Genomic DNA, 64,344 nt, shown 5'->3' on the forward strand with positions numbered 1-64,344 from the left:
CGGAGGCGTCTCTGAAGCTGCCGCCCAGCCCGGGTCTGGCTGGTGCCAGCCTGCTGTGCCCAGGAGCCGTGGCGCTGAGCAAAGTGGCACATCAAAGCTCTTCTTGCCTCAGCTCCCCACCACCCCCAGCCAGGCACAAAGAGAGGATTTGGCTGGGGAGTGGCAGGGAAGATGGGGAGGCAGGGCCAGGGTCCCCACAGGGCTGGGGTACATGCCAGCCCTGGCTGTGCTGGGGAAATGGGCATCTTCTTGCTCCAAGCACTCCATTCCACTTGCCAGAGCTCAGTCCCAGCATATAACAAATACTCAGAGTCACTGGGGTGGAGTAGGGACGGGAGCATCCACGTGGGAACGCAGCAGGTGACAGAGCAAGTCTTGCAGGGACAGCCTGTGCTGACAGCTGGGGGCACAAGGGACAAAAAGCAGGTGGGCTGAGCTGTTCATCCCAAGGAACAGGAACTGCACTCCTGTAAGCCCAGGACAGACAGATAGATGGCACAGTGGCAGGGACCTGTGCTGTCTAACAGGAGGATGATCCAAGGCCCCAACGCAACAAACTCCTGGGGCTGTTACTCCAGGAAGACAGACCCAAAGGAGTCCCACACTGGTCGGGACAGCGGATGGACACATGCCTGGGTCCCTCTGTCTGCCTGTGGCATGCAGGCAGTGCTGAGGGCAGGAGGGACATAGGCTGGGGCCATCTGGCAGACAGAGCCCGTTTGTTGGTGGCAGTGCTGCTGTTGGCCCTGGTGTCACCAGCACCGTGGGACACTGTGCCCACACAGGGACTTGCACACAGCCCTGCACCCATCTGCACCAGCACACACACACGCACACACACGTGCGCCTCCAGGCACATGCACAGCTCCGTGCTCAGAGGGACCAAAGACTCATCATCCCCCTGGGCAGCCTCTGGGATGGCTAAAGGCTCCAGAGATGCAAGTGAGACACTGCTGCAAGGGAGCAGGATATGAGAAGCTCAGCTGCCCATGATGGCATTTGGGAATTCAGGTCTAGCAGCAGATACGGGGTGGAAATCACTGGTGCTGATAACGCCCAGAGCCCTGGACCCCCATGCAGCCTGGGGGCCCTGGGACTGAAGGCAGCAGGGCCGGGATCCAGGCAGCAGTGCTGCAAACATCTTGAATGGCAAAACACTGAGCAACCACTGCCTGCAGGCTCTGGCGGAGAGGGTAATTATTGTTATTATTGTTTTTACAATAAGAATAACAATAATAGTAACAATAACAGCTACTGCTTGCTACAGTTGCATCATTGCTGGCATCACTGCCGTTATAATTTCACTTAGAAACTACTGCCCCAAGGGCAGGAAGCGCAGTGGGGAGAGGAACCTACCCTGTGCAAGTGCTTGTCCCGCTGTCTTTCCCCTCTCCCTAGGGGCCTGGCAACCCAGGACTCTGCTTTATTGCCTGCAGGTGCCTTCGTGTCTGCATTGAACAGGACAGACAAACGGGGCTGGAGACAGACTGACAGCTCTAAAGCACCCTGCTGATCCAGGGGCTGTGCCTCTTCCCTGGGTCACTCCTGAACGCCCTGTCAGGAGCTCATCCCATCCCCAGGGGCCTGGCAGCATGTCATTTGGAGGACAGCCAGGGCCAGTGTCACTGACTCTGCCAGGGAGGATGCCCCACTCATGGGAAGGGGCAGCTTGGCTTTCCAGCTCTCCTCCCGCCCCAGCAAACATTGCAATTAATGGACAGATTATTAGGGAATTAAGGGTTTGTGCAGTAAGCAGGTCTGGTCTGTGGGCAGCTGAGGGACAGGGATTACCCTGGGGCAGTGGCTTAGTGCTAGCACCTCTCCAGCCAGAGCTGGTACTGCTGTACAGCTGAGCCGCATGAGTGCTGGCGCCCAGCCCAGCTGGCAGTGCCTGGGCTCTGCTCCCTTCAGGAAGCTGAAGCAGGGATGCTGCATGCCTCTCTCCCTCCATGTCACCTGCCTGTCCTCGACCTCCAGGTCCTGGAGGGGTCCTGCTGGATGGCTGGGGCTCCCAGCTCTACTAGAGACGGAGGGTGCCAAATATCCTGGTGTGGTGGAGCAGTGCCTGGGAACCGATATTGCCCCAAAGATTACCGGCTGCCCTAGGCAAAGGGAAACAATCCCCAGCTTCCTGTAACTGCTTACTCTTCCCTAATTTCACATTTACAAGAAACACACGGACACTCAGTACAGGCAGCCTGCATCCAGCAAAGGCCATCCATCCCTCCTGCTCCGCCCTCGCTGCCTTTGGCCCTGGCTGTCTGCTTCCATTGGGGTGCCATACGGGGAGCAAGCAGGCAGAACCCAGGGGCAGGCAACCACTGTCCCTTGCAGGGCTGAGGCCCAGGAGCACCCTGGAGCATTTCTGGCCAGCTCCAGCTTCACCCTGCTGCATGCCACACAGCTGTGACAGTGCTCACACGTCTTCTGCTAAACACCACCACATCACCGTGCAGAGGGGAGGAAGGTCCTTCTCAGCCCAGAGAGCAAATCCCTCCTCTGAGCCGGGCCTGGATTACACTAAGGGGATTGCTGCAGCAGTGGGTCTGCCCAGGAGCCCTCCTGGCCACCCTGCAGCTGCAGCAGCATGCCAAGGAGGGAAGGAACGCACATGCGGGGATGTGTGAGCATTCACAGAGATCCTCCACCAAGGTCTTGGATTGGGCATCCCACCAGTACCTGAATCACTGAGGCTGTAATCTCTCAGCATTTTTATATTGGGGAAACAGAGAAGCAGCTTTTGACAGTTCTGACACAGCTTCTCTGTTTCCCCAGTACAAAAATGCCAGCACTGCCAATGCTCTCCTGATACAGCCCAGCCCTGTACAAAATATGCTTGCTATCAGAAGACAAGCCCTGTTGGAAAGTTTCTATCCAGCTACACTCTGACCTCCCAAGTCCTGAATCCCGGCATCTCCCAGTACACCCCAGTCACCTCTGCCAGCTCCCCTCCCCTCTATCTGCCCAGCACAAAAGCTTTGCTTGCTGGTGATCCATGGGCACCACCAGCAGAGCAGAACAGAGGCAGGCTGTGAGCAGGGCCTGACTCTGCACACATGCTGGATGTGATTAGGCAGCCAGAGGCTGCTCAGAATAGCACGGCCACACCATGGGAAAGCTGTAATACTAATTAATCTAGGCACTGGCTAGGGGCCGGGTTAGCTCTTCCAGGGCTGGCGGGGATTCAGGCAAGAGGAGAAAATGCCCCTGCAGTATGTGGGTGCCTAACTAACACTTGGGCCTGGCAGCCAGACTGCCTGTCCCTGGGCTGCATCCCTGCCCCATGGCTTGGGGTGACCCGCTTCTGTCCAGGGCTGCAAGAACCATCCCTTGCTCACTTCAGCTCAGACCCCAGCAGACAAGAGGGGCCAGAAGCCTGGAGTGGGAGTGGGAAGGTGACGGGATTGCTTCATGGCCCAGAGGGTGCTTTGAGGTCCCCGGCCATCTGATTCCCACCCAGCTGTGGGCCAGCCGCTTAGTGTGCTCATCCCTGCGGCATCTGGGGCAGATGGGTGCCAGGAGCCAGGCACAGCGCTCTATATAAGTCCAGCACATCTGCTGCCTGCCTGCTGCTCCCATCACAGTGGCAAGTGGGCGGCAGGCCAAAAATGCCATTCCCTTCCTACCTCCCCAGGACAGCAGGACTGATGGAGCTGGAATGCTGGGGAGAGACACTGAACCCCAAGGCTGGCCTGGTCCCCCTACCCAGCCTGTCCTACTGCATCCCATCACTGGTTTGTTTCCCATCACTGAGAGGTTGTCCACTGCTGTGGCTCAGCCAGCTCTGCAGGCTTGCCTTCAACCTCCCCCTCCTCCCATGAGCTTGCAAGCTGCTCTGAGCAGCCTTGCTCTGCCCAACAGCTCTCACACCTTCTGCCACCCTCTACCAGCCCAAGAGCTGTCAGGCAGCACAGGGTGGTCTCCTCCAGGGCAGCTTCCAGAGATGGGTCCTTAGCACTGGGGTAGAAGCCAGCCCTTGAAAGCATACAGGCACCCTGAACCTCCACTCATCCCATCCAGATGTCTTGATTAGAGACAATTTGGAAGTGGGGAACACATGTACCCACACGTACCAACCAAGGCAGTTGTGTCCGGGTGGGATGAGGAAGAAGCTGAAGTTACTTTCCAGCTCAAACCACTTCCAAGAGGGATCAGTTCCCAGTCACATCAAAAACAGAACATTTTCTTCCTGTTTCAAGCTTAACTTTTACATCAGGACCGATTATTTTTAACTGAAGCCATAAACCTGGAAACAGGCACTGTGCTTCTGCTAACTTTGTTTCTTTTGGGAATCCCCCAATTTTCAGGTCTAAAAGATCCCACAGATGATGCTTGACTAGCATGAAGGAAGCCTGGTGGGGAGGACGTCTGGGCTGAAAAGTGAGATGTGCTGTGCCTTGTATTTTTTGAAGCTGGAGCTAGCCAGATGGATCCCACTCTGGATCCTCCCCTACCTTGCTTTGACCCGCTAAACTCTGGATGTCCAGATCAAGATGCCTTGAGGCACCCAACAAGCTTCTGCTCCGAGCAGTGTTGTGCTGCTGATGAATAAAGTCGTGCAGAATAGGGCTTATTTTTTGGTTAAAGCTGGTCTCTTCAGGTGTTTGCCATGTAGATAATATTCACCATGTCTGTTGTACCCCGCCCTGGAGAGGGAACATATTTTGCAGTTGCTGCTCGTATTGCAGGGACTGATGCAAGATGCATGCCCAAGGCTCTGTGTGTACAGCAGCGCTGGCAGGATCAGGCCATCCTGGTCTGTACCCAGCTGGGAACGTCACAGCACTGTGACGCAGGAGTGCCCCGAGGCACCCGCGCTGTGCCACCGGATGACTCTGCCTGAACATGCCCGCGGGAAGGGCTGCTACCTCCCCCCAGTGCAGGGTCCCACAAAACCCTGGCTGTGCATGGACACTGCACACCTGTGCCCCAACCGCTTCCATGCCTCGACTGCCGCCAAGCTCCGGTCCAGCCTTGCGGAATTGCTGCTCGGCGTGTTACCATATTTGGGTGTTTCTGAGCCGGTGGATGACTCAGATCTTCATTCCCGGGAGTTGTTTACACAGCCAGGGCAGGAGGAACGTGTGCGAGCGTGGCTGGCAGCATGGCAGCCATGCAGTGCCCGGCGTGCCCCCTGCGTGCAGCTGGCCCTGCCGCCCGGTCCTGTGTTCGTGCCAGGGCAGGAAAGGGACAGCTTCTCCTTTTGGAGCAGGAGCTCACTGGACTCCCACCGAGCACAGGAGAGCCCTGGGGAGGGACGTGCCCATGCTCACAAGGGGAGGCAGAGGCAGTCCCACATGTGCTGTTCCAGAGCAGGTTGTTTCAGGTTGCTTCACCCCCTCCTAGCAGGATCAGCCCAGCAGCTTCTTTTTTCCTTACTTAATTTTGATCCTATGCAGTACCTTGCCCTTTGCCAGCTGTGCCCGTGGCACAGCTATGCCCCCATCCTGCCACTGGCTGTCTCAGCCAGCAGCTGGCACACATCCCCTTGCATGCCTGGCCAGTGGAGCTCATGCCATTGGGGCTTCCTGGAAACCAAGCCACTTCTTGGTCTGCCTGGAATAGCAGCTCAGCAAACACAGTGCAAAAATCCCCAGGGCTGAGAAACCAGTCACTTGCTCTCCTTCATCGCCCCCAGCATCTGGTGATGCCCATAGCCTCCAGCACAGCCCCTGGCACCATGCCCACCATGAGGGAGAGGAGATGGATGTCTCTGGGCTTCTCCAGGGGGATGCTTTCATCCAGGTGCCACCAAGAAGCCTGTAGCAGGGCAGGCAGATACACAGACGCACGGAGGGGAAGGCTGTTGCAGGCATGGGCACAGGGTTTCCCCAGCCTTCAGTTTTGCGATGCTGGAACAGGACCCCAGTGGCTTGTTCACAGCCCGTGCACTGGGGCTGGTGCTTGCAGACCCCGCGGGATATTTCTCGCTCCACAGCCTTCATCATAGCAGACTTCTTTGCCATTAAGTGTTGACTTTGTGCTGAAAAGAGAGGTTTTTTTTTTTTATTACTTGATCTCAGCCATTAAAACATCTGGCTTGACAATTAAAATGAGAGAGGGAGAGAGAAAAATTCATCAAAGCAGGCTCCTCCACCTCTATTTTTCCTTCCCTGCATGGCCTGATCAATGGGCCTTCCCCTAGCAAAGCTCTGCTGGGAAGCTGTGCCCAGCCCACGCTGGCACAGATCTGGCACGGCCTGCCTGGCCATGTATACCTGCTTGGGGAGCTGAGCTCTGGGAGGTCTGGCCAGGAGGGAAACCCTGCAGCCTCACAGAGGGTGCTTTGGGACCAGGCGACTCACTTCCTTATGCCCGGCGCCAAGGCAGCACGTAGCAGGAGAGGAGAGCCATGCCATGTGGCCTGGCTGCTCCATCCTTGCAGGCACTGGTGGGACAGAGGCGATGTCACCTCCCCTTCCTCCACGGTGGCTTTAAACCCTGCCTGGAGCTGAGCAGGCAAACCGCGGCTTTTCTGCCAGACCGAAAGTGAAAACTGCATGTTTCCTGAACGCGGAAAGAGTTGAGTAGAGGAAGAAAGTGGCTGAGCAAAGCAGCCACCCATGTCCCAGCACCCAGGGGAATCACTTGGGTGGAAGCAGTTGAGCAACAGCAAACAGCGTCTGCAGCAAGGCAGCACATCAGCCCTAGCACCGTGCAGCTGCGCAGCACCATGCACAGCAGTGGGCTGCAGCCATGGGACCATGGGATAAATTAAGCACCAACAGTGATGGCAAGCACTTGTCAAGGAGCTCTGTGGGTGTTGTGGGTGCTAGAGCCGGGTGGGTGCTCGCAGGGTGGGAGAGCAGGCAGCTCCAGCTGTGTGTGGGAAACTCTGCCTGCTCAGGAGACATGAGAGGGCTCTTCAGAGGCTTGCTGCTCCCTGCTCAGCCCCAGGGCTCTGGGGACAGAAGTGTCACCAGTGCCACCACAAGCCCACCAGAGTGAGGGAGGCTGAGAACAAACCCTCTGAGCAACCTCTGCCCCCCGCTCTGCCTCGGAGCTCCCAGTCTGCACCCTCATCCTCACATGGTACATGGATAGGGGTAGGACTGGTGGGGAAACTGAGGCATGGGTGAGTCTGGGTGGCACATTGGCGTGGTATCCGCAGCACAAATCCCCCCACTGTCTGGCCAGGCACTGTAGCTGTGTTCAGCTACATCCCCCTTTGATACCCAGGCTGCAGGAATGACCCCAAGCCCTTGCAAGGACTTCCTCCACAGCACCACAGTCCCTTGTTGGCAGGATGGCTACTGGATCTGGCCAGGGAGCAGCCAACATTGCTGGTCTGCTGCAGCTGATCCTGCAGCCCTTGCCTCTGGGACAGTGTTCCTGGGGGATTCAGGAGCCTCCCCAGCACTCCCCTGCAGCTCCCTGCCATGCTACAGAGCCATGCACCTCCTCCCAGCCTGCCTGGCCACAGCAGCTCCCTAGGCTCTCCTTTGGCTGCTCTCTGCGGATAGACAAGGGCTTCCCTCCACCCTGCCCTGCCCCAGCCGTCCTCATCCCTAACCTGACTGCTGCTCTGACAGCGGAAACCAAAGCCTGGCTCTTCCTGCCTGCCCACGGTGTTTCACAACCACTGCTCAAAATAGCCCAAAAAGCCCTAAAATAACCCACCACTGCCCACTCAGACCACTTGGTATCCTGAGGAAGACATAGAAGTGCATGCAAGGGTAGGGTTGGGCAAGCAGAGGGACCAGCCCAACAAAAATACATCCCGTGGGAGCATGATTTCCCCGGGGCTGTACAGGAAAACAGCTGTTGCTGTGGCAACAGCTCAGCGCTTTCTGCTTGCTTCTGCAAAATGGGGTGAGCACGTCAGCAGCCCGCGATCTGCTGGCCAGCACAGCTCCAGCCTCTCCTGGCCATGACTCAGTGCTGGCCACCAGCCCCAGCCCTGCCTGGACCGCTTCAGAGCTCTACGCTGGCCAGGGCAAGCCGAGAAGGTCCATGTGCTGGGTGTACCACCAATTCTGCTTAGTAACTGCCCCCCTCTGCTCCTTTTTTTTGTCTCAAATTTGTGCACAAATAAAAACAGCCTTGTTCTGCAGCCCAGACCTGTGGCAGAGCTGCAGTACAGCCAGGCATGGGGTGCTGGTGAGGCAGTTATGGTGGAGGGCAGGGGGATGCTCAGTGGTGCACAGCCACCTCCTGCGCCACAGGACTGCCACCCCCTTCTATAAGCAATCACCACCTGGTCACTAAAGCCTTTGCTACCCTCTTTTCTTTCGGTCCTCTGGCATCTTCCCTGCCCACAGCCCAGTAGCAGGTGCAGGGGAGTGCCCAGGACCCCTCTCCACATAGTTCCCAGGGTTGAAACTTGCTAAAGGTGTTTTGCAAGCTAATCTGTTTGTGCACAGAGGACTCTTGGAGAAGACAAGGCCGGGGCTGTGGTGTGATGTTTTTCAGGAGCAGTTTTCCTGGGAAGGCAGGGAAAGGACCAAATGTCACAGCTGCCCAATTCCTGCCCATTGTCACCCACTGAAAACACCCAACCAAAGGAACAGCAGAGAAACTGCACCCAAAAGCCCAGCCTCTCCCCATGGCTGCAACATCTCAGCTGGAAAAGCCAGGGACTGTCCCAGGGAAGCCCCACTCTGCCCACACCAGGACATGGCAGCAGCTGGCTCCTGAAAGCCTTCGCCTTGCTCCCCTGAGGTCTTCTTCTCAGGGTTTCTCAAATAGACTCTGGACCCCCACCCATCTCTGAGCAGAGCCCAAGGCTGGATACTTAGACACGCCAAGTCTCTCCTTATCCCTGTGCTCACCCCTAACAAGGGGGCAGGGAACCAGAACAAGTCCCCCTGGGTCCTCACGACCTCTCCCCTCTACTGGCCCCGGTCCAGCTGGGATCCCCTCACCCCCGGTGTGCTCATCGACGCCTGTTTGTTTGCGTGCTGCCCTGGTTACCAGCCACTGAGTCACCACGAATCCTCCCCGCGCGGGCAGGGAAGCCCGGGCTCATATTTTCCATAGGAACCCTACAATCCATTCAGACTTTCAAGGTGGGGAGAGATGTTGACAGGGTGTGACACAGAGCAGGGACCTCCCAGGAGCCAGGACTGCCTGCACAGGGAGAAGCCAAGGACACATCCAAGCCCTGCAGGGACACTGGGGTCCCTTTGGAGCAGTGCAGCCATGGGCTGCCTAAGTGGATGCGTGAACACAGTTGTGGGATGGTTTGCTCCATCACCCACGCAGCTGCACCTTCATCCCCAAGTCCTTGCCCATGCTGCCCTGCACTTGGGCCCCTCAGCCCCACGCACAGGGTCTCTGCCAGCCCCATGCCCTGGCCAGCCTCAGAGACATGGGGTTTCCAGGCAGACCTGGTCTGGCTGCAGAGCAGGGAGTTGTGGGAAGTGAGGTCAGGTGCCAGCGAGATGAGGCAAAGCTTGGGCAACAGGGGCTGGCAGAGAGGCTGTGGTGTGACGAGCAGCACCCGTCACTTCGCAGCTGCAGCCTTACACCAACTTCTTCTGGGGAAGGTGGAAGACGTCAGCTGTCAAGTGGCTCTGCAGCGTCTCAGCGTGGACTCACGCCTTGGCTCAGCTGTTCTGCTGCGTGGCACTGACCGGTCCCAACCGCCCCAGGGCTGACTGGTGCCAGAGCTACGGTGAAAGCCCCTTCGGGATGGCTGTACCATTCAGTGAGGATCCAAGCCCGTGTCTGTGCTGCAATGCCCCCCCACCCCCCCGCAAGTCTCTGGAGGAGAGGGGGGCAGTGTATGTAGCCTGGCTGAACCAGCTGGGGACAGGATCGAGCCCTCTCCACTCAGCCCCAGCATGACCTGCAGGCCCTTCAGAGCCAGGAAAGCAGATGGCAAGTGCCTCCAGCACAAAACTCAGTGTGCCTGTCCCCTGTCTGTAGCACAGCCGGGCAGCCCCAGCTGCATGGGGTCGGGCAGGGTGGTGTTTGCAAGGCTCCACGTTTGCCTACGTGCGGGAGGCAGCATTCATGCCAGGCTGCCCCAGGAGGCATTCGGTCCCTGGGCAGGCAGAGCTGCCCTTGGGAAGAGCGGCTCAGTGGGGGCGGTTCGTAGAACCAGGGCTTCTGCCAAGCTGGGTTCTTGCCATCCTCAGAGAAATTTGGGGGCACTCAGGCAACCAGGATCCCAGGCTCTGCAGATGTAACTCATCCTGACATGCTGTTGCACTCTGATAGTAAAGCCATTCTTCTGCCAGTTGGCCAAATCCCTGCCCCCTTAAGGGCCAGTGGAGCCAAATGGCTCTCAAACAAACAGCAGCAAAAGCTTTTGCTGTCCAGAAAGGAGCTCCAGGGCAGATGAGGATACAGGGAAGGGTGCTGTGATGCAGGGATGTAGGGTAGTTGCTGTAGGGGAAGAGGATTCCTCCATCCTTTTGGGGATGCTGCTTGGTCCCGTCTACTCTGAACACCCGTCCTTCACACTTGCTGCCTCCCAGGCTCCCGACGCCCCTCGTTTGCAAATCTCTCACTTGGGTTGGAAAGAGAAGAGGACAGGAGGTGTGCCAGGACCAGGACGGGGAATGGGCACCAGCCAGGGAAGGCACAGACCCAGCCACGGCAGAGTGGCAATCCTGCACCAGCTGCTGCACACGGGAGCTTGTTGCTACGGGCGGGACGTGGGGGACCGTCACGACCCCAGCTTACATGAAAGCCCTGATGTGGTGCCAGAGGTGAGCGGGGTCACTGCTGCCAGGCAGACAGTGGGGCAAGCAGACTTCCTGCAGGCACCACGTCACCTCCAGTCCTTCCTCTCACAGACAGACGGACAGAGAGCCAGCGGCACCCCCGTGACCAGCCTCAGCACCCACTTGCGGGTTCGCTCCCCACGCTACTCTGCATGTGTGGGGAGCAAACCCACAAACGGGTGCTGAGGCGGCTCACCCCTTCCTGCCTGCACGCCTGCCCGCAGGGGGATTGCAGCCCAGGGTGGGATGGAGAGCAGAGATGCTGCCTGTGGGCACTGAGGGCAAACTTGAGTGCAGCCGGGGTACCCATGCTCTGCCATGGGGCTTGGGGGATCCCCACCCCAGGGATAACCCAGCTCCCCCAGCTGGTTCATCAGCAGGCAGGGACAGGCAACCCAGACAGCCTCAGCCCCCATTTCTGGCAGCGTTTAGACCAAAGGGGATGGATCAGGCCAGCAGCCATGGGGCAGAGCTGGTGGTCATCCCTCCACCCCACATCTGGCCCCCGTGCCTCCCTGAGGAGGGATCAGGTCTCCCAGACAGCCCCCCTCTGCAAGCAGGACATGGGGCTGCCTGGGAAGGGCTTGGGGCTCTGGAGGGAGCTCTTCAGCCTCCATCAGCTGGGAGCTGGCAAAGGTAAAACAGCTCTCAGAAAACATCGCAGCAAGAAATGTTCTTGCTTGCTAATCCAAGCCTGGGCTCCCTGGTCATCCTTCACGGCTTCCTGAGGAGTTGGGAGTCCCCAGATTCCAGTGCGGACACATCGCTGGCATTTTGCTCCCCCCAGTGCTGCAAAATCCCCCCATTTTGCAATGCTGCAAAATTCTTCCCAGCTCCCCAAAGGTCAGCGGTATCACAGGGGGCTCCGTCCCCTCCTAGGGCTGGCTGTTAGTGGGGGCCAGCACTGTTGGAGCTCCTCCCTGAGTCCCAGCCCACTCCCTACCATGCCAGCCAGCCCTGCAGACCCCCCAGCCCCGCCAGCACAGGCTGCAGGCTTGTGAGGAACCAGCATCTGGAAGGGATCAGCGCTGCTAACCACTGCGGGGAAAGGGGAGGGCTATAAATAGCAGCAAGTTTCCAAATCAAAGATTAAAAACAACAACAAATGAAGAACACAGGCTGAAGCACTGGCTCTTCTGCCCAGCATGTTTATATATATAGTCATTTTTTTATTCCTAGCTTGTTTTCAATCTTTCCTCATTGCTGTGATGTTCTGGGTCTGTCCTCTTTCCCACTGGGCAGCTTCCCAGAGACACATTTCTTGGAAGGTTGTAACCTCTTTAGTAGCTTTAAAATTAATCCCAGGCAGGAATGTCCCAGGACCCGTTTTCTGCTAGTTTAGCAAAACAGCTCATGGGCTTGTCCCTGGCCAGGCAGGGCTGCCGGGCTGGCCATTGTGGGCCCAGGGGTGCGGTGGGCACTGCAGGGAAGCAGCCGAGGGGGTGCCAATGTTTCATCTGAGTGGATGGATGATGTTTTCTGGGGGAGCTCTTTGGCCCAATGGCATGTCTAACACGACATCTGTTCTGTAGGGCAGTGGCCCCCAGCTCGCACTGAGCATGCTGCCAGCTGCTGGCGGGGCAACTCGGATGTTGCAAGACAAGGGATTGAGGAGAACTCACACCTTTTCTCCAGCAAATTGCTCCCCAGCTTGAAATCCCCAACCACAGCTCAAAATCCCCAAATCCTAGGTGAGTCCCTACCATCTCCCCGCTACCCAGTGCACCACAAATGATTGCAAATAACGGACAGCCTGGCCCTGGGAAGCACGCAAGCGTGGCTTCATGCACAGACCTGCCTGCTCCAAAGCCGGTGCTGCTGTGTTTATCCATTTTATTGCCCACTGAAGTTGTTTTCCTGGAAGGGCTGAGGTTTGGCAGGCCTTCTGCCGGCAGCGGTGCGGTGATGCAGCCCAGGCCAGGATGGCATGACACACACACTTAGCTTTCGTTTGAGAAATAGCCTCATAAATCTGCTTAATATGGCCGATGAATCATTCTGTTTTCCTGTGGGCTCCCTATCCGTGAGCTGAGCCTCGCTGCCCTGCTCTGGGAAAAAAACACAGATAAAAAAATACTGAAGCAGCATCCCTTGAGCAACAGCAGCAGCACTGCCTGCCTGCACCTTTCCCAGAACGCTTGCCACCCTTCCCAGCGCATCCAGCCTCCCCACAGAGGGCCAGGGAGCTGCCTGGCATTTCGGTGCCAGGCTCCCTGACTTGGGTTTCACAAGCACCGCAGCCAGACGGCCTCCAGCTCCCCTCTCCCGGCCTCCCCAAGCCAAGCAGGGAAGAGGACAGAGGGCACTGGAAGCAGCTACAACTGAAAAATGCCAGGACAGCCTTTGCAGCCACCCCTTGGGATGCTGGCTGCTGCTGGTTAAAACCAGGCAAGAGTGGGGTCAGATCCTGGGACCTAAAGGCACCCGAGGTCACAGTGATGGCTGCGAACAGCACGTGGCTGATACCGGCAGCAGCAGCAGCAGCAGGGATGTGGGCAGCCGAAGGGGGAATAACGGAGCAGCCACTTGCAGCAACTGTGAGAGAAAATACCATGTCAGGCAGTTCACAGACGGCGCTTCATCACCCTGGGCTCCCTGGTGGGAACATCACCCGTCATCAGGAGCTAGATGCTCGCTATGTGCTCTTGGGGCTGCCTGAGGTTTTTGGACACTGTCAAGACCTGGAACAAGGTCTTCAGGAGCTAGAGCACAGCAATGGCAGGACTGGACATTGCCCTTGTTCAACACAGGCCCAGGGCAGGTCCCGTGTGATCTGTGAGGTTTTGGTCCTCCTTATGGCAGGGGGAAGCAGGCTCTAAACTCCTTTTTGACAGCGGATGGACATGGAGACTCATTATGTTGCTGAAATAGCAATGAACACTGCAAACCTTATGGAGCTGGGTGGGGTGTGTTTCTTGAAGGCTTTGGCTGCAGGAGTCCCATGATCATGTGACAATCTCAGTTTTCCTTTTAAAGACAATGACACAAAAACAGTGAGTTTCCTGCATTCCCAATTATGGTGGGGAAAACTTTGAAACTTTGCTAAGTATATGCTAAAATGTCCACAAAGGAAATGTTACTAGAGAGACGGTGAAAATACGTGACTTGAAAGGACAAAAAAAACCAAAATCCCATGACGTCTTGGGGACTTGAACTCCTGGGACAACACACCGCCCGGCTCCCCTGTGCCCATATGGCACGTCTTACCCCTCTTACACGAGCAGCTTGCCGCACGGCTCACAGCTGATGCCAGACCAACCGGCATCCGATGCTGTGCCCCCAAGGGAAAGGACTTGCAGAGATGTGAGGAAAACCCAGGATGAGGCATCGAGCGCTTTGCTGACACAGCACAAAGCGGGAGCACTGCGCTTGGCCGAGTTCAAGGTCGAAGGCTGTAAATTCCTTGTTATTTTTAGCTCCAGGATAGTAGCTGGCTGAAAACAAGAAGAAGAACAGCTGGGATCTGGAGAAGGAGGGGAGGTGCAAGAAAGGTGGTTGCTTTTGCCTGCTGAAATAAGGGTAAAACCTTAAGAAATAGGCAGGAGTGGAGAGAGAAAATGGGTGCTGCGGGTGTGGCAGGGTGCCCCCAGAGAGGAGCCCATGGGCATGAGCAGGGTGCATGTTTGTGCCCCCACTGCCGTGGAGCTGCAGCTGGACACATCCTGGTGGCTGGGGTGACCTGTGAGGACATGCAAGGTGCTGCTGCAGCCTGGGGGTGTGGGAGGATCCTGGAGCACAGGGGCATGGGGCGAGCTGGACCGTGGGTGTGTGCAGTATGTGGCTGATGTTGGGAAAGGTCCTTTTCTCCTCTTCGGTGCAACTGTCCGAGGCAGGGCAGGCACGCTGGCTCCCTCCCTGCAATATGCCCACCTTTGTCCTGCTCTGCCCGGGGCCAAGGATGAGCAGGGGTGCCGCGTTTGGGGCTCCTCACTGGCCACAACAAAGTCACAGTGCCCGCTGGCATGGTGTCCCTTGGCCCAGCCAAAGGGAGATGGGACACACTGGGCAGGAAGCATACAGCAAGGGGAAACAGCCTGACAATGAAGGGACCACGTGCCTGCAGCTCCTCTCATCCCCCCATCCCACACAGGGCATCAGTTTAGCTGCTGAGAGAAAGCAGTGATGTTCCTGGGGTGTCAAATGATTACATGCTGGGTTTTGAGGAGAAAAAAAGTCAAGGAATAATAGAAGAGAGAACAGTTTTGCAGCAATTGCTGCCGCCTGCGCTGGGGGCTGAGCTGCGTACAGGGAGCATGCCTGCACAAACACCCACACCCACTCTCACGCTGGTATTCAGGTCCTGTGGGATCCAGCTACGTACACAGGGCATGTGTGCTCCCATGTGCATACGCACACTCTCACATGGGTGCATGGATCCCCAGGGATCCAGCTACAGGGGGCATGTGTGTGTAAACAGATGCATGCATGGGTTCAGAGTCCCCAGACCCAGACCCACACCTGCTGGGGGTCCCACTCTGCCCCCAGCCCTGCAGGGGTTTGCTCCCAGGAAGGACAGCACATAGTGGAGCTGGTTATTGTGCTCCAGGGGTGTCCTCAGATCCTTGTCCCTGAACCCAGCAAGAACGAACCAGGCGATAAAAGAGTGGATTTCTTTGCTCATAGCCCTCAGCATGCTGCTAGCACAAATCTGTCTCTTGGCCTCCTCCCAAGCCTGCCCTTCTGTCTTTGCCTTATGCCCCTGCCTTCCCTTGCCATCATCCCTGATTGCATCTGGTCCTGCTTTCTTGCTTTTCCACATATCCCACTGAGGCACCAGGGATAATCCCAGCCCCTGAGATGCTGCTGGGGAGGTGGGTTAATTCTGCATCTCCTGGTTCAGGACAAATCCTCCCTTGAGAAAACCAAGGTCTGACTTCAAAGACAGCCAGGGCTGATGCTCTCTGGACTCCCCAGGAAAGCCCCATAGGTGGTCTTTGGGCAGCCTGGGGTCTGAGATGGCTGCCACCCATGGCCCCGGCTCCATCTCAGCTCTGGGTTGATGGTGCTTTCCTCATCCCCTATCCTGGGGTGTTGGATGGCAGAGTCCCGCCAGTCCCTCCATGCTTAGGAAGCCCAAGTGGCAGAGGCAAAGTTCACACTGCCTTGCCCCTGCCTTTCCCACTGTGCCACTGTCAGGGGACACCCGAGCTGCCCAAAGCATCACCTCTCCCGAGGGCTGCATCCCTGAGCAGCTCAGGCAACACGCACTGCCCCACCACTGCTGCGGGGATGCAGGCAGAGGCACCGCTGGGCAGCACTGACCAGCCAGAGAGCATCTGTCCCTGCCTGGCAGTGCCAGGCCTGGCAGCTCCAGTGGGAGGATGGATGCACGTGAGAAGATACTTCACGCTCCGGTCAAAACCAGCACAAACAAAGCAGCGCGAGCCAAGGAGCGAGGGAAGGACCCTGCGTGGGGAGAGAACCACTTTTGTTGACACACAAAGGCCTTCTTCACTGACCTAGAAAGATGAGCAGTGTGTGCAGCCGGCACTGAAACTAGGACAGGGGACAATAGCAGTGCGAGTCCTCCGCAGACAGAAAAGTCTTTGTGAGCCTCTAAGCATCCCCAGCTCTGCAACAACCGTGGGTCCCCAAGCACAGCTCAGGCCATGGGGCTGAGCTCCCCTGGAGCCAGGTCACCCCAGACCCATGCCAGACAAGGCCTGCATGGATGTCCCAGTGTGTGGGAAGTGCTGGGAGCACTGGCTCACCTCTGGCAAGGCTGGATGGTGCCCAGGAGGCTGAGGTGTCAGGAGCCAGCTGCTATCCACAGCTCTGCTGGATCACCAAATCCCTGCTCCATCCCAAAAGCCCTGCTCTGCCCTGTCTCTCCATCGGTGAGACTCATGCCTCGTGGCCGCACGAGCTACACATAGGAAGGGCCTCACCACCCCACAGCCAGCCTGGTGCCTCCCAGCACTGCTTGAAAGCAGGCATAAGCAGCACCCACTGAATCACGACGGCTGCCAGCAGCACACGCCTCCCCGCCGCAGCAGTCAGACTCAGACCTGCTCGCCTCCCCGCCGTGCAGACCCCCGGGCTGGGAGCACTGCTGGGGATTCCCTTGCTGATGGGAGATGGCACACGGGATTTCTCTATAGTGCCACCCTCCAGACATCACCCCAGCACAGTTGATTGTGATCGGAGCTGGGCAAGCAGGGTGCAAGACAACCAACAAGCAGAAGGCAGTGCCTTGCTGACACCATTGATCCAGATTCATGGTGCAGGAGGGCCAGCACAGCCCCAAGCACCCCCCACAAGCTGCAAGAGGAGGTTTCTGCCGACTCCCTGGCCCCTGGAGCAGTGTGAAACATGAAAAGCAACACAGTGAAACTGGAGGTGCTTGATCCAGGGCTTCCTCCCCAGGGAAGACAGGTGTAAAACACAGACAGCTTTTCTGACAGGGGCAGAACACAGCCACTGTGGGGAACAACAGCATGGGCAAGTATTCTTCACCAAAAGCACCAGCCACATGTCATGCTTTCTATAAAAATGAAGGGCTGAGTTCACAACCCTTCTTGTACCTCCTGGTGGTCACATACACTTCCATGAGTTTAGGACGGATTGCAAGGATGCTACACATGCCAGAGAGCCCAGATGCACGCACACGTGTGCAGAGACCCTTGGCCATTCCAGGGAAGAGTCCTAGAGAAGAGCTAGTCTTGCTAAAGGGCAGCGTTTTCCCCTCTCCTAAGCCCCAGCAGATCACAACATCCTGAACCTGGGAGATGCAGCAAGCCTCCTGAGACAGCAGGTTGGTTCCTCCGTCCCCAGAGTTTTAAACAAAGAGGCCTCAGGTTTCCAACCTCCTGCGTCACTGGAATCTCCATCAACAGTGTGCAGTCTGCTCAGCTCCTCCCATGGCTTCTTCTCCTACCAACACCTCAACCACAGAAGACGTCCCACCAGTGAGGCCACCTGCTTCCACTGGCCCAGGGAGAGGCATCCGACATCGCTGCAGCTCTGCACCTGCATCGCCACATCTTCTCCCTGCAACACCAGCTGTGTTGAGACTCTGATGTACTGGGGCACCGTATTCAGCTGGCACCAGAGGTTATGCTCCACAGCAAGTCAGTGCCATGGCTGCACAGTCCCAAGCACCATTTCTGAGACCGTCGGCACCCCTGGGGTGCTGACAGCTCCTGCCTCTCTGCCGCGCCCCAGCTGCAGTCCTGCCTCCAGCCCAGTTACTGATCCCAAGCACCCAGGCCAGCAGGCAGCTGAGGCAATAGATGTCAGCAGTCACTAAGCTACAAACAGCCAACAGGAGCTCAGTGCTAGAGCTGGCAGAAGAAAAGCTTCCATGGGGGCTCACCCTCACTGGCTGTGGGAAGAAGCTCCCTGACCTTCCCTGAAGAAAATTGGAAACTGCTGTGACAATTGCTTCCATTAGTAGCCTCTGACTGGTGTCTTAGAGGATCTTTGCAGGCCTGGCTGAACCTAACATCAGCCCCTGTACCCTTCCAGCCTTCCGCTCTGGGGTAGCTCCTCTCCCAACCCCATCCCCTGCAGAGCAGTAGGAGGACTGAGGTTTCCTCAAAACACGATCCATCTTCCAAGGGGGAGGTGCATGAGTGCTGAGTTCATGGAGAGAGGTGTCATATAGGGATGGCAGGGAGCCATGCAGAACACCAGACAGCTCCAGACCCTCAACAGAGCTGCTGGCTCAGATGAAAGCCTGTCCCAAGTGAGTCACCAGCACCCAGCCTCTGAGCAGCATAACATCTTCTGCAACAATCCCTCTTCCTGGAGGCAGGATTTCTGAAAAGACCACGGTGTCTCCGTAAACTCAAGTAAACACAAGTGGGTGCTGCCAGATCGTGACCTGGGGAAGGGCAAGTTCTCCTCTCTGTGTCTGTGCTGGGCAGGCAACAAGCAGGCAGGCTCATGTAGCAGCCTTGCTTGACAGTGGTGAACCCAATAGCTGGCATATGCCATGCCAGCTCCCAGAGCTAGCCCTTCCCCAAGTCCAAGCCCTGTACGTCAGAGGGCTGCCCTCAGGCTGCCGGCTGCAGGCAGGAGGTAGGCAGCCTTGCCTTGCTCTTCCCCAGGCCAGGACAGTGCAGTGGGAGGAAGCAGCAGTCTGCGTGTCAGCAAAGTTCTGTTTGCAAACAGTACAGTGCACGCCTGGGGCCATGTGCAACACTACAGCTGTACTTAGCTGAGCCAGTCCTGCCTGCACGCGAAGCCGGGGCCCCATCCCTGTGGGCAGGCTGACGCCCAGCCGAGCAGGGTTGCTCATGCGCAAACCACGATGCCGGAGTTGCAACCCAAGGAAAGAGGTTGAGGGATTGGGCTGCCGGGTCCCTAACAGAGTATTGGCTGTCTCCAGGGGTACCGGCACTGCCTGCCGGTACAGAGCTAGCAGAGCATCCCCACCACCACCACGAGTCTCAGCTGGCTCCTTCCAACACGAGGGTGAGCATCAGGGTATCACCATGGCTGGGGAGGACCACCTTTGCCCACTGACACTGCCAGACTGGGAAAGAGCCAGCGCTGCAGCTTCTGCAGAAAACTGTAGACTCTAGCCCCCAGCCTAGAGTGCACTGAACTGGGCTTGAAGCAGCTCTGTTTGACCTGAGCTGCACAACGCCAGCTCTATCCAGACTGGTTAGGTCCCCGTGCAGGTCCCTGAGCAGGTGGGATTGGGTGGCAATTTACCCACCACCCTCCATATAACCCCACCCAGGACACAATGGAGTTTGACTGGGACATCTCAGTGGCAGCCTCTAGCTAAAGGTGCTTGTAAGGGTTTAAGGCACTCTATCTTTGGGCACACCCCTAGTGAATTTCCTAGGGCTACCCTCTTGCCCTGGGCATAAACTTCTCCAACTCTAGGGCAGATCCCGCCTACATAGTCCAGAGCCCTGGGTTCTCACCCAGTACTGCAGCTATCCTCAGTCCTGGCTCCTCAGAGAGCTAGGGGGAGCTACCCCAAAAGATGTGGCTGTTGGGGTCAGAGGAGTGGGAAGCACAGGAAAGTACCTGCCTTTGCCCTCGACATTGCTGGAGACATGGGCAGGCTGATGTCTCCTCCAGCACACGAACTCGGGTGGCTGTTGGGTGCAGGGGAAGCAAGTCTCCCTCCAAGGTCCCCACGCACAGCTGGGGGCTGCTGCATCCCCTACTCCTTGATCTGCCACTTGTACCACAGCCCCGTTGCTGCTGCTCGATTCCCACCAGCCAGGTGACACTGCTCCTCTGAGAGGACTCACACTACAGCCCAGCAGGTGCTAGGAGATGGCTGAGACAGAAGACAAACCAGATGCAAAAAGCCTGAAGCCTTTTCAAAACAGGCTTGCTGCTTCTCCTTTGGGACATGTCTAGCTGCCAGGGCCATTGGCACAGCCAGGCCATCCTAGCTCCATGGTGCCTTCTCCCATCATGCTGTACTGCTGCAGTGCACAGAGAAGAGGCATTGCAGAACCAGAGAAGAGGGGAGACCCAGGGCTTGCAGTGGCGAAATGTGGCACTGCAGGAATCCCACTGGAAAGTGCACCCCAGTGCTACCCTTCACCCAACCCCCCTAGCTGGCCCTCCCCCCACTAATCCACTGCAGGGTCTGATTTGAGCAGGAAGGATGTGGGCACTTGTGGCACCAGAGACCTCCAAGCAAGGGTCTGCCCCAGGAGAAGTGACCCAGAGCCCAAGGGAAGGGTGTCAGCAGCATGGTGTCCACAGTTGGCCAGCCCAGGGCTCAGCCTGAGCCAGGGGCTGGCAAAGTGCATAGCCCAGCCGTGGCTTTCTAGCTCTGTTTGGGTCCCTGCTGCACCAACAGGGGTGTTCCCCAGTCTTTCATTCCCTGAAGAAGGACCACAGGTCTCAGGCACCTGCAAAAGCCAAGCCTGGAAACTGATCCATGCTCTGAGGGCATTGAAGAGTGGACAGGCTCTCCTGCCAACAGCCAGCGTCTCACCCCTTGTTTTCAACTTTATGTAAGCAGGGAACCCAGCCCTGCTCCGGGATGTGGTGAAATTAGATCCATAAGGAAACAATCAGAAAGGGGAGGGATAAGGAAGAAGCTTTGTTTTGTTGGCACAACTCTCTGCCCAAGGAAGAAAACAGAGCCCGTGAGCCAGTCCAGATGTGTTTGTGCAGGGATAAAATAACCCACGGGTGAAGGAAAGGCACAGAGCTGGGATTCGCCCCCAAGCAGGCTGGGTTTTGGGGGCAGCTCACCCCACACCCAGCCCCTCTGCGATGGGCTTTGGTTGACAGTAAAATGGACAGGTCCTGCTGCATGAGGACTGGGAGGCTCTTGAGGATGAGTTTGTGTCTCACCAGGGAAGCTCTTCTTACCAGGTTGGAGGCAACTCGCCCTTAAGCCAAGGCCAAGGCAGTCGCCCAATGACCGTAAAACACCTGCTGGGATCCCCCCTGCCTAGGCCACCTGTGGGTCCCCACTCTGCCCCCAGCCCCAGTGCCATGCTCCAGAGCCAGTGCCGCCCACACAAACAGATCACCTCTGCCCTGGGAACCTGTCTTCTCCACAGGGCAAGGGAGAGGACAAATGCTTCATTGCAGCTCTGGATTATGTTAAATACCCTACCACACATGGTCCTGGCTCAGGATCAGTCTTGCTGCTCAGCCTGGTGCCTGGCAAAGCAACAATCCCTCCAGCCTCCTTGCATGGTCCAAGCTGGATGGAGCTGCTGTAAAAAAATTTTCCCACTGTCCACAGTTTTCGCTGTTTCTCCTTTTTTCCTGTAGCCCCACAAGGAGATTTATGTAAAGCTGAGGTCAGCACGTCATGCTGGGAGGAGGCTGGTGGGGAGGCACAGCAGGGACACAGGGTCACAGGCATGCGAAGAGCCCAGCACAACCGCCTGTGCGCCCAGTGCGCTCCCAGCTGCTTGGCAAACACCCAGCAGGCTCTACTGCTCTTTTCGGGATGTTTTATAACTGCAGGGCTTGTTGACAGGGAGCGCTCGCCACCAGAGCTGCTTGAGAAGAGCACCCTGTGGGCATGGTGTGTTCCAAAATTAAAACAATTTTATCTCCCAAACTGTGAGTCAGCTTGCAAAGTGGAGTCTGGATGAGCATCTTCGGGGTAATTTCAGGATTACACCACTGCAGTGGGCGAGTTTCACCCTCTGCTTGTGCCCATGGAAGAGAAGTACTTGATCGACCTGTGTGGGTAGGTGTCCGCCTGGACACAGGAACCAGTGCTGGTGCTGCAGGGTGTTACCTCTGCCTGCAGCACAGTACCCCTCAGACCCGCAGAGCCACACCAGCTCCCACATCAGCTTCAGCATCCCCCCTTCTTGCTCACCCCTTACCCTCCAGCCACAGGTCCTGCATCAGACCTGGGCCAAAACCCACCCCTGCTCCAGCTGTTCCCAGGGCAGCCATGTGGAGAAGAGGACCAAAGCAAACAACCTGTTTCTAGGGTACCCATGCAGATGTAGCCACACTCTCCAGCTCCCCTGCCAGCCTCCCCAGCAGGACCAGACTGCAGTGGCAGCTCCCTCACCTCTTTTTAGGACAGGTCCATGAGACAAACAAGGTCTTTGCAGGGCACAGGGTGCTAGCCATGCCTCTCACCCCAGTGAAACCTGGGAGCCTGATGCAAGTGCACAAGGAGCTTGCTCTGCTGGCAACTTCCACTGCATCTTTCGTCAGCCAAATGCCTGTTCCAGGTCTGTGTCTTTCGTCAGCAAAGGTCTTCAGAGCGGGAGTCCCACAAGGTAAATACCGGGAATATGTTCGGAACAGCTAATCCCAGGTTTGCCCTTCCCCACAGGAGAGGAGGAGCGGGACAGGTGAGACGGGGCTGCAGGCACTGGCTTGCTTCCTGAACTGCTCAGCAGGAGCTTGTGCTGCCCTCCCAGGCAGCAGCACTCAGCCACCGAGCCAGGCCAGGAGCTCCTCCTTGCTCTGACCCTGCTGCAAATCACCTGCAAAGACCCTGCCTATGCCTGCACCCATCCAGACCAGCGCCTGCGCATGGTGGTTTGTCCCCTTCCCTCTTGCAAGGGGAAGGGGGCTCTGCCAAATCGCTGGAGTCCTGCCATCAAACATGTCCCTGCCATCATCATTTGATGTCTCTGATAAAGCACTCAGGACCCTGGTTTGCTGTCCCTGGCTGAAGGTTGCTCTCAGCCAGTGCTCAGCAGGGTGGGAAGAGGCATGGGGACAGGGAGACCTGAGGCCTGCCAACCCTCCTGAGCTCCTGGAAGACAGCCAGGAGCTCCTGTGCAGCAGCACTGGGCTTGGGCTGAAAACTCCTCATGAGATGTGAATGGCTCAAGCAAGCACCAGGGACTGGGAATCCCTAGCCAGAGGGCAGAGGATCAGACCTAAGGGTGGCCAGAGCCAGCTCAGACCACCCCAGAATATGGCATGAAGCACATCCTCATACCCACATGCAGAGGTGTGCCCATGCTTGACCCAACTTGCTTCCTTGTGACAAGCAACCGCCGACACTAGAGTCACAGCCTGACACCTCCTCACCCTGCAGCCTCCAGCCCTGCACTCACCAATGCCAAGCTCTTCAAGAGCTAACGGCCTCCTCCAAAGTGTCCTAAAATACCCCAAAACGTCTCCCTGGGGTTGTTAGCCCAAGCTTTGGGCTTCATGGGGTGACCAGAAAGTTGGGCTGCCCCAAGCTGGGCAGCCCAGCAGGGCAACCAGGACCTGTTTTGTGACCAGTTAAGCTTTTTCAGGTGGCTGTTTGCATTCCCTACCCAGCTCCCCACCAAGTGTGGATTGTTTTTGGGGAGGAAACTATGGATTCCTTTGCTTCCAAATCTGAACATTGTTTTCTCTTGCTGTCTTTTGTTTTTGTTGTTTTGGACATGGAAAGTTCCCAGCATTTGTCTGTCTTGGAGACCAGGCAGGGAAGTGAAGGTAAACACTATGCTCAGCTGAGAGCAGAGAGGCTAGAAGAGCTGGAAATTTTAAGCACAAAACTAACCCCAAGCACTTTCCACATCTTGGCTGAGCCTTTTGCAACAACCGGGTGTCTTTGTGCTGTGCCTTAGTTCGTCATTCCCAGCTCACTGTTTCCCATTAGCTGCAGAAATCCCAGCCCAAACTAGAGCTATCTAAGCCTGGCTTGGCCTGATGTGACCCACGTGTGGGAGCAGAAGGCCGAGGTGTACCCCCAGAGGGACTCAGCCATCGTCCACCCCAGACCGTACACCTCATCTGGTCCAGGGGACAATCTCCAAACTCATACTTGTCCTTCCCCCTCTGCCCTGTCTTACCACCATGCTAGCACCCTCTCACCATTCCCAATGCCCCCAGCAGTTCCTAGCCTTGCCCTGACGCTTATCTGCTGCTTCTCCTCTCCTCCCACCCTTGGTGAGCGTCTGCTGGTGTGGTCAGGGGGAAACCAGGGGCACCCAGAGACGCTGGGCACCGTCATGGACATTGGTGCCTTCAGAATGCATCCTGGAGTGCCTCTGGCATATATAAAGATCAAGGTCCAGTAGAACTCTCAGGAGTCCATTTTGTCCACTGAAACACCAAGCATCCTTAGTGCAATGGAGAGAGCAAACACCTACATCGAAAAACTCCTGGAGGAGCTGGGACATGTGCAGATGGCAGCAGGTGGAGCTCCTGACTTTGTGGTCTGAATCAGTGGTTCAATTTTGGCATCTGAGCAGGCCAGGGTTCTGGGTGCACCCCATCCTCCTGGGGTCTTTCTCTCATCCACCTGGAGTGCTCCCCTCGCCAGGCTCTTTTTAACCAACCAAACATGATTTCCTGATTTCACTCAAGATACCTGAGGGACCTCCTGACATTGCACCCGCAGTCTGGAGAAGAACACTCCTGTCCTTGCTGGGGAGGGGGACAGGATCTTTGGTGCACCCCCATTTCCACAGCAGGTACCTGCTGGGAGTATCAGGATCAAGGGGCTTCCCTGGGAAGCAGAGCAGGATGCAGGATTCGCAAGACAGATCAAAATTGTCAAAATTCAGACAAAAAGGACTGTAGAGATAGGTGCCTTCTGCCTGCACTGGTCTTTCACAAATGGTGGCAATTTTGGATGGGAAACACAATGGTTGGGACCAGTCCTGGACCAGCCTGGTATAAACTGATGGTCCCTCCTGCCCCATGGAGAATCATCCAGCAGCCCCTGGGCCCCTCCATGGGGACTTTTCCTTCCACACAGCCTCTGTGCCCTCTTCAGGTTCTCCACAGCCCTGTCACTCTTGTTGCAGAGGCAGCAAGCCAGGGGCCGTACCTTCCTCCCCAGCAGCACAGCAAAGCCCACCTGGGCTGTGGGTGCCAGCGCTGGGGAGCTGTGAGCCCGCCAGCGCTGCAGCCCTGCCCATGGCAGCTGGGAGCTCGAGCTTGCTGCTCACCAGCCCCAGATAATTATAGCTCAGCTGTTTATATACCCTCAGCCCGCGACTGCAGGAAGGAAGGCTGGAGGACTCACTCTACGTAACAGGGCTCCCCACCCCTTTCCCACTTCCCCCTCCCACCTGCACCCCCGCGTGTGAATTCGGCACTTGTGACAAGACACCACAACACAGCCTTGTTTTTCAGAGCTGGTTACAGCCCACAGTTTCCCCTTTCTGCCACAGGCTGGTGCTGGAAGGGCCACTCGTGGGACCCTGCTCCGGGCTTTCCGCTGCTGCCCAGCTCTGAACACAGCTTCTCCCTCTCTGCACTGATTGTGGTCACCTCCTGCACCCCTCAAGCTGGCAGCTTATTGGTCCCACAGCTTCTCTGAGGACACGGAGACTTGTCCCTGTCCACATGCATGGCTGAACCATGTGGTTCCTCCCCAGGCTGCGGGCTCCCACAGCCTGGGCCCATCTCCAGAGCCGTGGGTTGCACTGAAGCACCCGGGGGTGGTGGGTCAGCATGCTCCTTCTTCACGCAGGTTTGCCACAGTATCTCTGTGACAGTCCTTCCACCCTGCCCTTGCATTCCAACACACAGCATCTGCATGGCAATATCGTGCTATTTGCCAGTGGCCAAGCAGGACTGAGCAGAGTGCAAGGGAACTCGTCCATCTCTGCAGGGACAAGTGACTGCCAGCCATCGCTGGGGAGGGATGCCCGGGGAGATGCCCTGCACCAGGTGGTGTTTGCAGTGGGGTGCAGAAGGGGGTGCACAGCTGCTGTGCGGAACAGGGGCATGGAGCCCCTTGACTACCCCGTGGAGAGCAGCAGCCAGCGATGACCCGGCATGGCTTTCTTGGCTGCAAGAATGGGAACAGGACGGGCTGTCCCTGCCCTGCGCTGCCGGGCTGGGCTGGCCAGCTGCGGCTGGGCCTGTGCTTTCTGTGTTTGTTTGGGCTGTTAGATAACTTCGAAAGCAGAAGCTGGAAGGGCTGGCGGCTGAACAGTTTGTTCTTTCCGACTTCCACACGCTGCTGCCTCAAACCACAACGCCTCACAGGGCCTGGCGGCGAGATGCTTAAACCACAGCCCAGCTGTGCCCGCTCTGAGAGGCACCGTGCAGAGAGCTGCCGTGTCCCCCGGTCCTTGTCCCACAACGCACCACCAAAGCCCCCTCCAGCACGTCTGCCATCGCGGTCCTGTGCCGAGCTCTGCCGCCTTCTCCCTGTGCCCTGCGCGCTGCCAGAGAAGGGACCACAGCCGTGGGAATGCTTCGTTGCAGGAGTCTCAGCCCTGCACTCCAGCCCTGGCACCACGGTGAGGGGCTGCTGCCACCTCCTGGCCATGCTGCCGGCCCCGGGGCGGGCTCGGGGGTGCTGCCCAGGCACCCCCACGAGCAGGGCGGCAGGGCTGCCTCTGGGCTCCCCCCGGCACCCGGCCGTCGCCGGCCGCGCAGGGCAAGGAGCAAGGGTCAAGCACCTCGGCGCAAGCCGGCAGCACGTCCTCCCCCTGCGCAGCCCTTATCTGCCCTACATGTAGCCGCTGTGAACTGGGGCAGAGAACAAGGGAGGGCAGCAAGGCCCACGGCAAGCTGTGCGCCAGGGAGCATGCCGGCACGGCTTTGCCAAAGGGCAGCAACGGGAAGCGCGTTGCCTTTGGGTGGCCTGTGCCTCTCCTGGGGAGATGCAGCCTTGTTTCCCCAGGCAAGGAGGGACTGCTGGAGCTGCAGTGCTTGGGTGTCATCCATTCAGGGACCAGGAGGGTCCATACAGCACCTGAGCCCAAAGAGGGTGTCACTCCCTAGCACAACATGGTGCTGTGCCTCAGTTTCCCAGCCACCAGGAGGTGAGGACATGAGGCACATAATGCTGTCTGCCACAAAGGGAAAATAAGCAATACTGGGAGACCCTCCAAGACTGCTCTGTTCCTCTGCACCCGGCTGAAGTGATGACAATGGTAGCGCTGGGAACAGAACTGCCTGGCCATGCAGACCGGGCACCCAGGTCTGAACTGGGGCCAGGATCCACAGCTCTGACATCCCCTTGGGTGGCACAACACCCACTCCACAAAGGGGTACACCCCTGTTTGATCTAAGGGAAGGGTGTTTTTCCACAGCTGGGTGCCAACATCCTTTACTGGGGCTGCCACATATGTCCTTTCAGCTGTTGGAGCATCTCAACCAGTGACCCAGGGTCCCAGTTACCAGCAGCAACTGAGAGCTTCCAAGCAGCTATAGGGATGAAGGCAAGGTTGGGTTGAGGCCAAAGTGCAGGCACAGGCTTTGCCCCTGTCCAAAGGATTGTGGTGAGGGCCTGATCCTGTGTCTGATGACCAGGAGCCAGGCTCATCATGCTGGAGTCTGCCAAGACTCCTCTGCCAGTGCTGGACCACTGGGGATGAAATCATCCCAGACTGTGACTGAGCAGCAGGTAAGGAGCAGGGTGTGCTGCAGCCCCATCCAGGAGCTGGGACGGTTGAGGTGGGGAAGGAAATCAGTGACATGGCTGCTCTGGAAGGAGAGGGAAGCCAGCAAAACTGACCATGAGAGAGGACAAGCAGGGATGGAGCAGAAGCCAAGTCGACATGGAGACGGGGATACTGCAGACTTGTTCAGGCTCAGGCTTGCTCAGCTGAGGACACAAGCAAAGCTGACCACTCACCCACAGCCCTCCCGAGCTTTGCCTGCTTTGGTCACACTGTGTGCCACAGTGGCGGGAGTGACCTCCCCACAGGCAGGGGCTGGGGAGAGTCCCAGGGGACTGACTGCAGAAGACCCATGTGTTGCTCAGGCAATGGAGGGAAGGGGGTGGGACATGTCCCAGCAGGTCTTTAAAGGTGAGGGCAGGTTCTGCGGCGGCTGGCGTGGTTTGCCTTCACCTAGGACAGCGTGTCCTGGGGAACTGCACAACCTCAACGGCTCTGCACCAAGCACGTTGGGGAACAGGCAAGATCAGAGACAGCAAGAAAGCTACAGGCTCGTGCACTTTGATGTGGTCTCAGGGCAGACTTGTTTTCAACCTGACTGAGACAAGGGCAGGTTCAGGCTTCAGCTTTGGGGACAAACTCAGGTTCCAGTTCTGCTTTGCATTCCCCCGTGCCAGCAGCGTGCCCTCCATCCGTTCTTGCAAGCTCCTGGCCCAGCGCAGCAGAAACCGCATGATGCTATCTGCTCGCTCGTGACTTCCACCAGCTCCTCAGGAGCCCCTGGCAGGGAGACAAGAGGAACAGGCCAGATGCTGAATGAGAACCCAGCCCACAGGATTTAAAAGTGATAAGGTTAGTCTCCTGCAGAGTCCATTTCTTCAGTCTCAAGTGCCCTTGCTCCCAGCTATGAGCCTCCTCCAAAAAGAAAGCCAAGCTGCACAGTGCTCTGGGCTGTCCTGGCTGTGGGAAGGCAGAGCTACCCATACTGCTACCTGCAGGCTCGAGAAGAGCTTCCCACAGGTGGACATCCCCAGTGTGGACATCAGAAATAACAGTGCTCCTGAGGGATGCAGTTGCCCAGGGTATTTATTCAGCGCTGCACGCTGCGTTGCTCCCTGGGAGGAGCAAAGCAATGGCACATGGGGTGCGATAAGGCATTGCTGCTGCAGCTGGGCTTGCTGGGAGCCTCCTCCACCACTCTGGGTCTGCAGGTGCATTTGAGGTCAAGCAGAGGAGAGACTGCTGACATCGAGAGCACTTGGCTTCGTGGCTCTCCATGGCAAGGAAGCCCCAGCAAAGCTCTTGAACACCATAAGCAGATAGCTCCATGCCCCAGGGAACTGGCCTTTGCATGCTGCTGGAGGGTTGGGATGTGCTGGGCATTTGCTGGATCCACTTGACCGGACTCTGTAAATGCGCTTTTATATAACTCTTCTCACTGATTGCCTCCAGCGCCTTCCAAGGAAAAGCCACAGGCATCCAAAAGCCTTCACGCCTGCTGGCTATCAACGGGCTGCAAGGGGCTGGATCCCCCAGTTGCTGTGAAAAGCTGCCCATTCCCCCAAGGAAACCTCACAAGGCAGCACTGGATCCTCTAGATTAGGCTCAGGCTGCAGTAGTGGTGAACAGGCTGTTCCCATTATTGCTACACAAGGAGCCTGCAAGCTGTCCCATAGCTGGGCCAGACCCAGGAAGGGGACATGCACAGCCTGGCTCCCATCACTCTGATGGCTTCTCCCAAGCTTCCCCAGCCACATCCCTGCTCTCCATGCCAGCAGCTGCTGGAAACCCAGCAGCCCATGCCTGTGTCCAGTGGTACTGGGTGTACCTGGTGTATCGGGACTAACCCTGTCCCACTGCTCGCCACAGGTGAATGGCTCCTCAGGGGAACAGGCAGCTGTTCTTGCAGCAATGGAGAGCATCCAGCTGACACTGGGATGGGTCCCTGCATCCCCGCGCTCCCCCAGATGGGAGCTCGGCAGGGTGCCCTGTTCAGACACGGTGCAGGAGCGCGGTTCCCACGAGCGCGGTCTGCCTGTGTAGGCAGGCTGTCTTCAGAAGAGCTGGGAACTCAGTGGCCTGGGCTGGCTCCCTGTGAGCAGATCTTATTTTTAACTGCCAGTTCCTCTCTCGTTTTTGCTGGGTGGCAACTGGTTCTGGTGTTTTCTGAGTGATAAAGAGCCCTTTATTTTCTCCCCCTCCCCTATTTCTAGGCTATTTTTTGGCTTTTCTTGGTGGGTCTTTTCCACAGACACTTTCAAAGGGCTGGAGCAGGTGGCTTGCTTTGTGTGCCCAGAGGAAGCGGAGAGATGCACAGGGCGGGAGGTGCCGGGAAGGAGCAGGGCTTCCTGAACCGGATGGGGAAAGCACATGCCTTGGAGCACCAGCTGCCCTATGCTGCACGCAACAGCGAGCTCCTCTTGTCACATGCAGCCACGGCGTGCAAGAGTCAGCCTTCCCCCAAGGGAGCCATGAAGCCCACGTCTTCCTTACCATGCCAGCAACAGCCTTCACCTCTCCAAAGTCCAACCAAGAGAGATCCTCCATGTGGTGCCAGGAGGGCTGGGGGTCCTGCGCTGGTCCTGCTGCAGCCCAGGGCAAGGTGGGGGTGCAGAGGCACAGGGAGGGGCATCTCCTCAAGGGAAGCTGATGGAACAGGACCTGGGACATATGCAGGGCGTGGGATACCCAGAGAGGGTCAAGCACGGCTGTGGCAGCACAGAAACTGCCAGATGGGGTGGCAGAAGTGGGGTCAGCTGGTGTCACATTCAGGCTTGGGATAAGGACCAGCCCCTGTGGGACCCTACATGGGCTAGAAGAGTGTGAGGGACACAGTGCCCACGAGCACTGTGGTGTACCACTGCCATGGCCAGAGCCTCTCCACTGAGAGTACTGATGGGGGTGATGCTGCCCTGTCCCCGAAACAGAGGACAGGACATGCAATAGCACATCCCAAACCCCTTGCCATGGCCGTGTTCAGGAGAAGGAAAGCTTTTTTGGGCAGCAAAGAAAGAAATAGCCTGTATCTTCATCAGACAGTGAGAGTCCAGACTGAGGCTGGGGTCCTCTGATTGGAATCCCCCAGAAAAGGTCATTTCATCCTGGTGGGGCTGGGTCAGGACTCTCTCCTTCTGGGGCAGGAAGAGGCGGTAGTGTCATATGTGGCCCCACAGCCCTTCCCCCCTGGAAAACTGCAAAACCCTGAGCTTTGTTGCAGCTCCGAGAAGCTCAGAAAGAGCCAGACCCTGCTGCTGGACAGATGCCCACATCGGCCCTCGGCCAGCTCGAACCTTCCAGGCTGTTACGCAGAGCTGGAGCCCCACCACCACTGCCTGGCGACAGCATTGCAAACCTTCCCACGTCACAAGACACAAACAGTCCTGACCAGCTGGGTCCAGGAGCTGGGTTGAGCTGAGCTTTTTTTTTTTTTTTCTTCCCCCTTTATCAGGATCTTGCTGAGATCGGCTGTGTTCTCAGCGAGTGGGTCATGTTTGCACAGCGGTTTGTAAATGCACGTTGTTATGTAAGGGCTCCGGTTACTCCAGAGGTTGTCTGGCCGTGCCGCCGCCACGCGCATGTGCACGGCACGCTGCCTGCTCGCCGGTGCTCTCAGCAGGGTACCCCGTGCACGCACCCCCCTGCCTGCGTGCCTAGGAGCCTTGTTGCTGTCCTAGCTCTTAATCGAGGCGCACGGTGCGTGCATGTGCGTGAGCTGCTGCAGCAGCATCCGCACAGGGGCAGCTACCCAAAGGTGTGAAGGGCTGTGCACCTGGGGGGTGTGCCGGGGGGCTGCCAGCCGCCCGCTTGAGCAGCGCTCGCCACATGCTCCACCGCGTGTGTCCAGCAGCAGTGTTCACCCTCTGCTTGCTCCCAACGAGGCGCTGCTCTCACCACTGCCAAGAACGCCTGCGCTTGCTCCAGTAACCCAGCTCCTGAAGGTCACTGGCTGGAGGCCGGGCTTGCATCCCAGCTGCCTGTTTTTATTATTGATTGTCCTTATCATCTCTCAGAGAGAACACAACGTCCCAAGTATGCGGGGGCAGGACAGGACCTGCTGCCTCTTCTGATGCCTTTTGCCCAAGCTCTGTCTCTCCCCAGTGGAGAAAGTGCAGGCACTGACTGCCCCGCTGCCTGCCCTTGCCTCTGTCGGCATGCACAAGCCATGATGCCAGGAGCTGGGGGCAAGAGGAGAAAGCAGCCTCTCCTCTGTTCCAAGCCATCTGCTGCCATGAGCAAACCACACATTTCCCCCTTCTCTTGCCCCGTTGCCACCAAAAGCCTGAGTTCCCCACACAGCATCAGGCCCCAGCACGTGCCCTTTGCCAGGGAGTGCTCCCAGCAGGAACCTCAGCGAGTGCATCCCGTTACCCCGCCACTGTCTTGGCAAGAGTCTGACCTCCACCATGCCCTGATCCAGCACCCACCAGCCTTGAGCCTGCAGGGACTTGGGAAAGGATGGGGGAGCCTGGTGTGCCACCAGTGTCGGAGCAAGGGTCAGTGCTGCTCCATCACAGCAGTGTCTGGCTGCGCTGGCACAACCATCTCGCACGCAGTGCGGGGAGAACAGCCAGGTGCAAAATAGTGTGAGCAACCCTGGGCTGTGAGCAGCTGTGACACTGGCTGGATCCTGTAACTGCAGCAGTCACTCGACCATAGAATCATAGATCCACTGAATCATAGAACGATTAACGTTAGGAGAGACCTCTAAGATCAAGTCCAACCATCAACCCAACACCACCGTGCCTCCTAAACCATGTCCCAAAGTGCCACATCCTCATGTTTTTTGAGAAACAGCTTGTCTCAAGGAAAGAGGCAAAAAAGCGTATTCAGGCATTTGATTCAAAATATTGATACCACTAATAGTAACACTATAAAGGAAAGCAATTTAGAAATTGTATTATAAATACAAAATATAAAGAGCTGAATATTGATGTTTGAGAGAACGTAGAAACACAGGAAGCATCATTATTTGAACTCGCACTGTCTATAGACAAGATACTTTTGAGCAGTACTGTAGTTCAAAACGGTAAATGTGAAACAATTTTCAGAAGACCTCTTAGTGACTATGGGCTCAATTAATGGCATAATTTTTGAGGACATTACAAGAGACAGTACAAGACATGAGACAATCTTAAAGAATCATAGCTCAATTAGTAGGACCATGCAGTACAACCCCAATTAATCATTTTTATTCATCCCGTGGGTGAGGCGTGGAGCAGGCAATAGGCGGGTGCCCTGCCAAGGCAGATTTAGGTGGTGGCACCTGAGCACACGGGAGCCCTGGGGGAAACCTGTTTAGTTGGGAATTGTTTCCACCTGGTGGGAAAACCCAGCTCTGGGGGATTGCCAGTCCTTTTTGCACAGAAGCGAAGGAAACCTTCCTTCCTCCTCCAGCACCTCCTCTCTGAGGCCACAGCAAAGATGCCATCCTGGCTCTGCCAACACTGCCATGGGTAATGCAGAGCAGAGCAGCCCCAGGGTGGCTCTAGCTGGCAGGGGGAGTGGATGGTCTGAGCCAAGACAGGAAGAAAGGGAGTTCAAAGGGCTCCTCCTGCCCTGACAGACACCCTTGATAGAAGCCAGGTCTGCCTCCATGCCTGCCTTTACTGGCAGGGACTTGCCATGCTGTCCCACCTCCACTGTACATGGGCCACAGGACGCCCTGTGAGCACAACATAGGAGAGCAGGTAGTGTGCCCAAACCTGGACTTGTTCCCCCATAATACCAGCTCAGTAATAATAGCAATTACTCTACATTAAAACCACGATCCACCTGTGTCCTTAGGTCGGCACAGCCACAAGTGGCGACTGCAGTTACATACAGCTGACACATCAGCGGTGCTTTCCCAGCCATGCAGCTCCACTCCCTGCCCACCTCGTCCACCCCACGCAGGGACCCCCAGCCCCGATGACTGGGGACGCAGGGAGAATGCCACCCCCCTCAGCTGATGGGGTGATGGTGTTTGCCCTGGGCACAGGTCCTTTTCATGTGCTGGGGCTTTGCTGGAGGAATCCCCACAGGAGGGGTGCCACGCTGCCTCTCTAGCTCTGCTGCTGCCAGCCCAGGCGCCAGAGGGATGTGCACAGGGGCACCAGGGTGGCAGTAGGAGCATGTTCAGGAGGCAGCAAAGACAGAAGGAAAGGGAGGAAAGAGTGAAAAAGAAAGAGAAACAGAAAGAGGAAGCAAAAGAGGAGGAGATAGTGAAAGCAAGAGGGAGAGCAGAAGGAAGGAAGGAGGAACAGAAGGAAAAAAGGCGGGGAAGCAGAGTCCTCCCAGAGCCCTCAACCCAGTGTCCCACCCACAACAGGAGACCTGTGATCCTGCCATGTCTTCTCTATCCAGGTGTCGGCTGACATTTGGCTCCTTTGCCAGTTGACGGAGGAGGAACTCAAGCAATGCCTTTCCCAGGTAGGTCCCTGCTTGGAGTGACAAATCTCTGAGGAAACCTCCAGCCCTGACCAAGCAGATCTACAGCTCCTGCAGGGCCATCACTGCACTTCAGAAGCACAAGGTCCTCCTGCAGCTTGCTGAACAGAAGCACATCCCCCACCCCGGTACCTGAGAGAAAGCAGAACTACCTCCCTGGGACAGTTTCGTGTAGCAACAAATGCCAATCACCCACACAGATTGATCGCCCCTGGGTTAACTCCCTGTGCTGCATCTGCAGCAAACCAAGCGGTGCCAACACAGCCCCAAACACAAGGCCTTCACATCAGGCTCTAAAATACTTGCCCAAGAGAATGACGAGGATGTCCATCACTTAGGTCACTTTAAATCAAGCTGGCCAAAGCACTGGAAAATATGTTGCAGCAGTGTCCCAAGCCAGCCCGGGGGACCCAGGAAGGAGAGCCCCACGCTGCTCCAGGGCTTGCTGCTGCTGGGAGCACGGGGCACGCCAGCTGTATCAGGTTCACGTGCATCTCATTGTGCTAGTTTTTGTTGGGGTAGAGTTAATTTTTTCACAGTAGCTGGTATGGGACTATGGTTTGGATTTGTGCTGAAGACAACGTTGATAAGCCAGGGATGTTTTCGTTCCTGCTGAGCAGGGCTTACACAGTGCCAAGGCCTTTCCTGCCCCTCACCCCACCAGTGAGCGGGGGGGGGGGGGGCACAAGGGGTTGGGAGGGGGCACAGCTGACCCCAGGGATGTCCCACACCATATGGCATCATGCTCAGCACATAGAGCTGGGGGAAGAAGACAGAAGGGGGGGACGTTTGGAGAGATGGCATTTGCCTTCCCAAGTCATCATTATCTGTGATGGAGCCCTGCTCTCCTGGAGATGGCTGAACACCTGCCTGCCTGTGGGAAGGACTGAATGAGTTCCTTGGTTTGCTTTGCTTGTGCAAAGCAGCTTTTGCTTTACCTATTAAACTGTCTTTATCTCAACCCATGAGTTTTCTCACTTTTACCCTTCTAATTCTCTCCCTCATCCCACTGGGGACACTGAGCAAGCGGCTCTGTGGGGCTTGGTTGCCAGCGGGGGTTATACCATGACACTCATGCTGGTGGCTTTCCACAGGAGGGTGTGGGGAAGAAGGCCTTCGGAAAGGGTCGTGTTGTGCCAGAGATCAGCCGCTGCTGATTTACAGATGTTGCCCCAAATCACTGGGTTTTCATGCTTGCTCACGGCTGACGGCAGGGACTCACGGGCTTTCCAAATGCCCGTTACACTCCTCCTTCATTAGCACAGTCCTGGCTCCCTGGGGACATTTTGTGGAAAGCCATGTGGGATGTCAGGGTTTGAAATACCCATCCCCTGCAGGTGCCAGGGCTGTGGGGTGCAGCACATGCCAGGCTGCGATGGGGGAGAGGAGTTGTCCAGGACATGCGGGGCACTATGCACCGGCCAGGTTGGCACTGCCTGGCACGACCCTCCCTGGGACTGGACCAGCCCCTGGAGAAAGCTCAGCCTTTGCTTACTGAGAGCTTTACATCCATCTGTTGAGAGCACAGTGGGATCGCAAGGCAGACGAAGTAAGCTGCAGCTCTAGGACATTAGCTGGCCAAATTAAATTGGTTTTAGCATGCTAATTACCATACATCATCCAGCACATGATGGAGCACAGCCATTTCATACTACAAACCTTCTTGTCTTTGAGATGTTTCCGATATGCCAGAAGACACATCAGGGCAGAGCTGACCCAGGCAGCCTGGAGGGCCCTGGCAAGGGTCACCCAGTGCCCCCCAGGATGCACACAAACAGGACCAGCATCACTGAAAAGCAAGTCCCTGGGACAGGGACTGGACCAGCACATGGTTCACTCCAACTTGGCCCACATGCATGGAAAGGGAAAGCTAATGGGTAGTTCATCGACAGAACACAAGAATGGCTCTATGGTGAGATAGGGGTGGCTGGGTCACCTTGGGGGTGGTGGCACCCCAGCCCAGCCCTTTTGGGTGCCACCATGCCCCAGGCAACCCAATCACCCCTTGCCTTGACTTGTGCATAGGACAGCCCTTGCTTGGCAGGCCAGACAGGGGCAGCTGTGATGCCAGCAAATAAGTCTTTGCCTTGCTGGGGACAGTCCCCCAGCAGGGTCAGACATGCTTGCTGGAGAGGAGTGGAAAATTCCTCTCACCATGCAGGCACTCCCTGAAGCCCAAGCACATCAGCTGTCATCTCACAGGACTTGGCATGCCCTGGAGTGTTTATCAACATCGTTTCGCAAGGGCCAGAGCACACAGCTTGGCAGGGGCAAGCAAGCCACTTGGGCAACCGGCTCTGCTGAAAGCCAGTGCTCTTGGGAAACAATCCTGCAGCCTGCCCCAGGCAGTGAGCCAGAGCTAGGAGTCCAGTGCAGGGCCGTCATCATTGACCATCATCGTCATCGACCATCGATCGTCACCATCAGCACCTGATGTCCTCAGCATTTTCTTCTCCTTTCTGGCCTCCTGAATTCAAGGCACTGAGCTCTGAGCTTCACTGTTGGCCCTATCTCAGTCCTGCAGACCCCTTCTCCCCACTCCTCGCAGGGGTGGCTAACACACAGGGCTAGTCTCGCTAGTCTCTCTTGCGAGGTACCCATCACCCAACTACCAGCCAAAAGATTAAGACTTTAGCACCAATCCCCCCAGTTCCTTCCAGCCTCCCTGCCTGCCCATTCCTAGCTGTGTTATTAGGCTGTTAAACTCTGCACACTGGGATGCTCCATCTCATGCCACTCTCCCAGCATGCCCTCAACATGTACACAAGCACAGGATAGTGCCAGTCTCCAAGGCACTGTTCAATCCTCGGGTTCACAGAGCAAATCCCAGCTCCAGTATTCATCCTTGAGTCACATTTGCATCCAGAGCTCCCCGTAAACCCCCAAATGCCTCTCTTTGGCTTTGGTTTCACCTGGCAGCATTGTAAATGGCCTCAATGTGCTGCTCCCCCTTGCCCAAGCGATGTTGCTCCTTCCCCAAAGGGGAAATGACATGGGGGAGAATTATCATGCTCCCTTCAAGGGGTTTGGAGGTATCAGCAAGAGCAAGACCATCAGTATGATGATGGCACATCTGGCTGAGGGCTGCCATTCAGCCATGGACTGGGCAGCCACACGTTGCTTGAGAGCGGAGCCAGCCTGTCCCTAGTTAACTTCAGCTGTGCAGAACCAGCACAAGCAGTCCCCTCAGGCAGGGAAGGAAACGGGCACATCCCAGATAACCCTGACTGGGCAGGACAGGGGACACACAGCTGCAAGCAGGCCAGCCCTGGAAACAGGTGTTAGCCCTGCTATTGCCCCGGCTGGTGCTGGAAATGGCCCACTCTAATCCATGGTCATGATGAGCAGGTGGTCAGCAGGAGGGTGTTGAGAGGGCAGTGTCAGGAGCAGTGTTCTGCACTGCCAGAGACACCCTGGAGCCCAGGAAACATCTTAGCTGTTCCTGAAATCTCAAGATGTACCCCAAAGTCCTGCTCAAGTGTGAAAGGTGTAACAGGTTCATGGGGTGGGTGTCAACCACCCTGGGGGAAAGAAGCAATGCATGCCCCCCATGCCCTGCAGCCCCTCAAAGGGGCCAGCAGCTCCTCCTGGCACCAAGAGGTTGCAGGGCAGCCATCTCCCTCGGCAGCCAAAGCCCCTCATAGCAGAGCTGGGGGCACAGGGACTGAGGGTGAGGGTTCCTGGAGTGGGGACCATCCAGAGGGGGACAGCAGGCTCCTGAAGTTAGCATGACACAGATCCTTCCCCAAAGCTCCTGGCAGCTGGGGCTTGCACCCCGGAGCAGCTGGAGCCGTGGCAGAGAGCAGGCTTCCTGCAAGCCGGCCAAGATGTTCGTCGGAGCAGAGGCATGCATAAACATTTTGTTTGATCAAGGACTCTGGGCGAACACAGTGTACTCTGGCTCCGTGCAGCGGGAACAGCTGCAGCCCTGCGGGGCAGGGGCCGGGGACGCCGAACGGCGGTGGCAGAGCGACCTCCCGCGGCTCTGCCCCGGCCCCGGGGAGCTCAGCACCATCGCTGCGACGGCAGCGAGCAAAGGGAGTCCGAAAACACCCGTCCTCCGTGGCCCACAGCCCTGCCCCAGAGGGAACCCCCCCACTCGCCGCCAGCGGCTCCAGCCGCATCCAGGAGGGCGATCACAGGGGCAGCCGTGCCGTGCAAGACTCGGCGTGGCTCAGCCCTTCTGCAGTCAGGCTGCGACAGAAGTCGGGCTGGGAGCGCTTTGGCTGCAAAACCCATGCCTGCCCTGCCAGTGGGACTGCGGGTGGTGGCCCCACAGCAGCGTTTTACCCAGACCTCTGCAGCTTAGTCCCAGGGGAGCATCTCGCAAAGAGGAATCCCACAACAGGTGGGGGATGCCGGTCACCACCACCTTGCCTTATACCAACAGCCTGCCCCACAAGCAGGCAGACCTGCACCCATCCTGAGTCTCAACCAAACGGTGAGGAGGAGGCGCCAGCCATGCCTGGCAGCTGGGACCCCACTGCTCGGGCCTGGTGGCTCATTATGGGGTTCCCCTGCAGCAACCACCTCAGCCTCACACGTCTGGGGGACCTGAGCTGACCCGTCAAAAGTGGTGAGCTGGGTAACCTGACAGCCTGGTAACTAGCAAGAGCTCGCTGCAGGAGACAAGGACTTGGGGAGCTAAGGGAAGAAAACCTTTTTTGTTAGCAGCTCTCCCTAGAGACTGAGAACTGTCCCTCTCAGGAGGAGAACTCCCCTGATCTGAGAACTGAGCGCAGCACTCCCAGCACTGGGTCCGGGGAGCTATATGTCCCATTTGGGTGATCCTTGGCCCTGCTCACTGGGTCAGCAGAAATATATTTTTAAATATCTACATGTATTTATATGTGTAGGCAAACACACCCAATTTGCAAAGAGATTTCTAACCTTCAGGTGAACGTTTGTTGCCTGATATACTACTTCAAGTACCCATGCTCTCCACTGCTCCAGCTGGGAGTCCCCGTCTCCCCCAGCAGCTGCTCAACGGAGGGATTTGAGCTCAAGCACAAGAAACAGGTCTGGACTGACCTGTCCAGAGGCTTCATCCCCAGTGACCCCTCTGGGAATGCGGTGGCTCCCGCTCCACAATTCACAAGTTGCTAATCGTGGGAAAGTGTGGCTGGGAAGCCCCCAGCAAGGGTGCAGAGCACCCAAAATGCAGGAAGGCTTTCTCCAAACACTGCCAGCAACTCTATCCCCATGACAGGCTGCAATGCAAGTGGAGAAAATAATTCAGCTTCTGTCTTCACTTACTCAGCTCAGTGTCAGAAGTACTCATCGAATACCTGTGCTTTCAAAGCACCTGAGTAAACTTCATAAACTTTTCTCCATTCTCCTTGGAGAGGGCAGGCAGCTGCCTCTCTCCTCTGCCCTGTGCCTCCTGCCCTCACTATCAGCCCTGGCCAGGGGATCTGCCCAGGGAGGAGCCAGGGGTCATTTCTGCCTGCAGGGCTTCTAAATAGGCTTTTTTCCCCAAATGTGGCCACAGCTCCAGGATGGATATCTCACTGCTCCGAAGGTGCATGGTGCGCCTGTCCTACAGCTCAGGAGGGGGTTAAAATCCAACCTAGCAAGCAGGAACGGTCTCCCAGCACCATCCCAACCCTCGCCTGCTCGCTCAGGAGACTCCTTCCCCACCCTGGGCACAGCAATGTCTTGGCCCCAGGCACCGGGGCCGTGAGATTCCCAAAAGGAGCAGAGAGCCTTCATCCTCCTTTCCCAAGGGAAGTCAGGGTCATTTGAAGGAAGTGGGCGCTCCCGTCACAATCGCTCCTGCGACTGCTGCCTGAGAGCAAGGCAAGGCGATGTCAGAGACCTTTCTCTCCAAACCCTGGGTGTTACAACACGGGTACTCAACAGCCACATAACACTGGCCTGGCTCCCTGCAAGCTCGCAAGAACAGCTAATGGAAACGCAGAGCACAGCATCCCTCAGTGGTGGCTCTGGTTAAGAGCAGGCTCGGAGGAACCGCCTTTAAACTTGGGGTTTTTTTTCTGGGATCAGCTGGGAATTAATTCTCTGAGTTGCTGTATTTAAATCTGAACCTTTAAATGTCCTTTCCCTCTTCCCCCACCCCAGCATTGCTCTACACGAAACACAGTTTTCTTCCAAAGATTTATTTTAAGGGTAACTTTTAAATTACTTGTTTTGCAAAGGAAAGAATTATGCTGTCAGGCTCTTCTTTTAATTTCCCAAAAGGTATTTTTTCTGCATTGGGGAAAAGACCCAAACGTCTCTGCTGAGCTTGGTGAAGGCAGCCACAACACAGCATTGCTGACCAGCATGCGCCTCTCTGCTTCCCACCAGCCTCTCGAGCTCCGCCGCTGAGCTTGTTTCATGGTTTCTTGGCCAATTAGTGGTTACAACATGCAAACATACAGTGAGAAGAACCACTCCAACTTTCCAAACGTTCTTGCTAATCTCTCATGGTTTTTTAAGCCTTTGGTAATAATGAAACAACTGGGGATAATGACAGGCATAAATTCCAGGAGCGCAAGACCCTGAATCATGCTTTCCTTCTAAACGGCTGGTGTACCTTTGGATAAAGTGGTGGGACAGGTTTGGATGTGTGAGCTTCGTCGCGTATTTCCAACATCCTTGCTTTTGGCTGCTTGATTTTTAATCAGATTGGAATTAACCGAGTTCTTATTGTGCATATGGGGTGGTATTTGCTTGTTTGGTCGGTTCTGGTAATTGAAAAGCAGTCTTAATCATTTTGACCTTAGGCTTCCAGATCTTCGTGCTTTATTTCTAGAGCACCTTCTATCCCGTTTTCTCCATTTCTCATGGAAATGAAGCTCCACTGGGCTAGCATGAACTACGGTAGCTGTTCTTTCGGCTCGAGTCCCAGAAAGCGCGCCAGCTCGACCTAATGAGAAACAGCATGAGCTGCTATCTGGGGCAGGGCTGGTATAGAGCGTGATTAGTGAGGATGCGGGGGGGCTCATGCCAAGTATGGCGCAGCTGATCTGGTATGAATTTCAAAGCTCTGTTCTCAAAAGTTGAAAGACAAAGATTAAGGAAGATACTTTCCATGGCAAATAAGACACCAAAGCTGGGCTGCTTAGGGAAGATGTCTGCTAAGGCTCCTGAGCAACAAAGCAAGCAGAGACCCAGGGCAGAAGTGGTTTTCTTCACACCCCTCTCTGCCAACATTTGGGCAGGACTTGAGGGGAGAAAAATGGCAAATCCACCAAGAAACCAGGGAAATGACAAAAGCAGTGCTGGGATTACATTTGGGAGGGACATTCACTCCCTGCCTCCTTTCAGAGGATGCATTTTACCATTCTAGCTCTGGAAGAAACCTGTGGGACAGCTGACTTATCCAGGCTGCTCCTAAGCTCTGAGGAAGCCTTCTCATCCCTAGCTCCAGATCTGGCAAACTGAAGACACAACTGCCAACACTGCCAGAAGAATACACAAGCCAGGTTTTATTAACAAGTCCTGGTTTACCGTTTCTTCTAAGCAGGTGAGTTTGGGGCTCTGCTAAGCCACAATTGCACAGAGTTGCAGGTATGAGAAAAGGTTAGGGCACATGCACAAACCTTTCCAGCCTGCACCTGTTGTAATGTGAAGGTGCACAGGTGCTTAGCTATTGTGGGGGAAAAGGCAAAGGCTACATGAGGATCCAGATAAGGCCACAGGTGTCTCAGCAATGTCAGGGAAATGGAAAAAGCAGCTTTTAACCTGCCTTTGCGCTATCAGCCGCACACACACTGGCCTGCCCGAGGAAGCACCAAGCCCAGCACCGCTTGTAACCTCTCCCCAAGTTGGCTGGTGTGTGCGGTCGGCGCAGACCGGCCAAGGAAAACGGGGTGATTATAATCAGCAGGGGAGAAGCGTTTCCCTTGTCCTTGTGGGAGTACAGGACTCCCCCACCTTTTACAGCTAGAGCAGCCTTTCTGAGCCCCTCAGAGGGATCTGGTGATTAAACCCTAGTGGATGGAGCAGCTTTCTGCGCTTTCCTAGGGCAAAGGAAACTAATTCTGAGCAGCGAAAGCAGCTTTCCCTTCCCTTCCCTTCTCTCCTCTCCTCTCCTCCATCTGCATTAGGCAGGGAAATAAAAGGTCTCTTTGGTAAGAGTTTATAAAAAGAGAACTATTATCAAGATTACTTTCCTTGTACATTCAGCTTAGGTTTTTATGGGACAGAGGTCATCCCGATATCCTCCCAGGGTGTGTACGCTGCACATTATTTTTATAAACACTGACTTGTTGATTTTGTGGTCATAAAAGATTTTCACAGAAATGTATCCCCTCATCTTCCTTGCTTTTCACTGATAATTTAATAATCAACTATGTGGACAGGAAGAGATGTAATAAGGCCAGCTCAGATGCTGCTTAAATACTTGCTTTAAAACATGTGACCTTTTTTTTTCCCCCAGCATTACCGATTCTTATAACTTTTGTCTTGAGGGTTGAGGATTATCCAGTGCTCTTCCAGTTCCCCTAATAAACGACAGAAAAATCTCGGTGCTTGTTTCAAAATAAGTATGTTAATGGTTGTCTTTTATGAGGGGAAAAGCCTGAGAATGAAACTCAAGTGTTTAAAGCATAAAGGAACAATACAGTTAGAAGGCAGCTTGAGGCTGATCGGCGTTAAGGTCCTGTAGGTTGGTAACCCCACTCTGTGTGCAGAGCTAGACATTGAAGACAGGCTTTTGAGTGTGGCTGGGCAACCTCTGCAGGAAATGGAAGCATCTCCTCCTCACGCTCCCGCAAACGACCCCGACGCACTGCGGATGCACTCCACAATGTTGCGGTTCAGCCCCAGCCCCGCAGGCTCCCTCCACACCTTGCCCAAGGCAGCTTGTCGCGAAGACCTTTCCACAGAGCCGGATTATGCTGCCCTGGACCCGGGTTAGGAGAAGCGCGGCCCTTCCTCACCAGGCTGGCTGTAACTGGCGGCTCAGCTGCCGTGTCTACCCTGACCCGCGGCCCTCGCCGCCACCGCGGGACAAGGAGAACAGCTCCCGCACCCGCGGCGGGGCGGCCTGCGGCGGGCAGAGAGCCGGCCTTACTTCCATGGAGCGAGGCCGAAGGTAGGCCTCGCCGCGGGCAGCGAGGCCGCCCGCCCGTCCCCCCCCCCCCGCCGCCGGGGAGCAGCGTTGTGCTCCCAGCCTGCCCGAAGGGACGGGCGCAGGGTGAAGCCCCCGCAGCAGCCCATAGGGGCGGGCGCCAGCAGGACTGGCCGGGCGGGCTGAACCGGGAGGACGAGCGAGGAGGGCGGGCCGGGGGGGAGGCGCCGGGGCGGGCCGCGGGGGCGGGCCGCGGCAGGGCGGTTGCTGCAGCAACGCGGGCGGAGCGCGGCGCGGCGCGCTGGCGTCACTTCCGCGGCAGCAGCGGCGCTCCGCCCCGGGGGCGGGGCGCCGGCGGCGCGGGGCAGCGGGAGGTCATGGCGCTGTCACGCGCGGAGCGGTGTCTGGTGCTGCTGCTGCGGCTGCTCTCGCGCGCCTGCCTGGCGCTGCTGGGACTCGCGTCCCTCGCGCCGCCGCGCGCCCGTCCCGCGCCGCCGCGCGCCGTCCCTCCACCGCGCCACCCGCTGCTGCTGCTGCCCGCCCGCCGGCTGGCGGCGCGGCTCCGCCACCGGGAGGTGGGACCCCGCCGGCACCCCCACCCCGCCGGCACCGGCACCCCCACCCCGCCGGCACCGCCGCAAGTCTGGGTGCCGGCGGGCGGCAGTAGCCGGCTGTCCCGCGTCCCTTCCCGGCCCCTTGGCGGCCCCCCCGCCGCCCAGGCCGCTTCTGACCGCCGTTTCCCCTTTATTCAGGTGACGTGCGTCGAGGTGGTTGAGGCGTACGTGGAGAGGATCAAGGAGGTCAATCCCCTCATCAACGCCGTCGTTAAGGACAGGTAAGCTGGGGAGGAGAGGGGACGGCTGTCTCGCCGCCACCGCAGCCTTCCTCCGGCCCCCCCCCCCCGCCTCCGCAGGCCAGCGCGCGGCATCGCACCGGGGGTCTCGGCGGGGCCCGTGCAGCCAGGCTGCCCCGCCGTAGCGCTGCGCCGGTGCCGGGTGCCTCCACCTGCCGGCACTGCTGGTTGCGGTTCGGCCGGGTGCGGAAGCGAGCTGTTCTTGCAAAGACCCTGAATAATAGCTGGGGAAGTCTCACCTTCTGTTACCAACTCCTACCGCACGCTTAGCGTCTGCCCACCCTGCAGCGATACCTGCTCCTTGCCGGTCCCTCGAGGCTGGAGAGCAGCGCCGCAGCATCCCCGCCGGTTGCTTCTTTGCAGGTTTGAGGAGGCCCTGCAGGAAGCCCGGCAGGTAGATAAGCTGCTTTCGGAGGCCCCTGGCGATGACTACCTGGAGGAGAAGTTCCCCTTGTTAGGGGTTCCCATCACCGTCAAGGAGGCATTTTCTCTGCATGGTGCGTTTGCCCTTGCTTCTCTCCAGTCTCCCAGGCCGTGACTGGCTTCCTCTCAGCCACGTGCTCCCCAGGGTGGTGGGTGGCTGTGGCAGGGCGCTTGGAGGGGAGCATCTTCCCTTTCCTTGCTTGGCGCCCCCCTCCGCCTGGGGCTTGTGTGTCTGAGTGTGCTTTAACACCCAAACACTGTGGGGGTTGTGGTTCCTCAGAGGAGCAGCCCTTGCTGGGGACCTGCTTCTCACACACGTGGTCCCTGTGACCGGCCTTGCAGCCCGCAGCCCCAGGGGTGCTCTTGGGGCAGCTGGCCCTGACACCTTCCTCCATCTGTTGACCCTGGCACTGCAGGGATGCCCAACACATCTGGCTTGGTGAACCGCCGCAATGTGATTGCCAGCTCAGATGCCACGGTGGTGTCCCGGCTTAAGCAGGCCGGTGCCATCCCACTGGGCGTGACCAACTGCAGCGAGCTGTGCATGTGGTACGAGTCCAGCAACAGGGTCTACGGCCGGACCAACAACCCCTATGATCTGCAGAGGATTGTGGGCGGCAGCTCAGGTGAGCCTCAGCACGGTCCTGCATGAGCAGCAGGTTAAAATGCAGCAAGAAAAGAGTTCCCAAGTCCTCTGCACGCTGCATTAACTTGTTGCTGGGCTCCTGCAGAGCTCATGGGCCTCTTTCCTGGGCAGTGCAGTAGGCCATACGGTGGGTGGTCCAACTGCTTTGCACCTCCTGGATGTTACCCCCAGCATCGCTTCGGCTCAGTATGTCTTACTCCACATGCACACAGCAGTGCTGGTGTGGCACTTTGGCAGGAAAATCCCTTTGGCCCACATTCCCCAACTGTGTCCCAGACATCGTTAAAGCTGGAGTGGTTCCCACCCTATCTGCACACAAAGAGAAGCAGCCACCTTGAGATGCTGCTGCTTTGCTGGGTGATTTGCACTAACAGCCTGTGGGGTTTTTTTGCTGTATCTTCTCCCATGAAGGTGGGGAGGGTGGTGTCCTGGCAGCTGCCTGCTCAGTCATAGGTGTGGGCTCGGACATCGGTGGCAGCATCCGGATGCCTGCCTTCTTCAACGGCGTCTTCGGCCATAAACCCACAACAGGTAAAGCGGGCGTCGGGATCTCCTCCCCAGCAGAAGTGCCAGGAGGCAGAATGCAGGGTCTGGGAGGAACCTGTTTGGGGCACTCCTGTGCTTGCCTCTGGTGGGATTGCTGTAAGGGGACAGGCAACTTCTTGCATGGGACAAGCCCACTGCACGAGCACAGCCTGGCCTCGGCAGTGGGAAGCCATTTGGTGGCCAAGAGTGCCAAGCGTGAGGGAGATCTTTTACCCCTGGTATTGCATCCTCAGCGTGGGATGTTTTCCAAAGGTCAGGATCCGCTGCTGGGGTGTTTCCCTGGCAGCTGGCGCCCCGGCTGGGTGCTTTTCCTCCTTTTCCCACCCTGAGCACCTTGCCATCAGTTTGCAAGCGCTGCTGATGTGTGCAGTCCCTGGGTGACAGCTTCCCCCTGCAGCTGGAGGCTGCCCTCCTGCACGGCTCGCCCCAGCTGGAGGCGATGCTCACGTGGCGGTGCTCAGGGTCTCCCTCTGCTCGCAGGGGTGGTGCCCAATGACGGCCAGTTCCCAAATGCCCGAGGGGTGCGGGCCAGCTTCCTGTGCACGGGGCCCATGTGCCGCTACGCGGAGGATCTGGAACCTGTGCTGAGGGTCATGGCCGGTCCCGGAGTCAACAAGTAAGTTGCTCCTGCTGCTTCGAGCTGCTGAATTGGTCTCGGCTACTTTGCGGCCAGGGCAGCAGGTCAGTTCTGTTTGGTGTACAAGACAGGGCTGCACCACCCAGATTGCTTGTTACTGGTTTCCTTCCTCTGCCCTTGGCTTCAGCAGGACACTTGCAGCCTGGGCGGTCCTTCCCACCCACCAGCCACGTGCTCTGGGTAACAGGCAGCCGTGGTCAGCCGGGTCCTCCTCGCAGGAATACTTTGCCTGTGAGCTGCTCCAGCCAGCGCCGACCAGCCTGGCCCTCCACTCCTGGGGCTGGCCTTTTGGTTTTTACCTGTGCTTTTTCCAGTTGCTGAATAATGAGTTTTCCATCCCACACCATGGCCCCATTTGGTCCCTTCATGGGTCTGTGCAACCAAGCAGCCTTTTATGTGCATGTACCAGTAAGGCACAGGGCGGAGACGGGGCAGATGTGGCAGGTCCTGCTTCTTGCTGCAGCCTGCACACATTTGCTTTCTCCATTACCACTTTTGTTTCTCCATTGCTGTTGTGGTGCAATCCCAACCTCGGCCGCGGCTAAGGCATGTAATTACAAGGTGCATCTTGAAAGATGAGAATTTTCCTAACAGCAACAAATATGCAGAATTAGCTGGGACTGACGGGGCGGATGAGCAGCTGCCTGGGTTATGGGCAGCAGGTGTCTTCAGGGACTCTCCTTCCCACCCTGATGGGTAGAGCAGGGTGTCCTGAGGACATATCAGGTGTCCTGAGGACGCGTTAATAAGTGTGTGACCAGTTCTGGCAGCCAGGGAGGAGCCAGGGATGGATTTGTGAGCAAAGCACTGTTCCTTTCCCAGACTGAAGCTGGATGAAAAGGTGTCGCTGGAGAAAATAAAATTTCACTGCATGGATCATGACGGCGGGTCCGTTTTTGTGTCACCTGTGGACAAGGAGATCTTGCAGGCCCAAAAGAAGGTAGGAAGGAATGGAGGTTGGCTCTCACTGGGGTGAGCCTGGAGACAAAACCTGGGGAGACCAGTCTGAGGAGTCCCTTGGAGGCGAGGTGAGCTGCTCTGTGCATGGCTCCTGCAGGGGCTGGCAGGATAGAGGGCTCCAGGCTGCAGCGCTGCAGAGGCAGCCTTGAGTCCTGGGCCTGGGCTTCCAGTGGAAAAAAAGTGGAAAGGTGTTTTTCTTCTTCTATGTTAAAGAAGAAACAGCACGAAAATCTTGCGAGTGACTGCAGATGCCCTTGCCACCTGCATCCGTGTGTTGGAGTGCACTGGTGTGTCCAAAGTTTTTGGACCAATTTCCATTGCAATAGGTGTATTTTGCTTTCTTCACATGTCTTGTCCATGTTACGGAAACCTCTGGGGCACATCACATGGCAAAGGGATGGCTGTATATCTACGGTCTTCCCAGGGCTGCTGCAAAGGAAATTTTTTGGTTTTCAATGAAATCTATTCTGTTCCTGGTGCTCTTCTGGAGCATTGATGGGGGTGGCATGGAGGGCTGTTTGGGGAGCTCCAAGGTTGTTATTGGATGGAAGAGGTTCTGCTGCTCAGGGCAGAGGGGAGCAGGCAGGAGCTGCAGGGTCTCCTGCATGGCAGCGAAGACGAGCTGCTCCTGAGCTCTCTCCTGTCCCTAGTTTCCATGGACTGACTGTAGCACGTCATATCCTTGCAGAAACAAACCCTTCCCGCTCTTCCCCTTAGGTGGTGGAGCACCTCGAAGGCGAGCTGGGGATCCAAGTTCGGCGTGTGGCAATCCACAAGATGAAGTATTCTTTCCAGATCTGGTCAGCCATGATGTCATCCAAAGAAAGCGATGGGCAGGTGTGTCAGACCGAGCTGGCAAAGGCACAAATTCAGCAGCAGGGAAGAATTGGCTGTTCGGGGCCAGCCACAGAGAGCTATAGGCTTCCCAGACCTGCCAGAGGGCTTTCTGTACTCTGTCCCCCAAACCCTCCTTTCAGCTCTTTCCAAAGCTGCACAGCCCCTTCTCCCTTGCTTTCCCATGAGATGACGTGGCTCCCAGCAGACCAGCAACATGATTTAGGGAGGGAGAAGCCATTTTAGCATGTTGACCTTTTCTGTGCAAGCTGGTAAGTCAGCCAAGCAGGTAGTGTCCTGCCTCGCTCTTACCTCTGTACTGTGTCTCCTGGCATCATAGGTTGGGATTAATGCCTGTTGGGATGCCGGGACTGAGGTGGTGGATTAGCACCTTTTAAACAGCAGGCCTGCATGTGTTATTTTTTCCTTAAATTGTAGCTACTGCACCATGCTCTGTGCATGCATGGAAGTATTTTGTAGCAAAGATAAACTCTCAGGAGTATTATACCTTGTGCATTCTGCCACGCAGGCAGTGGTGGAAAATAAACCAACCCCACCTTGCTAAGGAAGGCACGTCTGGCCCCCTTTGCCTCCTTTTTCCTGATCCCACAGCCATATAACAGCAGTAAATGCCTCCAGGAGATGTTATCCGGAGCATCCTCCCACGTGAGAGGAGGGGTACTGAAAGGTGCTGCTTTGCACAGCTCTCCCTCTGCAGGGCGAGATCCCCTTGTTGCTGTCTCTGGCTGGGAGAAATGCTTCTGCTGCTGCTATGGATTAGTGCTAGAGCTGTGTAACACTCCTGATGGGCGTCTCTTGTCTGAAAATGGGAACAGCTTGTGTTGGGATAATTGGACAGCCAGAGATTTTGCTGTCATTTGTTAGCCTGTTCTTCCCTGTCGCACAGTAGCTGACGATGCTGATGGAGGGAGTGTGCGTGTGTGTTACAGGAGGCGCAACTATTCACAGACCTGCTGGGAGATCACGGGAAGCCGGTGTGGCCACTGTGGGAGCTGATGAAGTGGCTTGTGGGGATGTCTTCCCACACTCTTCCAGCTATTGGTAAGGCTGGGAGGAGCCCTAGGACATGCAGAGGTGGTGGTGGGGTGGGTGAGTGGTTAAATGAAAATAGTGTCCTTCCAGTGCCCGGCAAAGGGACTCCAGAGTTTGCACCGAGCAGCTTCAGACTGTTTCTTGTAATGACACTTGGTGTCTTCAAGTCAAAAGCATGTTCAAGGGGGACTTGGCTGGATGTTTGGTAACTGGGATTGGATATCCTGGGAGAAGGGAGGATAATGGAGCTGCAGGCAGGGTTTGCTCTTGCTGTGAGCCGTGCTAGAACTGCTGGGGCTTAGAGGGAACCAGTCAGGGTTCTGCACCAATCTCATTTCTTAGCAGCAGATACCAGAGAGCCCTAATTAGTGCTGTCATGCAGCTGTCTAATAAATGCTGAGGTTGCTCTGCCAGCTCCACTCAATGCCTGTGGCTGGAAAAACTCCTTGAAGTGGTGGACAGGCTGAAAGCCTTTCCCTTGGCAAAGCTGGGGAGATGCTGCCTGCAGAGCCATGCTGCATGCAACGGGCAATCAGCTCTGGGAGACAGCATGCCTACAGGGAGGGGGACTTGGGGGGCCCCACCAGATGCTGGGAGATGCTGCATGTGGGCAGGCAATGTACTTTCTAGCCTGCTTAATTCACGGTCCTCTTGCTCGCTCTCTATTCCTGTTTGTGTGCCCTCACCCTGCAGCCTTGGGGCTGACAGAGAAGCTGATGAAACTCGGCCTCAGTGGGAATGCCAAGCTGGTGAGCATGGGGAAGAGCCTGCAGGAGGAGATGGAGGCCCTGCTGGGGACGGATGGGGTGCTCCTCTACCCCTCCCATCCCACCATAGCTCCCAAGCACCACTCCCCCATATGCATGCCCTTTAACTTCGCCTACACAGGTGAGCAGCTCTGACTCCTCTGCTGGGGTACTGGCAGGCATGCCCTCACCTGCTGCGGTGCACAGGCTGAGAGCCAGGGTATTCCACCCAGAGTATTTCCATTGCTGCCAGTGGGCTTTGCAGTGTAGAGGGGTGTCTTGCTGCTCCAGAACACGGGGCAAGGATTAGGGTCACGCTTTAAAACTGGCATTTGTTCCTGCTGTCCTTAGCAGGGCAGGTTTGATCTCGGGGGCCCACCCTGGCCCAGAGGGATGCACTCACGCTGTTACAATTGGCACTGTGGTTTAGCAGGCACCCAAGAGCTGCTGCATCTCTTGGGGTATAGTTTGGGGCTCTATGTGGCCTTCCCACAGCTTGAGCTCCTTGATGCCAGTGCTGCGTTGCAGTGCTGTCTGGCTTTGTAGTGATGGAGACATGCCTGGGGCAGGAATGTCCCAAAGCAGATCATGACATGCCACAGCAAGAGCCACCTGAGTGCGTCATCACACATGGGTGCAGTTTGTATATGTGATGTGGGTGCTGGGAACGTCTGGCCAGCAATGTCGTCACGTCCCTGCACCACCTGCCTTGACTGCACTGCTCCAGCAAGGACCAACTGCCAGGAGCCCAGCGCTGTGCGTGGCAGCGGCTGCCTGCCTGGGGTGGGAGAGCCAGGCAGTGATTTACCCCAGTTGCTGTGCTTGCTCTGATGGAACCTGCTCTCTTCCAGCTATCTTCAACGTCCTGGGCTTGCCGGTGACGCAGTGCCCGCTGGGCCTGAGCAGTGAGGGCCTGCCGCTGGGCATCCAGCTGGTGGCAGCCTCCTACAACGACCACCTGACACTGGCGGTAGCCCGGTATCTGGAGAAGGCCTTTGGAGGATGGGCTTTACCTGGGAAAGTTTAGCCTGGGCTCCTGGCACTGCAGAGAGGCAGAGATGGAGATGGTGGTGCCAGGTGAGGCAGCAGCAGGCACTGATGCCCGATGCCGTCATGTCACTGCCTGCTCCCTCCACACCCTGCCTTGTGCCCTCCTGGGAGCAGCCGGCGGTGATTCCAGCCCCTGGGGAAGCTAGGCTGTTGCCACTGGAGTCATTCCCTGCAGCACCCTCTGCCAGGGGAGAGACCAGCCCTCCCTGTGGCCCCTCAGGAGCCCTGCCTGCCCATGTCCTGCCTGTGGTGGGCATCTGTGTTCTAGGCGCAGAGATGGCCATCTCTCTCTAATGCTTGCTGCTTTGAAGACGCTGGGTGAAGGCTGGGCAGAGGAACTGCTGCCAGACTGCCTGGGGATGACCGCCCAGCACCACTCTCAGGGCTGCCTGGGTGCATCCATCTTCCTTGGCTTTATCCTCCCCACAGGGCTGGGACTGCACCTGGTGCACTGCAGGCTTATCGGCCCCTGCAGCCTCCCTGAGCTGCCACAGGGTTTCCCCCACCCTCTAACCAAAAAGGGAGAGGGGCTGAGGGTGCCGGAGGAGCTGTATGCTTGTCTCACCAGCAGTGCTTTGTGGGGTGGATGGTGCTGGGCTCTGCCTGGTGCGGAGCTGACTGGCAAGGGACAAGGAGCTTTTGCTCTTGTGAGCTTTTGACAGCTCTGGAAGAGCTCTTTAAATGCTCCTCTCCAAGTGCTGAGACATCTAAACCATCCCTGCCAGTGTTTTCTTCCCCTTTGCCCTAGGGGTGATCACCCAGCCTGATTGGCGTCCTCTGGCCCTGCCACCCACCCTCTTGAGCTGCCTGGCCTCTCTGCCCCCGTGAGCAGATGCCGGCAGAAACCTGGGCAGCTGGCGGTTCTTTGGGCGGGCAACAAGCACAAGATGTTCTGAGTGAGGGTGGTATTAAAAAGAGTCTGTCCAGTTTGCTGCCGGCTGTGACCTTATTCCTGACAGCAGCTACCCTGCCAGCTGTGGGGCTGCCATCCCCCTGGGCACCAGCCCCATCTCCACTCGTGCTGTGGGTGCAGTGCAGGGACAGCAGTGAGGGTGCTGGCATCTGCCCCAAGGGTAGCACTTGGCTGCTGCTGGGCTCTTGCTTTGAAATGCCTGGACTCGCGGTGTCTGCTCAGCTCCTGGCAAAGCTGAAGCATGCCAGCGAGCACCAGTGGTGCCGCAGTCGATGGTTCTGTTAGTCTTGTACTGGTTGCACAGTGTTACGCCCTCAGAAATCGTAAGCCCTGATAAGGATCAGGGCTCTCTCCCTGATGGGCTGTGAAAGACTTGAGGCACGTAGGGTGATGCTGAGCCATGCGTGGGTTCCTTGGAGTCTCTAGGGCAGAGCAAGGCATGGGGTCCAAGATCTGCAGGTCCAGCCTGCAGTGCTGGTGTTGGCAAGGACAAAACCTCCTGCCCCCAGCATTGGCTTTGCAGGGGCATCCTGGCTTGTGCCTGTCCTGCCACCCGTCACCTTTGGTCCTGGCCTGACCCGTGTGCTGCCTTCTGTCCCCAAGCCACTAATGGTCCCTGCAAGGGGGTATGTGGGCGCTGGGTGCTAAGGTTGGGTGCACGCAGGGTGCTGGGGGCAGGCTACATCTCACCCCTTGCTTGCAGAGGGCACTGCTGAGCTGGCCGAGGGCTGCTAGCCCTGGGAGCCTGCAACCAGATGAGACGCTGTCAACAAGGAAGGAAGAAAAAAAAAAACCCTGACCTAGGAAAAAAGGTACGAACCACCAAAACTGAATCACGTGTCGTGCCGTGGGACGTGTCCTACAGCCTCCCAGCGCAGTGGCACAGAGGATGCGGCCCTGTCCCTCGGCTGGAGGGAGCCTGGGAGCTGGGCAGACCCTGGTGATGCTTCCAGCGAGCGCTCTGACGGGGGATTGCTGAGCTGAAGGCAGTTGTGCTTAGCAGAGCATGGTGGGCACGGGTGGCACTGTTTGCTCCGGCGTGTTCCTGTTACAACGGGCCAGATGAGCAGCTGCGTGGCCCAAGGTAGGGAGGACTGCGGTGCTTCAGGGCAGCGCGGCGACGGGGGATGCAGGTGAAGGAGGGGATGCGCGGAGGAGAGGGGGATCGATCCCTGTGGTCTCAGCCAATGGGGTAGCCACCAAACCATATTTTTACAGAAACCGCAACATGGGGAGGAGTAGTGGGGTTTTCCCTCTGGCAAAGGCAGATGGCAAATGGCTGTGCTGGGCTCAGCAGGGGCTGGTGGAGACCATCCTGTGGCCAGCCTCCCTGCTGCAAAAGTGTTGGCCCCCAGTGAGCTTCCCCCTGCAGCAGGAGCAGCCCTGTCCCTGCTCGCACATGCAGCTGGGCCCTGGGGTCTCCCTGGGTTGCAGACTTGCTGCTCTGTACCTCCATGAGTCCCAGGAAAAGTCCTGGGGGCTGCTTCTCTCTCCAGGGGGAAATGCCTGCCACCTTCACCAGGGGCCTGCTGCAAAGCCGGGAGGGCTTGTGCTTAGTGTCAGGGCAGGGGAAACCATAAACTCACCACCTGCACTTTGGCATTTTGGAGGTCTTGCCTCGGGGCTAGGGGCCCTGGCCCATGGTGTGCAGCTGGCCATCCTTGCTTGCTGGGTGCTTCTCTTTGATTCCAACTCTGATGCTTGCAAGGGACTGAACAAATGGGGAAGGCATTTTATACACACCTGCCAAGGCAGTTGCGTTCATAACATTAACGCAGAGTCAGTATAAAACCAGAAAAGCAGGAGGCAATCAACAGGAGTAAGTCAGCTGTACAGGCATCCAGTCCAGCCAAGAAGGTGTTCCCACCTGTCTGCCTCTGGAGGTGGCCCCAGGCTCCCCGCCTTCACCAGGAGACACGTCCCCATGACCGGGAGGTCAGCATTGGTGGCCTCAAAGCCCTTGCACGTCTCTCCCTGGAGAGCAAGGTTACCTTCACAGCTGGCAAGAGCAGGGAAAAAAATTCCCCAGGAGCTGAGTGCTGGTGCAAGGCCAAGGTACAGAGCTACTGGCCAGGTTTTGGAGAAAGGGAGGGGGGAAGCGGGGCAGTAACGTGCCATAGCAGTGCCCCAGTGTCCCCCCAGGGCTGGGATGCTGGTGCCCAGAAGGACCAGCCTCTGCTGTGGCTCACACAGACTGAGGGCTCTACCTGGGGCATGGCACCCAAGGGGGTGGCCTAGGGTACCCTGTTTCACCTGACCAGGTGCCAGCATGCATGACACCCTCCCCGTCCCACGGAGGCTGCAGGAGGGCTGGGAGTGTTGCGGCGGCTGTATTGCCGGTTGTACCAGTATGAGTCATGCCCAGAGCAAGGCTGAGTCACCACCAGAGTAGGGTGAGCATCAGGACAGGAGCTTCCTCAGACCCACGTCCCAGCGATACCGGCAGTGATACCGGCAGCGTGACTTCTCACTGCCTTTCAGGAGGGACCAAATGCCATGAGGAACCAGCTAGAGGTGGGTACGGCAGAAGGTCCCTGCAGCACTTGTACAGTGCCGTGGCAGCTGCCCACTGTCCCCACGGGCCTGGTTACCACTGCCCTGAGGGCATCTGCCCCAGTGGTGCTTCACCCCATCCCGGGGGCAGCAGGGGATTCCCCACCACTCTGCAGCGGGCACCTCCGTGCCACGGCTGGGCACGCAGCCTCTGCGTGCAAGGCATGCCTGCAGTGGGTGTTGCCGGCCGTGGCATCAGAAAAAAAAATATTTACTCTAATCCCAGGTTCCGGCTGCCTGTCGTGTTTGTGGGTGACAGAACAGCTCCAGCGCACCCGTCCTCTCACCATGGCACCCAACATGGCAGTGTAGAGCTGGGGGCAGATGGACGGGGTGCAGCGGGATGAGCCCTGCCCTGAGCCTGCTTCTGTTCCTGGCCAGCTGCACCCTGCTCCAGGGTAAGTCCGGCTCTGGAGCTGCTGTTGCAGGCTGGGGGTGGCCCTGGCTGCAGGGTGAGGAGAAGCATGGGGACAACTCTCAGACCTACCCAAGGTAACTGCAGGGAAGAGGGGACTGAGTAGCCTTCAAGGTGTGATGAGAAGGAAAACCCCAGGGTCACCAGCAACCACGTCAGGGTGTCGGTGCCTTTCTCAGCACTGCACATAGGATGGTTCAGGGTGTGCAAGAGATTTGTGGGATGCAGATGCTGAGCGCCACACTGGCAGCCAGCTCTTGCCTGAGCCTGGCAGGGAGCTGGTGTTTGCCTATGTGGGACTGAAGATGGGGGGAGGCCCCTCAATGCCTATGCAAAGGGGGGAGACCCATGCAGCAGGGCCAAGTGGTGAGCGGCCAAGAATCGGACCCCCACAGAGCAGAGCAATGCTGCCTGACACCCCTCTGCTTCCCCCCTCCCCAGGCACACCATTGCCTCCGCAGAACGTGAGGCTGCAAGCACAAAACTTCCATGTTTGCCTGCAGTGGGAGCCGGACCCTGGCTCACCCAGCAATGCCACGTACCAGGTGGAGTGGAGGACACGGTAGGTGGGGCGGTGCGGTGGGGAGGAAGGGGAAGAGGTGGCTTGTCCCCCCTACACCTTGGCAGAGGGCTGTGGGGGACCCCCAGTAGCAGAGGATTATTATCTGGCAATAAATATAGAGTAACAGAATAGATGAGGCAGTATGGAATCCAACCCCTGCTCAGGCAGGGTCAGGTGAGGACTGTGTCCTGTTGGGTTTTGACCACCTTCAAGGATGGAGTCTCCACAACCTGCCTGGGAACCTGTTGCCTTTCCTAGTCACCTTCCCAGTAAAAAAAAAGGGGGTTGCTTTTGGGTTTTGAGGTTTTTTTCCCCTCATGCTTAAATGGAATTTCCTGTATTTCAACCTGTGCCTGCTGCCTCTTGTCCTTTCATTGGGCACCGCTGAGAAGTCTCCGCTTTCTTTACTCCATCACATTGATAAGACCCCCCCACCCTAAGCCACCTTCTTTTGAGGCTAAGTAGTCCCTGCTCACTCAGCCTCCCTGATACCACTGGTGCCTCAACCCCTCGGTCATCTTTTTGGCCCTTTGGTGGGCTCTCTCTGGCGTGGACATGTTTTTTTTCTTGTAGAGGAGAGCACAGGTCAGGGCACAGCACTCCAGGTGCCATCCCACCAGTGCTGATAAGAGGGGACTTGAGTTGCTGGCAATGCTCTTTCTAATCCAGCCCAGGATGCTGTTGGCCAATATCTGTGCTCTCCCACCCTTTCCACTCAGACAGGATGGCAATAGCTAGGCAGCCTTCCTTTTTGGCTAGGAAGATGCCAAGAAGGAGAAATCCCTGCATTTTTCTCCATGGGCAGAACCTCTCGATGGACCAAGGCAGATGCCTGCTGGGGGAACAGCACCGGCTCTTCCTGGATGTGTGAGCTGTATTTTGACGATATCTACAATATCTACTGGGCAAGGGTGAGAGCGGTGGCCAGAGGCGAGCTGTCCAAGTGGGCCTATTCCAGCGAGCTGCAGCCGTACCGTGACAGTAAGGACCAGCAAGCTCCTTCAGCTGGGCTCCTGCTCTTCCTTGGGGGGGGATGGGGAATGGGGTCCTTGGAGAGGCCTGGTGGGATACAGTGGGAAATCATATGACGATGCTGTTGGGACAAGTGCCAAGAGCCCTGACCAGAGGAAAGGGATGGGAGCAGCGCTGCTGGAAAAGGGCTGGGTGAAGAGCAAGGGGACAGAGGAGGAGACACAGTGAGGTGAGGGCCATAGATGGGAGGCCCCAGGCTACCAAGGAACTGCGACAACGTGGGTCTCTGGAGAATGCAGTGAGATGGGGTGAGAAAGGGGATGCCCCTCCAGGCTTTCCTTTTAAAAGCATCCCCTCTTTGTCCCTGCCACGGGTGTGGGAGATACTGGGTGAGGGGCATTTTTCTTCCAGCAAGGTAAAGCTGGCACAGGCTGGTGAAGGCAGGAGTAGTCCCTCCAGCACTGCCTTTGCCCTAGCTGTCGCACTTGTGAAGTGCAGGCATATGCTTCCTCTCTGTCACAGACTTGCTGTCCTGCCCAAAAAGCCTAGCTGTCTTTTGGAGGAAGGAAAAACTTCCCCTAATGCACCTAACAGGGGGTTGTCCTGGTGAACTGAACGTGTGAGTGGCTAAAATGGGATGTACGTCGGCTGTTTGGGTTCCCTTTTTCATTCTCTCTGCATCCAACTGGCATGGAAATAGATGCATTTAGCTAAAACCACTGCACTCCCCAGCGAGCATCTATAGCATTGTCTGATGGCTCAGCGATTAAGTACTCGGCAGCAGGGAGCCGGAGGTGCTAGCAGGTCTGTCCTGGCCTGTGCTGGTGTGACCAGAGGAGGCAGAAGAAGCAGTGCTGGCTGTCACAGAGATGTGGTGGCTGCCATTTCTAGACCTAGTTTCACAGCACAAAGTGACACAGGCTGGAGCTGAGGAAGTTTCTGTGCGCTGGGAGTGAGATGTCCAACAAGAAAAACATCATTTCTAGAGAAACGAGATGCCTGCCTTCTCTTCTGAAGGGCTCAATTTTCCTCCTCCATTTTTTTTCCCTCCCTGCAGCAATTGTGGGCCCCCCCAAGTTGTCGTGGCTGCTCCAGGGTCACATCCTCAGCGTAAATATCATCATGCCGCTCACTCCCTACCGAAACAAAACTGGCTCTTACCAGCCGGTTGATGAAGTGCTGCTGAAGCTGTGGTACTGGCTGAATCTGTACGAAGGGAACACGCTCGTCCAGCAGGTATGTGGCAGGGTGGGCAAGGCTTGGAGGGCACGGGACTTCCAGAAGATTTCCTGGTGCAGCAAAGGTGCTTGTGTCCGGTTGCGTTGGTGTGGTAGTGCCTGTGCCTGTAGAGTTGCCCCAGCCCTGCCCATACCCAGCCAGTGCAAGTGGGCGTGAGATGCTTTGCACTCCCAATTTGGGGCTTGCAACCTGGGGGTGGCAGGACATCCCTTTCGTCTTCTAGACTGCATGAATAAGAACAACCTCTAACAACTTCTGTTCAGATGAAAGCATGCAGTAGGAGTTTAATGAGATGCTCTGGGACTTGAACGCCTCCTGGGGTGAAGAAACAAGTGCTGGAGGTGCTGAGGAGCAGAGTGGGTGGGTCTGTGCTCCACACCATGGGGCAAGTGGGGTGTCAAGGCTGCACTGGGTGGTGGAGCAGTGCACAGACCCCACCTCCAGCCGCCTTGGCCACATGTCCCCTCTGCTTCCAGGTGCCCTGCAAACAGAGCAGGGAGGGAGCACCATGCACCTTCAAGTACCTGAAGCCCAGCACACAGTACTGCATCCAGACAGTGGCTGCGGACATGACCGGGGAGCAGAGCCGGGAGGCCAAGCAGTGCATGGTGACACCAGCGGGTCCTGTAGGTAGGAGCTCTCTCACTGGCTCAAGCACTGTGGTGGTACCTCAGGTCCCACTCGTGGCACAGACACATGTGGAGGTGTGGGTCACTCACCCCCCAGCCGTTCTGGTCGGGGTTGTTGGCCCAGTAACGCCCTGTGGGGACCCTTGTTGGGAGATGCTCTCTTGCCATCTGCCTTGGGCTTGCCCCGCATCTCCTCCTTGAACATCCCAGCCTGCCACAGGGGCTCTGGGGAAGCGCTGGTGTAGGGCAGGCTGCGGGGGATGCCAGTTAGGGTCCTTCCACCCCTCAGCCTGTTGTGACCTCCTGGCAGGCTTTCCCTGGGTCGTCCTTGCCATACTGAGTAGCATCTTCCTGCTGCTGACCCTGGCCGGGCTCTGCTTTGTCCAGCTGCACGTCTTCCCCAGACCCTCGGAGATGCACCTCCCGAAAACACTTGTGAGTGAACGATCCTCCTCCAGCCTCCACCCTGCATTTGCAGGGGGCTCAGAACCTCCCTCCCTCCACCAAACCCATCTCAGTGCCCAGGTGCCTCCCCTGCTGTTCGACCCACCGTACCCCCAGGCCTTGCTGCATGGGAGAAGACGTGGGTGGGATGCATCAGTCAGCCATGCGTGACACTGGGAGAGAGTGTCTCAGGCAGCATGTAGCCTGTGAGTGTGGCCCTCAGTGTTAGGAGCTCCTAACTTAGGCAGTTGGCCTTTGCTTGGCTGCATGTCCATTTACAACAGCTTGAAGGGGAGAAAGATGGGAAGAGCAGCAAACAGTGGGGCCAGCATCCTGGGACAGTCTGGCCTGAGTGAGGTGCAGCCCCTCACTGCTCTGCCCTCATTTCTCCCATGTGTGAGCATGGAGACAGGCTGTCTGAGACCATTCCCTTCCCTCGGGTGCGCAGTGCATCACCCCCAGGCTAGTGGAGGTTTCAGCAAGCTGAGGCTGACTGCTTCACTGCTTGTTTCCCAGCAGGCTCTCCTGAACGGGGACCTGAGTGTGACCATCATGGTGCCCACCCTTGAGCTCAAGGAGGACTCACTCGCCCTGCTTCTGCCAGCCATGCTCCCCTCCCGTGGGCCACCTGCAGCTGAGCAGACGATGCCTGAAGTCCAGCTGCTCCTCAGAGAAAGCCTTTCCCAGGACATGAGTGGCTACTGTGCCAACGGGTTTGGGCCAGACTGCCACGAGGGAAGGGACCCATCCTGCACCCACAGCCAGCTGGGGCATGCCTTGGGCTCCCGGGTCTCATTGCAGCTGGAGGAGGATGGGGAGGCATGTGATGGGGACAGTGCGGTGGAGCAGCCGGTGCCAGTGGGTCTGACCAGAGACAGCTACACAGGTGACGGGGACTACCAGACATCCAAGACATGGCTCTCCCTGCACCTCCAGCTTTATTCTAAATGCCAGTGCCCAGCCCTGGGAGCAGGCAGCTGCCTTCCTCTGCCCACACCAGGCAGGAGCTTCAGCCAGGGGGACCTGCGGGAGAGCCTTGGCATGGCAGGGCACTGCGTACCACTCAGCTCCGTGAAGCTGCCGGCTAGCGAGGAGGAGGATGGAGGGCAACTCGTCCATGCTCTCCAGCCCCCACATGCCTGTGGGACTGAGCCACAGCCAGGTGACAGCACTGTGCAGCAGGGTGACTCGGAGCAGGCAGCACTGGGCATCCCCCTCCCCAGCCCCTGCCAGCTGCCCCAGTTGCCCCCCAACATCCTGCAGGCAGCTGCCTTCTCCGGCTATGAGCTGCGTCCCCCAGTTGACGGCGAGCCATAGCAGGCAGGCAGGGGCATGCCAGGGGCTGCCGGGCACACAGCATCACGCAGAGCTCGAGGTGCTGCCCAGAGCTGCCCTTGCCACGATGGCTGCCTGCTCAGACCTGCCTATGCCTTGCTGGGGACAGGACTGGGGCAGGCTCTCACGCAGGCAGGCATGGGCAAGCTCCAGGCAGCGCTAGCTCCAGGCAGGGCTGCCGTGCAGGGGTGAGATCAGTGTCGTCAGAGCTTCCCTCTGCGGTTTTGTTGCTCTTTAACCAAAGTATAAGGAATACATACCGAAGTTGAAGCCCCAAAACTTGTATCTATTTATCCATCTATATGTGTCTATATGTGTGTGTGCAGTATATATACTAATGCAAATTTATATATATACTCATGCAAATTTATATATATACTCATATATATATATATAAAAACCTCTAATGAAAGAGGAGGCTTGGATTTTTCTTTTACTTCTCTGGAAAAACTGATTGTGCACTGGAGCTGTTTTTTAAATAACACTAATTTATTAGGGAAAACTGGCTTCTGTGCTTATTCTTTCTGTGTTACAGAATGAGCACTGCCCTGCCTAAGCAGCATCTTGGAAAGGTGCTAGGAAAACTTGGGGTTTCCCTGGGAGAAAATTAGACCCACAGCTGGTCTGCATGTTGCTGTCATGTGGGGAAAAAGCTGGTTCTTCAGCAACTGCTGGATAGTTTTATTATTCCTTCTACTAGCACCAGGGCAATTTACTTCTGAGGAGCCCTGCCCTGCAGCTGTCTCTCTGGAATGTGTTTGTGACCCTGTGCCTGCAGCCACCGAGGCAAGGGGAAACCCTCTTCCTGGTGTCAGGCAGCATTGTTCTTTGCAGTGGTCTAGGATTGGCGAATTCCAGCTCTGCGGGACAAATCCAGGCTCTTGGACTCACAAGATTTAAGCCAGATTTGGGAACAGGTGAGAAGCTGGTGTCCAGCACCCAGCCGTCTGGTGGAGGGGACAGCTCTGCTAGCCCTGGGGAGCTACATTTCAATCCCGTGAGTCATCCCTGACACCCTGGCTGTGCAACCTGCCAGGGGTGACTCTGCCCTCCCGCTGCCAGCCTTCCTCTTCCCCTGCCACCGCAGCTGACTCAGCCGGAGACCTGCAGCAACACCACTGCGGTTTTCTGGCAGCTGAGCGGGGCCATGGGGCAGCCCCACTGAGTGCTCCCAAAGCAGGGCAAAGGGATGCCTCCCCCCAGGCAGCGATGCTGCTGGGACAGCTTTGTCTCTGCTTCCAAGCAGGCAGCTGTGCTTTGTGAATCTCAATAGTAAAAAATCTCTCTTAGTGATGATGTAAGGATATGCAGTGTATTAAATAGATTGAGCTGAATTTAAAAAAAAAAAAACAAAAACCAAAACAGAGAGAGAGGGTCCCAAGAGCTGCTTGAAGGACCATGCCTGTTACCCACATGCTGTTTGCTGCCACCAAAGTTCCTCTTAGGCTCAGCTGAAACAAGGGTCTGATTTTCCTTAATTTGTTTCACTTTCTCTTTTTGATAAGATGAAAATGTGGGTATCTGCCATCATTTTGGGTCATGTAAAATGGCCTTTTTAATTTTCAGGTGTTTAGAAAGCAAACCAAAAGCCAAGCCAGAAGAGTTCTCCCATGCAGACTTCAGAGGAGTTGAGATTTTGAGGTAAACACAGGAGATGAAACAGTGCAATCTGTAAATACCGAGCAAAATGTTCCCTCCTACCGTCCCAGTTTTTATTTTTTTTTTAATTTGAAGCTTTTTGAGGCATTTGATCTATAGTTCTGACTGCTTTGCCAAAGCTCACAGAGCCAAAACCATGCGCCTGCTTTTCCTCCTCTGTGGCCCCGTGGCCACACCATCCTGCCAGCGGGTGAATAGGAACCTCAGAGTGATTGCGCTTCTTGAGAAGAGCCCAAGATATGTGTCCTGATTCTGTTTCAAGACCTGTGGGAGTGGAGACACCGCTTTTCCCTGCAAATTGTCAATTTCTCTACTAATGCTTTCCCCAAGGACACATTGTACTTTTCCGTGTTGTGGTTTCCTGTCCTGTTCCCCAGGGGACAGCTTATTCCCTTCCTCCCCACAGTTCTCTGCATCTTCCTTTGGTCTCTATTCTAGCCTAACCTCTTCATTCTGTTGGTCTGGTTTCATAAACTATGTTCATTATGCTCTGTATTGGACTGCTGAGCTCTTTCAGAGCTGGACCACTGCATTTCCTTTGGCCACGTGTGCCCACGCAAGAGTCTCAGCAATGTCAGCATTTGCAGCTGGCCAGTATCACAGGTGCAGCCTGCGATGAGCCCTAAAAAAAAACCACTTTAAGTCTGTGCCAGGGAGCACATCTGTGCATTGGTCACGTGGAGATGGCTAATGCCAAGCTGTCTCCTCACAGGTGGTGTTCAGGAGATGCAGATTTTGCACAGGGAGCTGAGGTTTGGAGCAGTGCGGTGCCGCAGCTGTGCAGAAAGGCAGGCATGTTCGTACTGCCAGGAGGCTGGCTGCAGGCAGCGAGCTCAGCAGAAGTGGTGCCATGTCCTGGCACGGCGTATCAAGGTTGGAAAGGAACTGTGGGAGCAATCTCATCTTGCTTGGAGTAGGGTCAGCAACCTGAAGCCAGACAAGGTTGACCAGGTCTTTTCCAGTCTGGCCTTGAAAACTTCTGAAGGTGGAGTTGTGGATGCACAACTCTGAGCACCCCAGAGCAGTCCTGGACTGTCCTTGGTGATGGGAGTGTTTGGCCAGCAAAACAAGGAGGTTGGGGCTGTGTTTTAGGAGTGATCAGAGATGACGTGCCAAGGTCTTGCTCTCTTCCCATCATTCTTTGTGGTATCTGGTCACCATCCCCTTTGTGCTTCATAATCTCCAATGTGTCTCAAGGTCAGTCAAAACCCTAGACGTGTGAAGCCCTGTTGGACTGACTGCCTCATCCCTGGCAGGGCCAATGGGGCCTCCAGCCCCAGCACCACTCCTGAAGGTCATTGTGTGGTGGTAGGGCATTTGCAAGGAACCATTCAGCAGGAGCATCAGTCAAAGCTGCACTATTGTTTGTGCCATTAGACTCTGGGAAGAAGCTGAATTCTGAGCTTGAGGTCCTCCAGGCCAAGCAAAGAGTGTGCATCATGCCAGTCCAGCCTGTGCTGTACCAGCCAAGACCTGTGTTGTTTGCTGGGAGGTGCTGGCCCAGCATAGTGGGACTAAACTGGCTCCCATGGCCACCTCGTTGTTGGATGCTGGGCTCATGCCAGGACACAGCCAGTGCTTTTATAATGGCCTGCCAAGTCTTTAAATATTGAAAGAAAAACAGCTCTTTTCTGACTTTTTCACAGGGCAACCGTGCTGGGATCCCCACGGGTGATTCAGGAGAGTTACTCACTAGCGGCGGGGACTTACCCCGGCCCTGGGGGTGGTTGAAGCAGCTGAGATGTATCTGTCCTGTATGAAACAGAGATGTTCATGCAGAGTGGAAAAAGGCAAAAGGCTCATGACATTTCAAGATGGCATTTTAGCAGCTGAAGTTTCCGAGTGGATGCGAGAGGGGGATTTTTGCTTCACCTCAGAGAAGTGAGCGGCTTGTGGGGTTCTGCAGAGCCGCAGCAAGAGGGTGTTATGCTCACTGTGGGGGTGAGGTCCCGGCATGCCCCAGCAGAGACCTGCCACCACTGTGCACAGCTCAGGGTCTGGGTGGTGTGTGTCTGGATTACATCCCGCTCCAGCCTGCCTGGCCAGGTGTTACGCATTGAGCAGGATGGCGTTGTGTGGGACGATGGATCTGAGCCCAGGGGCAGTCCCTCAGCCCCAGCCAAGCCTGTGCATCAGGATGCCCGGCTCGGTCCCTTCATCACTGCTGCAGCACTCAGGCTTGTGCACGGTCCTGGCTCCCACCTTGTGCTCACAGGCATCCCACGCTGCCTCCGCAGCCTGGAGTTGGGTGAGCCAGTAATGGGTCCTCAGACCTCCAGCACAGCCCCGCAGCGCCCATCATCCCGGAGGTCAGATGCTGTTTCTCATGCTGGCCTCAGGCACATGGCCACAACACTGTGCCTGGAGGTATCTGATGCGGAGGTTTGTGAAAGCTCTGACTCACCATGATCGACAGGCTCATTCCTTGATGCTGTCTGTGCCGTTTGCAGTGTTTTCAGCTTCTGCCGGTACCAGATCAAAGCAATAAGAGGTATGCAGCTGAAAACAGCTCTTTATTAGAAACAGCAGTTTTAAGACTATGCAAGAGGGTATTTCTTATTACTAATTCTCAGAGAGCTGAGCTGCCAGCCTATAAAAGTATTGGCGAGTGGAAAATTGCTATGCGGGGGCTAATGGGACTTTTGCAGCCACCACATAGGAAACATTGCACCTAACAAACCCAAGGGAGACTGCAGCTCCTGAAATGACAGGGAAAAATTAAGCTCTAATATTTTGCAGGCTGCCAAAATGAAGGAAGATCCCTATTTGCCTTTGAAAGCCATGAGTGGCAGAGATGCAGAGAGCAGCATCTTGGGCTGCAGCCCACCTCCTGGATCTGCTGTGGCCATCTGCCCACCCTGCTCTGCCTGCTCTCCATCCTGCCTGTTACTGCAGCTGCCCTGCCATCACTCTGGGACAGCCCAGAGCCACCCAAATCCTTGCAGCCAATCCAAGCACTGTCTGGCATGTGCCTGTGTATCTGGCAAGGGACCTGGGACTGTGGGACCCCAGCCTCGCTGGCCCTGTTATCCA

General features: G+C 56.7%; 2 protein-coding genes across 3 annotated transcripts; both read left to right on the top strand.

The window, feature by feature from the left end:
* The first annotated feature begins 43,160 nt into the window (after positions 1 to 43,160).
* On the top strand, positions 43,161 to 51,516 carry FAAH2 (fatty acid amide hydrolase 2). Its single transcript, XM_064463543.1, has 11 exons — positions 43,161 to 43,417; positions 43,595 to 43,677; positions 44,059 to 44,192; positions 44,535 to 44,744; positions 45,176 to 45,295; positions 45,791 to 45,926; positions 46,770 to 46,887; positions 47,625 to 47,744; positions 48,692 to 48,803; positions 49,488 to 49,682; positions 50,392 to 51,516. The coding sequence occupies exons 1-11, from the start codon at positions 43,220 to 43,222 to the stop codon at positions 50,565 to 50,567; spliced, it is 1,602 nt and encodes a 533-aa protein (XP_064319613.1). The 5' UTR covers positions 43,161 to 43,219; the 3' UTR covers positions 50,568 to 51,516.
* Positions 51,517 to 51,622: 106 nt separating this feature from the next.
* On the top strand, positions 51,623 to 60,360 carry LOC135315419 (interferon lambda receptor 1-like). Of its 2 annotated transcripts, none has more exons than XM_064463540.1 (8): positions 51,623 to 54,017; positions 54,283 to 54,454; positions 54,913 to 55,033; positions 55,839 to 56,014; positions 57,063 to 57,241; positions 57,721 to 57,874; positions 58,184 to 58,308; positions 58,834 to 60,360. In XM_064463540.1, the coding sequence occupies exons 2-8, from the start codon at positions 54,400 to 54,402 to the stop codon at positions 59,632 to 59,634; spliced, it is 1,611 nt and encodes a 536-aa protein (XP_064319610.1). In that variant the 5' UTR covers positions 51,623 to 54,017; positions 54,283 to 54,399; the 3' UTR covers positions 59,635 to 60,360. The 2 variants fall into 2 exon arrangements, with proteins under 2 accessions (XP_064319610.1, XP_064319612.1); XM_064463542.1 differs by having other exon boundaries at positions 58,837 to 60,360.
* The last annotated feature ends 3,984 nt before the right edge of the window (positions 60,361 to 64,344 follow it).

This window comes from Phalacrocorax carbo, chromosome 11 (genome assembly GCF_963921805.1).
Source record: "Phalacrocorax carbo chromosome 11, bPhaCar2.1, whole genome shotgun sequence".
Lineage (NCBI taxonomy): Eukaryota > Metazoa > Chordata > Aves > Suliformes > Phalacrocoracidae > Phalacrocorax > Phalacrocorax carbo.

Bases quoted from the DNA above. Each gene is read 5' to 3' on its own strand.
- FAAH2 (XM_064463543.1), top strand. From the start codon at position 43,220: ATGGCGCTGTCACGCGCGGAGCGGTGTCTGGTGCTGCTGCTGCGGCTG. The intron at 45,296-45,790 runs GTAAAGCGGGCG...CTCTGCTCGCAG, and splicing joins CGGCCATAAACCCACAACAG to GGGTGGTGCCCAATGACGGC. The intron at 49,683-50,391 runs GTGAGCAGCTCT...GCTCTCTTCCAG, and splicing joins CTTTAACTTCGCCTACACAG to CTATCTTCAACGTCCTGGGC.
- LOC135315419 (XM_064463540.1), top strand. From the start codon at position 54,400: ATGAGCCCTGCCCTGAGCCTGCTTCTGTTCCTGGCCAGCTGCACCCTG. The intron at 55,034-55,838 runs GTAGGTGGGGCG...CTCCATGGGCAG, and splicing joins CAGGTGGAGTGGAGGACACG to AACCTCTCGATGGACCAAGG. The intron at 56,015-57,062 runs GTAAGGACCAGC...CCCTCCCTGCAG, and splicing joins GCTGCAGCCGTACCGTGACA to CAATTGTGGGCCCCCCCAAG.